Consider the following 72,089-nt stretch of genomic DNA (forward strand, 5'->3'; position numbering starts at 1 on the left):
TTTAAGTTAATTTTTCAATAGTTTATGTTTTAAAATGCCACAGATATAACATTTTACATTCAATAGGATATGTAGCCCAAAGTTCCGTGACGGAAGGTGCGAATGGCAAATGGTGGCCGAAACTTTCATGGACGGAATTGTAATCAATACACACACACGAAAACACAATAGAAAGTGATACACACAAGATTACACAGGTAAATCGAATCAACCATCCATTTATGGGGACACAAATTTATAATCAAGACACACAAAACTTATATGTGATGAGAACTGAAATCCCATTTTAGCAGATGTTTCCAAACACCTTGTTAAAACCCACTGAAAATTTTGTCAATATGTAATACTTTGAGACATCAACAAGTATCTTGTAAGACACTATGTATCATTTTTTTCATCATATGTCACCGAACAAAGTTTTGAGATATTGAAATATGTGCTTGCTATAGGAAACAATGGTAAAACAGTATCTCACTGCAACACATTGAACTGAGTACGGTGACCCCATATTTACAATACATTTTTCACCATTGGTAACATGATATATCCACATGTAAAAAAAAATACAATACTTCTATTGTTGGGTAACAATCCATTACACGCGTTACATCATGGGATATACAAATTGGACTTGTTCGATGTATACCAGGCAATTGTAAATTAGTTTACCTTCAAGCATATTGAAATATCTGTAAAACACTTAAGGCCAACATCAACAACATTGGGATACCAATCCTTCTACAACATTTAGTAAGGTATACAGGTACACAAGACATATGCGCAGTTAAATACAAAACTCTTGAATTTATTGAAAAATAGAAAGAAAGATGAGGAGATACAAATGATCAATCTCAATCTTTGACTCGGCTCACCCAGTTGTTAAACGAATCAATATATGAATTGTATATATGGTTCAGTGACGTAAACGTAATAAACACCGCCGAACATCGCGACGCAAACTGCACATGCGCAGTACTTTTTTCGCCACAGGTTGAATGATTTATTGATCGACATTATATAAAATATCAATGATATGAAAATTTATAATTGTGATGAATGAAGTGAGTAAAATTAACATCATAAAAACGGTTATGAAAACGTCCAATAAAAAAGTAAATTATTATGACATTATGACAGGTTTAGATATAAATTACAATTGACCTGCCTTTTTTAACTGAACTCTCAATCACAAAGCCTTGACTGTCGTTGGTGACTGGCTTGAGGAATCTCGAATCAATCCTTGCTATAAGCGACAATGTATTACGTCGCGGCGTTATTAAATAACACGCTATATAGTTGAATATTTGAAGCGTTCAGAACATAAGAATGTACGAAACGAACATTCAAATACTACTACCGGTGGCAATCAGTGAATACCGAGTTCTGTAAGAACCACTTCTTCTTAATCTGACCAAAGAAAACAAAGTTGTACGTCATTGTTTTCAGGTATACAGTCTGGCGGTCATAATAAGAGGCACTTTGTAGAGGGAACATGGTAAACCAAACTTATGCAACTGAAAATACCTAACAGGTTATTATAACGTGGAACATATTGTAGATCATTTTATTTTCATTTGAAATTTGTTTTATATCAATTAGAAAGTAGAATCCAAAACAATTCTTTCTGTCTGTATATTTGCATAAATCGTGTTACGAACAATGCTGTGGTAATGCAGAGTTCGTGAACGCCTTTGCCATAACCAATGCACGAATCCTGTAAATTACGCCCTCTATCGACGAGGCACTTCTGTGACGTACTGCAGGAGTATTATTTGTTTCAAGGCAGTATACATGTACATACATCATGATTATGATTGTTTTTTCTCACAAATTCGTTTAATTTTACAAAAATGACAAAACATGAGTAAGAAATTTGAACATACACATTTCCATACCGATAGCTAAAAATGACAAACTTTGTGAAGCCCCATGGATAGCTACTTTCATGTCAGTCATCTTTTATCACAGCGATTTTTATGATCGCCAATTGCGGCGTAATCAAACGCGCAATCACGAATGTGATTGGTTAATAGCAATGGTGATGACGATTAAACAAAACAAACGCCGCCATGATAGACGCCGTTGGCAATTTTTTTTAGACTTATTATACTCATGACTAACTACAAAACCAAACAGTATGACGTAAAAAAAGCGATTCGTCGCAAGAGGGCGGAAATGTATATTAGAGTGCACTAATGTAATCTTCACTGTGCTGTGTGAGCACATCTATATGTGATAGTTGTGAAAGAAAGAGCACATTCTAAACTCGAATGACAGATAAATTGAATTAGAATTGAAAACGGTGCGTAGTGAAACAGCCGTATGTGAGACTACTATACAAGAATTCAATGGAGGAAGGAGTATGAAGTTCGTCTATATTTTAAAATAAAATAAAAACAACCCGAAAATGAATTATAAAGAAGGAGATGTGAAAACACTATAATCTAGTGCGCATACTAGACATTGCATAGCCGGACAACTTAACTGAGTATCGCGTCTTCCACGGTGACTCTACACCCGTCAACTGAAAATATTGCAGAGTCGTCATGATGCCAGTATTATCGGAGAAGTCAATGAACGACAGATATTCCATAGAAAGAATACGAATAACAGCGACGTAACACTTCTATGACGCCAAAATGAAGTGAACAAAGTTGTATAAATAGACACCCTGTCATTTGTCATTTAGAATATAGAAAATAAAAAAAAAAAACGTATTTTTATTGACGGAGGAGCGCAGATCATAAAGTGTTCAACGCTGTTAACCTCCAGCTCATTGAGTAAGCCACACTTGATGGCTCGATATAGAAACGGTGTATTGCCAATCGTACATAGAATCAATATAATAATACTTGATGGCTCGATATAGAAACGGTGTATTGCGAATCAGACATAGAATCAATATAATAATACACAGTTGAATAAGTTGCATATCAAAACACATATTGGTATAAAAGTAGAAAAGAATAAATATTATTGTAAAAACAGAAGTTTTCTTGAATAGTGTACATATTTCATATGGCGGGGTCCGATCATATCTGATAACATAGTTCAAATTACGTTAAGTAAAACTTATGGAATTCGTTAAAAAATGCAAGTGTCCATACATTGTTATGATGATAAATACGATAAATACAAAGTGTAGGTTCATTTAGTAGTTTAAAGAGAAAACATTGAATTCGAATGTCATGTTAGAAACAAATACATATATTATAAATATATTAATAGTGTACACAGTGTAGAGACTGGGTTTTAAAATATAACCGGATTGGGGTGTTAATCGCTGTAGACAACAAAGAAAAAAAATAACTAATTAAATAAATGCCTTGCATTTCACTGTGTGTCTGTCCTTTGTCGGGTTATGTTACTATACTTACCACCATCGTATAAAACTGCATGCCCACACAAAGATGTAATGTCGATGAGAAAAAAAATGTCTTTTGTATTATTAGAAATATTTAAATATGTGTTAGGTCGAATAGAAGGGACAATGAAGAGCGATTTGCTGTGTTACATATAATAGCGAAACTGGGAAACATTTGCCAACATACATGCAATATCATACTGCATATCTGATTTCAAATACGAGACAGATATAGCCGTCTTTAGATGCCCATAAATGGGCTAGATTTCAATTAAATTGACAACCGTGTTTCCATCGCATATCCTGTGTAAATTCAGTAAATATTTTCGGGAAAAAGTACACACTTAGACATACGATACTTATAATAATTATACATATTCCTACAAATGTGTGGTGGTCCAAGTTCCCTACTATATATTTCACAGCATCCAAGTCTAAATTTGTAACTCTCTCTTTACATTTCTCAGTGAATATTGCGTTAAATGTGAAATTCCCGCTGCTGAATAGAAGCTAATCTCAAGATGTGAACTCCACCTTTGGAATAGTCATGGCAACCAAGTGACAGCCTAAAATGTTAATAGCGATTTGAAATCAATTGGCATTTTTTAATCGCCAAAAGCATTCCAAATATAGGTTTTCGCTTCAAAATAGAGTGAGGTTACCATGTATATATGCTTTAGTTGTTCAGCATGAAATAGACAATAATTAATTTCAATCTCCCTTTTACCTGTTTATGCAATTTGCGCGGAAATAAATCACGATTAAAATTATTCAGTGCACAAATCCCTGAAAAATGCCACGCTCGCTGTGGATAAAACCGTTCTTAAAAATTCTATTTTGTGCGAAAGGTAAAAAAAGTGTCACACACACAAAAACAAACGCACGCGGTATCTCAAATATCACTCAGGGGGGCGCTGTTTTGATCTTCATCATCATCTTCTTCTTCTTCTTCAACATATGGGACTCCGTGCCTTTTTTTCTTCTTTCTTGAAAGAAATAGAAACATAACACCCGACACCAAGACCAAGGTAAAAGAAATCCAACCGAATCCAAAAGACCAACTGTAACCCGATTCGACTTCTCTATTACCGACCTTCTGCTGAACAGACTGTAGCACTGGTCGCTTAGCAGCTTGAAATAGCTGTATGCAGGCAAGAATAGCAACCACTGAAATTGCGAAAAAAAATAATAGTTTATTTAATATAACAACGTATATTTTTTTTTAGTTTATTCTTTCAGTTTTGATCAAGATTTTTTCGTCAACATGACATAGCTGTAAATTATGTTCGTTTTCTTCCGTCAAAAGTGTATTGTTTCCCAGTAGTATTCTTTAGACGTAACGATCTGGTGCGTACACACTAGAATGCACAGGTTAATGTATTCTTTTTATGCATCTTCCCCTATTTTGTTAAATCTTGAAGATAGCAGTTTTCGAACTGAAGGACATACATCGATCTGAAATCACACTTATTATATTCACAATATTATATTCAAATCTTGACGTACTAATGAAGGACATACGAGGAAGCATGGGTCTTTCATAAACCATCAATGAGGACAATAATGGCAAACTGTTATTGACAGCTGTTTCTGATACCTGGAATATCAACTTTACACAGCATATATTCCGACATGCAGTTCTCTGTTGTTCGCCCCCGTAGTGGAATATGTACACAGTACATATTTATAGATTTATAGAAACCACAAAGCACTGAATACATTATCTCAATTATTTGGTTATATTTACTTAAATTAATTTGACATTTCATTTCTACAGGCCTGTCAGTAAACTTGTGAAACGAATCCTTATAATAATGCCACCTTTTATCAAATTTATGATGTTATTAACGTCTTTCAGGTAATTTCAGGCGAGTCGTAATAAATCACTACATGATACATCATCCACTCAATATTATTGCTTTCTGAGCATTTTAGTCAGAAATGTTGTACTAATGTCAGCCTAGATTTCATACGTTATATAAACAACCCGTTGTATTAGTGTCTGCCCGACCCTCGCAGATCTACACAACATCTAACAAACATTCAATGTACAGACGTTTCTCAAGGGTACGACTATTCTAATTTAGCTTATTATTACAGTTAAACACATTTTCCTTTTAATGATGCGTGGAATTATTATAATAGATTTTTTTCTGCAAAACGTCAATTATAACAGTGAACACGTGTTAAAAGGGTTATGAATCACACTGAACAAGAGAGGTCATAAAAACAGCTGACAATTCTATATATTTTATTGGAGTCCCCAAAAACATTATAACAAGTGTTGCCATGGAGGCTAATTTTGCAAAAAGAGACTCGTCTATTTAATTTTAAAAAAACGATGCGAGATTGAACGTTGTTGAACAGGCTGTCGTTTCGCGGTGATTATAAAACTAAGTCGGAAACGAAAATTGGCAAGCAACAATTTAAAATTCACTAGTGACATGCGTTATCATGGTAACACCATTCATGTAATACTTACCAGAAAGCAGAAAGAGTATACCGGTCAGCCTCGTTATCATATATTTATTCTGTTTATAAGCATAGAGCATGAAGACTTCGCCCAGTACCATAATAGACAGTGCAATGATTGACATGGCAGTCTCAGAACGACGATAATCTGTAACATTTGACATTGAGGGGAACTGTGATTAGACATTAAATGTAGATCACATTATCACAGCGTGTCAATGGTACAATTGTTAGTTTAACCTCATTGACCTGTCGTCGATTTTATTTTTTTATTCGGGAAACACCAATCATTGTTAATGAATGATATCCCAAGATACAGCGATACGAGCCGTAGTTAGGTTTCGTACCCAATAGTGTAGTTTGCTGTATTGCAAACAAAATAGTACTAACGAGCTACGCAAATAATACGCATGCGTAATACAACACGCATTTAATAAAACGTAATATTGTCCGCGAACAAATCTTATGCCAACCCCTGCAATTTGACTAACTTGGCTGGTCAAATTGACGGGCTATTTTATAACAATGTTATGGTGGTACAAATATAGTTTCTGTCTTGTATTATTGAGTACAGGTGTCGATCTCCGGGTGAAACCATAACGAGCCTTCATTATTACGAGAGGGCAATCGTCGTCACGCCACGCAGAGCAACATTTGGGATGAGTTTACCACAACCAAATGGCTCTCCCAGTGGCGACCATGAATGCGAGATTTGACTTGGCCACGATGTGCACAAAACATCAGGAATTAGTTTAGTAGTTTTTTTTAAGCGCGTTGATCTGTGCAACAATCAAGATCGCCATCTTTGTTGATAAAGGGACCCATATTTGCCGCATGCGCCATACAACGGTCACACCCTTCAAATGATGAATGTCATGAATGAGACACTTTAGAACTTTAGACAGATATAGAAGTGTTAACCGCAATTATGTGTTCAATGAAAAAAACATCCAAAACATAAAGCATCATCTACATCATCATACTGTTTTTGAAATCACCAAAATTGGATTATGGGAAAATCAATGCTTATCAACACAAATGTCGCACATGCGCGGCACAACGACTATCGCCCTTCAAGCCTCGGGCTTATGGTTATAATTGCCGATATTTTATAAGATGAAAGACAAGACAATTTGAACGACATGGTTCTGAAATCAAATTCTTCATTGAAACACAAATGTTCAATAATTAAACAAACCGTCATAAACCAAAAGTTATTGCGACTACACCGGGATCTATTTGTCAGACTGTACGATAACAATATGGCGGAAGGGGTACACGGAGTAGAGTCAACTGTATTATTTATGTACGGGTTGAAAGTTGCAATGTGTAGTCTCGCGCGAATCACAGTTCGAAACATTAAACATTATCTTGTTGAATTCCTCCATGGCAAATGAGAAATATTTACTGTGGATATTGAACAGAATACCGTGACGATGACGGACTCCCCTACGATATGAATAGATCGACCTCATAACCTAAATAGTCAGTATTAAATATATTTGATATAAAATCGTTCGTTGTGAGAAGAAGTTGGGAGATAGATAAACAGTGATGGATGACATGAATACGTGCTTGATTTATGGTCTCACAGTTTATCGGTAAACGAAATTACAATAATCTATTAGCCGTCGATAAATCGTTACATGGGCCATATTTAAGGTGTTTTCATGCACACCCACTCAAGGTTACACATTAACAGCGTGTAAGTATGTGGGGGTATATTTCACATTGCCACCACGTTATGAGAACACGACACGGTATAATTTATCTGATCAAAATAAATCGTTAAATTTGGCTTTTCCAAAAGTTTCTTTTACACTCGCCACTAGTATTATATTATATAATTTCTAACTGGAGATCTAAAGTCATATGTGGTAATTAGATATGCAAAACAAGGTGACTGCATATTCAAAGTAGTATGAATACATGACAGAGTATCTTCACTGTAAATCACATGTGTCATAACGCCATAGAGAAAATCAGAATGTATCAGACACTATCAAAACTTGTGCATACTACAAATGACAACAGTTGATAATAAAACACTCGTAAATGCTGAAAATAATTCCCTCTCGTCACTCTCAAGGTCCTCGCACATCTCATTCTAGACTGGCAAAGTCGGGACTTCTTTTTTGTTTTACAATAATAAATATAATTAATTGTCTATTTGGCCGCGAAAGAAAGGGATTTCTTTCGCGGTCACACTAGTTTTCGCGATCACGCTAAAAAGGCCAAATAGACAATTAATTATATTTATTATTGTAAAACAAAAAAGAAGTCACGACTTTGCCAGTCTAATCTCATCCTTGTTTGCTTCGTCTATTTTTTCATTTGAACAAGTCATTGAAAATAACACAGTCCCCGTTAAGTTCTCTTTGTGCTTGTGCTTAAAGCGGAGGGGTTGTCGCAAGCGTGTCCTTGAAACTTGAGTTCCAAGTGGCGTATACAACAGATTGTTTATTTACATGAAAACACGTGTTTCGTGTCATAGTAATATGGCCAAAATAAAAACAGCCGTTATTCAGCCATCTTTGATCTGATTATGAAACACAGATATGTATGATGTATGTGCCAAATACGAATGAAAATGTACATAAATTGTGGAAATATAGTAGTAAGGCCAAAAAGTCAGATGGCTGTCAAACGGCCATCCTTGACCAGATTTTGAAACAAATTGTCATGGACATGCATCCTAACATGTATAAAGTACATGTATGTGCCAAATTTGAATGAAAACTGACAGAGTACATCCAAGATACCGCATAACAAAACAAAAACAAGATGCCTGCCAGTCGACCATCTTTGATCCAATTGCGAAATATATCGTCATGGACATGTATCCTAACATGTATAATCTATGTACCAAGTTTGAATGACAACTGACAAAGCATGTCCAAAATACAACATTTTCAAAAAACAAGATGGCTGCCAGTTGGCCATTTTGAATCGAATCGCTAAATCACTGCATGTGCATATGTCCCACATAAGGTACTAGGCACATGCAAAGAATGAACGGAATCGGTCCACAGGATTCTGAAATATGACGTTGGATAGACTGACGCACGGACAGACGGACACACGGACGGTCGGACGGACTTCCTCAGGAACTCACGGACGGTCGGGGACATGTATCCTAACATGTATGATCTATGTACTAAATTTGAATGAAAACTGACAAAGCATGTCCAAAATACGACATTTTCAAAAAACAAGATGGCTGCCAGTCGGCCATCTTTGATCCAATTGTGAAATAAATCATCATGGACATGTATCCTAACATGTATAATCTATGTACCAAGTTTGAATGAAAACTGACAAAGCATGTCCAAAATACAACATTTTCAAAAAACAAGATGGCTGCCAGTCGGCCATTTTGAATCGAATCGCTAAACCACTGCATGTGCATATGTCCCACATAAAGTACTAGGCACATGCAAAGAATGAACGGAATCGGTCCAAGGGATTCTGAGATATGACCCCGGACGGACAACGGACGCACAGACGCACGGACGCACAGACGCACGGACACACGGACAGACGGAGACCGAATTATAAGTCCCCGTTTTCGGACTTCGTCCGAACGGGGACTAATAAAGATTACATAATCTGTTCTTGTACTACTCTGTTCTTGCACAAATTCGATTCTTCAAATATTCTGTTGTTGTGTTCTTCTGCTCTTTACATAATCTATTTTTATCTATTTTTGCATATATTATTTTCTTCACATATTCTAATTTCTGTTATAGCACATACTAGTATATTCTGCTCTACACAGTCTGTTTTCACCTATGCTGTTCTGCGCATTCTGTTTTGCACATATCATTCTGTTCTTTGCATATTCGGATTGGACCCAATTGCAGAGCAGCTGGATTTTTGTTTTGCGTTTGACAAGCATATCATGCTGCCATCCCTTTCTGCATGCCATCATTTTACAACATAACGTGTATTTGACGTATTAATTCAGAGAGTGATGACACCGGCGATGATGACATTAGATCAGACCTAGATCAGACCTAACATTGTCACGGATGAAAACGGTGATTTAATTAACGAGGGTCAACTCTCAGATACAAATGATAGCCTGAGCTCCGAGTAAGTGACTTGTGGAATGTTACAGCTTGCACCAGATGTTGGAGGTAGACAACAACCTATCCGACTAGAAGATTCTTTTATGACTGAGATTTATTATGTCATATGTAGGAAAACTGAGTCTTTTCCATGGAGGAAACGTAAAAAGACAAATAACTCGCGCATGCGTGGCACGACTACAACTTTCCTTTAAGTTTAGTATCTGGGTTTTACAATTTTGAAATTAGAGCATGCCCTGATATGAGAAACATGCTTGCCAACACAAGGGAATAATTATTAGCAAGGATTAAATTACAAACAAAACATTCACGTTAACGATTTTAAGAATGATGTCCAGCTGTGAACGGTCCCACAATGCACTTACTATGTGCCTGAGTCGACCATGTTTATTATGCGGCTAACACGAGTGTAATATATTTGTATACAATGATTACTAGATTGTAGTAATAGTACAACGAAGATAAATATGCATATGCTACATAATTTTTGTCTAACTATGAATACCACAAGTTAATTGGACTGTACAAGTTGTCAGAAATTAAAGCGGCTGAATCTCTGACAGCAACTTATTATAAGCAGAATTTCTTTTGAACACTTGTAGGCATTACAAATCTAAAACATTATTTTCAACTTTATTTTCACCCATTGGCATAACTGGCAAAAATTACAGATGTGAAATGCAGGATTTCCAAAGATGATTTATTTGAACTGATCAGACAGTTTCTCCATTGAGTCAGCCATATTTAAAGGGCGGTAGTCGTTGCGCCGCGCATGTTCCATAATATGAAATCAAGCAAAAGGCACAAGTAGAAATTTCCTCAAATCATGATGCTAAAGAGGACGTATAATCACGTCATAAATTCAATAAACTCAAATTCCCAATTTCCTGCTACCAGATCAAAAATATTCAAGATGCAATAGTGCATAGTTAGTTACGAATGCGCGACGAAGTAATCCAACACAGTATAGGAATACGAGAGAAGCTCGTGTTAATACAATCAACAACATGTCTTTCAAAAGGGCGTGTCGCATTCACTACGCATGCGTGTCGCATTTATTATCCATGCGTGGAGTTCATAAATTGCAAATGATTAAAAAGTCTCGAAAGTAAAACACCGTGTTATTATTACATTACTAGCTTCTAATTATCAATAGGTGACACACCCACACCCCAAGATTTCATTAGTACTACAAATATCATTTCAAGTCAGGGGACTTTATCAACAACAACTATGTGGAAGAGATTATTTGTTTCTTTCAAAACAACGCTTCACGGGCCTCGAAAGCATCCTCATGCAGAGAAAATATTGCAGGGCCACAATCCCAGGGGCTACGACTTTAAGCATCTAATGGCTTAATAATGTGTCTTTATTCATTCACCACATCAGCGTAACCAGCAGCAGTTAATAATCACATCATGGAAACATCATGTAGAATAGAATAGAATAGAATAGAATAGAATAGAATAGAATAGAATAGAATAGAATAGAATAGAATAGAATAGAATAGAATAGAATAGAATAGAATAGAATAGAATATTTGACTCGAAATAATGTAAGAAATTACATAACTTATGGCCAAAAACCAACACAGTAACGCACAAATACAACACAAACAACAATAATAAAATAAAAATTAAAAATATGTTTAACAATTAGCATCCATTTCTAAGATTGTATGTATATAGACTCCTAGACTGCTGGTAATGAAACTTTCTTTTGAATTCATCAGTTTCTTAAACATGATCTGCTTAGGCAAACTTTGAAATTCTTTGTGCACTGAGATTGCTCTTATAAATTTGCACCTAGCAGATTCAATCTCTGGGTTCCTGCAATCTAAGAAAGCATGCATCTCATTGCCAACAGCTAGATCATCACATAGCATGCATAATATACAATATGCATAATATACATGCCACTGTTACAATTACACGATGAACGGCCCTTGGAGACGCAACAAGGGCACTGTTATTTATAAGTGACAGGTGCCGTGATAACCTTTTGACCTCGCGCGGATCAAGTTCACTATTAAGATTTTTCAAAAGAAGCTATCGACGATAGCACATGTCATATATCACTATACACCCAGTCAACATGCGATTAGAATGCTTGGTAGTAAATCGTGTCGGTAAAATATAGTACACATAATATCAAATTAGAGAAGAGGTTCGAGCCCCGTGGTTGACCTAAAGATAATTTTAATCAGTCGCATCTCTATATACTTTTCAGATTACAAAAAATGTACTTATTACGATCGAATATAATAAGAATGGCGATTTTCATATTTTCTGGCAGGTGATATTGGATTACTGGTTGCCTGGGACATTTGAAACGTAGATACATTACCGGTCTAGTCTCTACCGGACTATGTTGTAGACTGGCAAAGTCGGGACTTCTTTTTGTTTTACAAAACAATAATTATTTATTAATTATTTAATTATTAATTATTACTTGTTTTAAGCCCCTTTAGCGTGATCGCGAAAACTAACGTGACCGACTCAGCAATATCCAATGCTCCCCGCTTTGCGCAGATCATTTAAATAAACTTGTCATGACTCTTTCACGTTAAAAAAACCTAAGATTTATTTTCACCTAAAAATAAGCGTTTATTTTAATTATTGCGTTATAACTTGGCTCGGGGATGTTCGTTTAAATTTCTTTCGCGGTCACGCTAGTTTTCGCTAAGTAGGTTGCTATAAAATGTCAATTGTCACTGACAACTGCAGCATGGTGATAACTTGGCAATTAAACAAGCAGTGACCCCATGGCCCCACATCCTATTGTTAATACATAGCCGTATTCTGTGCAATTCTGGTTTAATAGCCTGTATGGAATTCTATAGCCTGTCCGATTACGCCATCAACGCCATCAACTCGTAGGCTTCGTTGTATGATGTATTCTGGTAAATACATCACGTGATACAAAAGTTGCACATATATATCCCGATATAGATACATACATGTATTTTGATTATCTTAATTTTATTATTTTTTTTTTACAAAACATGAATGTCACATTCCCTGGCATTTGATTATAAAATACTCATGTTAAAATAATACATGGAACATCTGCAAACAGTTGAATTAATATGTACTATATGTGGGTACAACTTATCATAAAGTGATTCCTTTAATCTAGTATTGTACTGAAAACTGAAAACTTCCATTGACCCAAGTCCAAAATCACAGAGTACATAAATGCAACCAAACTATGTCTCATACATGTATACATGCTCAAGAAACTGCATTACAATCTAAGCATAGCCTAATTATTTATTCTGAGCATGCTCAGTTGTTCTCTCAGTGGTGTTGGGAGAGGGAATTTTGGATGAAAATCATGAAAAAGACCCACTTAAGATTTTCATATCTGGAAAAACAAATTACGTGCATATTCGGCAGAGACTTGTTCATCAACCTGCCAAGTTTCATCGATATCTGTTGCAGAATTTCTGGGAAAATATTAGAGACGTCACAGACGAAAACCGGAAATAAGAAACTATACTTTCCATTTCAGGCGCCTGAAACGGGGACTAACAATGTATCAGGCTAGTGTTGCTAGTTTGCTTACCCGTCATGCAAAGCGTCTCTACTTAGGGAATAAAGGACGACGCACTGGCCATTACTGTGCGTTATAAATCACCACTATCAAAATTAGAGGTTTTTATGACGTCATAGCTTCACATTTTCACACGATAAGGTAAACCTTTAATCGCAAGTGAACTCATTACAAATTTAAAATCGAAATATTTAATATACCTGCAGTGATAGCTTGAGAAGAGAAAAATCTGAAGTGTGATTAAACGTTTATATTTAGTTACACGTAGAACGTTCTCCAACAAACGACATGCGTAAAAACGCTGAATAATTTTCAAAATAAAATTGACCGGTATTTGCGGGTTTGCTGCATATAGTTTCCGTAAAAATGAGAGAAAACAATGAATATTGCTGATTGAAACACAATCGTATTCGTCTGTTCGTGCATTGGCCTTATAACATAATACTAATACACAAATTGACAGTCAACAAGGCTTTTCGAGAGTTTGCAAAATAGCCCATGTCTGAGCATCTTCAGTTTTGTAAGAAAATAGATAGACATGTACTGGATTCCAAGTAAATAACGATCTAGGTCAGACTGTCTGCTTAGATACATCGGACCCTAAGGACAGATCATTTATCGGTAAATGCATTATCGTTTATACCATCTACGTCTTAAGCAAATAATGCAAACTGCCGCCAACGGTACGCACCAAGTAGTCGACATATCTATCAAGCAATACGTGCCAAGAGATCACAGTCAGCTGTCGTTCAGAGTCGAGATACTGAACAAAGAGACTTTTGTATGAATAAATTTGGTTTGACATTAAAGACTACTTTCTTGTTGATAATTCGTTGTCTTAACATCATAATACTGTATGCTGCCCAATATCCAATTTAAATAAACCTGTCGTGACTCTCTCACGTTTAAAAATTCTAAGATATATTTTCACCTAAAAATAAGCGTTTATTGAATTATTGCGTTATAACAGGGCTCCGGGATGTTCGTTTAATAAATACCTTTAGCAGTTGAAAGTTGTAGTTTAAATACTGAGCTCGACTGCTTCTTGACCATTATTACACTGATACATCACTGGTTTTCACGGTAATGCAGTTTTGCAAATCTCAATTTATACATACACTTATCTCAAATTATTCATCGCTATAAATAAGACGTATTCGTGTAATTGTTGAACGTATTTGATTCAATGTACGTCACGTGATACTTGTCAGCGACACGTGTCGTGCATTATACGGCTTGTACATTTATGTTGTATGTGAGTTTTTCTCTTTGGAAATAACAATCTGAACGTCCCGATTTTCGATAACGCTCTTATTTTGAACAAACCTTCTTTCTTTCAAATATGAAATTTGACTGTTAAGCAGCTGCAATATGAATGCATTTATTGAATCTGAATAATGTAGTGACTCGCATATTTCCAATGAATTCATTAATTATCATCAAATGTATTGCCTTTTATACATTGTCATCGGATTAAATTAGAACTATTTAGCATGAAATAATTTATTCTTTTGTTAAGTTGAAGTGAACAAGACAGGTGGAGATTTTGATTTTTAAGTTCACCTGTATGATTACATAATTACCACCATAATAATAAAAATAAAAATTATTATTATTATTATTATTATTATTATTATTATTATTATTATTATTATTATTATTCGACGTTAGCATGGATTCATGTATGCTTCTCACAAACCGAAATAGACATACACCTTTAATTATTAGTAATTCTCAACATGTATATTTAATTGCATTTTGAAGGCATGCTTTTTCCATCTATGAAGACATTTAATATTCTTGTCACATGACCGAGGCTTAACCGACTTGTGTCACTTCCAGTGGACAAAATATTTAATGTATGGCATGATCATGTTATCTGTCGACTTTCAAAATGGACAATTTATATATTTCTATCAGTACGGGCCTACTCTGGTCGAAGGCTGACAAAATTATCATGCACTTCATTTTCCTGCTAACAACTCCGATTGTCTGGTGGAGCTATTACTTTCCCATCAGCAACAAAACGCCATGACCTCTGACATGCAGTACGAACTGAAATTCTACTATGGATTCCCAATATGGCCATCGATATCGTTATTCACTAATATTCTTTGGAGGTATGTTGTCATATTCATATTTGGTAGCTCCCGTGTGACACAGCCACAACAATCAAACACAAAGTTGATGACGTCTTTTATTCTTTGTAAGCAACCGGATCGTCAGTCTATTAACAGAACAGTGGTGAATGACGGACGTTTTGTGTTTGCGTGACTATATTCTTCGTTTGAATAGACACAATTGAGAAATCTGGGGGAAACAGAATATGGCGGCGATTTCATCACACGCTCCAAATCCGTAAATGGCCATAGCACTCAATCGAATCGTGTAGTTTATCCTAATTTGAATGTATTGAAACAAGGACATTTGTTTTTAAAGTTGAGGTGCTAATTATACAAAACACTTGATAACCCAGTGGCTCATTTACGCAATGTATTAAATTAAAGAGTGCAACTTGTACTTAAATATTGTCAAATTGTCTTTACTACCAATATAACGAGACCCTGTTTAATATAAAGATGATATGCGAAGATCGTGATTCTGGGATACTAGTACTGTTTCAATTTCCTCGTTTCATGATACTCTTTTGCAATACGTACGTCATCAGAGAGGAACACACATGAGGATAAGATGCATCAGAAGTCTGTGAAACGTTGTGGATCAACACAGTAAATTATCATGGCGTATATGTTACCTAGTAGTACAACTGTAATATTGTATAACAAGATTTGGTAATGTACAGCAAATAATCTGTATTTAATGCTAACGACCATCGCTTGCATCGATCCAGTGTTGTGGGTGTATTTGTGGACTGGTGTGATGCGACCAGTCGTTGCTGGCAACGTACTCTAATGTGCAGAGCATATTTGATTGAATCACTAAAAATGTAATGTGCAACCAACATCTGGTACACAGAAGGCTTGAACTGAGTTGGAACGAAATCATGCAAGTAATCTCAGAGAGAAAGTTTATAAAAAAGACGTTCACCTGTAACTCAGTATGTATGATCCTGATACAATGTCTGAGAAATGATTATGATTTTATGATTTTAAACAAAATTCAACAAATGTGATCAAATCACTAAATACTTAAGAGTATAATACTTGTATAAAACTTTCAACTGAATCGGGTGACTTATATTAGTGAGGAATCGCCATATAAATAAATAGAAACAATCGGTCATTTTTGTTTGAATTTCGAAACAAATATGACCGAATGAAGTCACCCTGTTTATCTCCGAGAAACAGTTTTGAAACGGGGACTAATGAGGATTTGTGTGAATTCCATGCCCGCTTGGTGAAGAGGGTGCGTTGCTAAGAACTTGCATCGTGAGCCGTCATGCCATGGTGACCTGGGATGGATTTATTATATTAAAGATTAACCTCACCACAGACTATAAATACAAACTGACATAATAATTAGTCAATATATATTTGACTGCCACAGTACCCCAATCGACGGTCTCGAGAAGTTGACGTTGAGCGCATTATGAAAGGTGTATAGGAAGTGTGTTTTCATAAGTATTTTACATTGCGATGGCCTACATAGTACACAAAGCAAACATTACGTAATATATCGTCGATTGGTGGAGTCGTTTGACAACATGATCAACTGCTACAACCCACCGTAAAATCACACCTATGAACCAATCAACTTCTACGACCCACCGTGAAATCACACCCATGAACCAGTCAACTTCAACGACCCATCGTGAAATCACATACATGGACCAATCAACTTTTACAACCCACCGTGAAATCACACCCATGAACCAATCAACTACTACAACCCACCGTGAAATCACATACATGAACCAATCAACTTTTACAACCAACCTTGAAATCACATCCATGAACCAATCAACTGCTCTGACTCATCGTGAAATCACACCTATGAACCAATCAACTTTTACAACCCACCGTGAAATCACACCCATGAACCAATCAACTTCTACGACCCACCGTGAAATCACATCCATGAACCAATCAACTGCTCTGACTCATCGTGAAATCACACCCATGAACCAATCAACTTTTACAACCCACCGTGAAATCACACCCATGAACCAATCAACTTCTACGACCCACCGTGAAATCACATCCATGAACCAATCTACTTCTACGACCCACCGTGAAATCACACCCATGAACCAATCAACTTCTACGACCCACCGTGAAATCACACCCATGAACCAATGAACTTCTACGACCCACCGTGAAATCACATCCATGAACCAATCAACTGCTCTGACCCACCGTGAAATCACACCCATGAACCAATCAACTTCTACAACCCACCGTGAAATCACGCCCATGAACCAATCAACTTCTACGACCCACCGTGAAATCACACCCATGAACCAATCAACTTCTACAACCCACCGTGAAATCACGCCCATGAACCAATCAACTTCTACGACCCACCATGAAATTACACCCATGAACCAATCAACTTCTACGACCCACCCACCGTGAAATCACGCCCATGAACCAATCAACTTCTACGACCCACCGTGAAATCACACCCATGAACCAATCAACCATAATCTTGGGTTCATATCGTGATACACTAACTAGTGAATATTTTTACCAAATATAATATTATTATCGTCTAAACAGAATGGATATGCTGTGTATTTTTTCACTTATTTACCCATAATGCACTGTGTGTTATGCCAAATTAATGTGTTTTAATCATGAATGCTATGATCCGCGTTGATGAATGGAGACGTGAATGACCTCATTTTTGTCCTCATTGATAGTAGAAATGATGTAGATCATTCGAGAATTTAAACATATTGGTGGAGACAACTCCGCTGTCATGTATGTTATAGCACTGTCGGCAATAGGGCGGGCAGTTCTTAAAAAGCTGAAAATAACATTTTGTCACTAAAAATATTCGCTACAATTTGATGATATCGTCGGAAAATCAGAGAGGGCAGTCAGGAAAAATATAAGCCAAATAGGAGAGCAATTTAAATTGTATTTGACAAGAACAAATGTAATGCCGAATGGACGACGACGGACACTTTGTCACACAATCTAAGCACCATGTCAGCGGACAGCGAAACAAATAAAACATCATGTGGTATTTCACTCGTCATCAGTGAGGAGTAGGTATACGGGATGTAACGCCGTGATAAAATCAAGTGTGTATCTCGTGTATTCCGTATTCCGTAACTATTTTGACACACTGCGTTCGGGGTACAACCGGAAACTAAATAACGTGGCAGTGTTCAACTATGACCCATCTCCGTCTCAGGACCGAGTGCCACATATCGCGATATCTCAAATTAAAAATGAAAATACAGATATGTTATTGTTTTGTTAATTAGTCTAACTGACTCGTGGATTTTAGTGGAATATGAGAAACTATTTATGCGACGACATCATTAATGACTCCTGTATCCATGACAACATCAACCACATTAAAAATGGTGATAAGTAATCACCTCACGACATTTGCATAGGTATTGTGTAGAATTGAGTTATAAATTCTCAAAAATATTTATAAGTTTCTCATTGAGAAATTTAACATTCATGAAAATTAATCAAGCAACATATGTGGCTACACAGCGTACGCAAACGAACCAACCGCTACCGGGTCTCGACAACCTCAGACACAGGTCAGTATGATATCGCTCATATACAAAGTATATACAAGTTCTCGAAGAAACAGTTTTTAAGAGCAACACCAACAATATTGCCCATATTTGCGACCTGTACTGACATTGCAAAGCGAAACACCCGCACTATGCAAACAATTTCTTCGTCGCCATGTATTTTTATAGATCAATATGCGCACAGTTTAATATTAATGATATTTAATATCCATATCTTTATCTTATTTATGCATTAATGATTGGTGTTCTGGAGAACAGTTATGGCTGGACAAGATACTGTATCAATTATCTCCACCTGCCGTATAGACAACCAATGCGACCGATTACAGATTATTTTGCCAACCAACCAGCATTGTATTTGTTAGAGGGGCACCAACCAGCATTGTATTTGTTAGAAGGGCACCGACCAGCATTGTATTTGTTAGAGGGGCACCCTAAAAGCGTCGTTATTCATTTCCATGCATCCCACAATGAAATGCGGCAATGGCGTCATTGTAAAAGTGCCCCTCCCACAAGAACCTAACATCCTGTATCCGTCCCTGCATTACTTAATTGCACCTAAATATATGGCTCACTTACCTAATAATATGTTACTGATGTCATCTTGTTCCTCGTCGCTGGGGAATAAATTGATATTTTGACAGGATATTTCTGCAAAATAACAACGTATTGAAATTATTTACAATATTAATACAAAAAACACTCGGTACTTAGAGCGAGATTTCATGATGGGAAAAAAGAAATCGATATCAAATATTTTCTTGTTTATGCATATTAATGAGATGAGAGTCAAAGGAAGAGGCACATTGTGGAAGTGAGTTTTGGAACAGCTGGTTAGGCAGAGATACTTCACTATAAGGCATATTTTGTTAGATGGTTGACGTAAACACATATGTGAATATGCATTCTGAAAATAATTAAAAATAGCTTGAAGCAATGGACTCTTGTTATATTATCCTGATGTGGGAAGAGAATTGGTAACGAACAAACATACACTGAACGAACAATTAAGTAAACAGAAGGGAATGTTGGTCACGTGACTGAAATGATATGATGTAATGCAATGACATGTATTGACGTACCTGGATATTTAGATAATAGGACTAGTGTACAGAGAGAATATAAACAGATATACAAACATGTATTAGAAGAGCAGACGACTCACAGACTGGCACAAAGTATGGGAGCGTGATTAGACGATGTTGTTGCACGAAAATAAGTTTCATTTCTGTAATGTATGTACCAATATATCCTGCACCTGCGGCTTTATCAGTTTTGAGTGTTGAGTTATTCGTTAGTCGTGTAAAGATCATATAATAATCCTCATTAAGACTTAACGACCTTAACGCAATACGGTCAATGGGTTGTTTTCAATCCACACCAAAGTTGCAGTGAGTGTCGTGCCTCAGTGTCGCGCATGTTCGTATTCATCACGTGATATGCTGGTAGTGATGAGATTTCCCATTTCTGCTCATCCAAGCATGCACCGCGGCCATGCCCTCGAGGTCACGGTATACGTGCCTCTCCGTCTTGTTTGAAGGACAATACAATATTGACTCAACCACCAACTCTCATTATGATACATAACTTTCATTATGTTTATATGCATAATATACTGTATCCGTATAGTCAAACAGGAGAGTGGGCTTTTCATAACCATAGTAACATATGTGTTGTACACCAAACCAGATGTTCTATTAAAGCTATGGTGTAAATAAACGCGCTGTTGCCCGAGTCATAATGTTTACGTGATCTGTCAAAATTACTTGAAGTTGCATTGTCACTTTGTATGATTTGTAGAATTGTATACAGCTAGAGAGAAACCTTATCAACAGAAGAACCCTTTAAAATACATGCAAATTGACTTACAAGAATTACAAAAAGTAAAATTGTGTTTGATTTGGTGACCCACAACCTAGCATCACTGCTCCGATAATTTCATGATTTCTTGACATACCAACTGATTGTATTATTTCGCCATATTTAGTGGGAGGTGTTCTGCATAAACAGTGGAAATGCAACTTTAAGGTAGAGATGTAGTTTACCGGACAGGTATTTTATTAGTTAATAGGAAACCAAGATGACCTCATTTGTCCACAAAACTATATATTTTCAGAAAGCTTATTGTATGAATTTTAAAATGTTGTTAGTATATTTTTTTATGAACACTATAGTTCGAAATATGCACAAAAATGTGCTTTTTTGGTCAAAAGTGATTTAAAAAAAATAGCTTCTAAACTATGCTTCTGTTTCCTGTCAAAATTGGTTTACGGGTACATCTATTTACTATGAAGAAAGTGCCGTCTTGAAAACTGTCTACCGGTTGTCAATTTTGCAGGGCAGCAGCTCAAATTTCACTACTTCAAGTTTATGCATAAATTACTATAATGTCTGTTCCTGTCAATAAATAGTCGACACATTGCTTTTGGTCTCGCTATTCAGCCATGTTGGATTCTATATATTTTTAGTAACAACGCACAATGCAATGCGCGTCTCAATGACGTCATACATAGCAAAGATATAACAAGCGCCAAATGGCAACAATACTAAAACTATCGCTTAACGTCTGGATATTACATTTCTCCCTTTCTTATGAGATTATGATTTTCATCATACAAGTTAATGGTAAGCATGTATATCATAATACGATGAAACGATATTGTTATTTCAAGAGTTCATATGCTCAAAAGTTTGTGATACTTCCATAAACGATATTAAACGATATTCTCGATATTATATAACGATAACAATATGTATATAAAGTAACATAAATTAACCTATCTGAGCGATAATCTCTTTCGTGTTAATTTCCTCTTCTTCTCATTAGCATATGGTTAACAATAACATATCAGTTAAGAGCTCAAACATAAACGATCAAGAGTCACAATATTCAGTTAAGAGTTCACTCGTAATCATTCAAGTAAGCTGGTCTGCGTCTGTTCCTCTGTGGTCTAATAACTGGTGGTTCAGATTTCAGTTTGCTTGGTGTATTGCAAACAGTTTCTGATTCTGCTTGTTGCTCTGGTTGTCTCACTTCTTGCTCTTCCCGATTGGTCATCAGTAGTAGTTGTTCTCTCCAGTCTTCAGAATCTAACTCTTTATTGTGAGTTAGAGGTATGAGTTGTCCTTCATCAATGTTCTGGACTACTGCATTTACAAGCTTGAATTTGCTTGCATCACGGTATGTTTCTCTTCCATCAGTGATACGTCTGGCTGCAATACTTGATCCATCAATTCGGTAGATGATGTAGAATGCTGGTTCATAAGCTGTTGTCCATTTGTTCTTCTTGTGTTGCTTTAGTAGAACATAATCACCTACTACAAAGTTATGTGCTTTGGTGTTTCTGTTCTCAGCATTGCGTTTCAGTGTCTGTTTATACTCCTTGTCTCTATCATTAATGATAATATCTCTTATAGTCTCTTTATTTTTATCTCTCATCTGATGATCTAGCGTTGTTCTCACTTGTCTGTTCATCAGTGCTTCATATGGTGTTGTGTTTGTTGCTGTGTGCGGTGTTGAACGGTACCCTGTTAGCATTTCTTGTACAGCAGTTTCACAGTCTTTGCCTTGAAGATGTGCTATTCTTTCAGTTTTGTTTAGCATCTTCATGAAACTTTCTACTTCCCCATTGGCTCGTGCATGTTCGGATGTTACAAGATGGTGATGAAATCCTTCCTCTTTTGCGAAGTCTGCAAACTCTCTGGAATTGTAAGGTGAACCATTGTCACTTTCTAGCTGCCTTGGTGTACCATGTGTGGCGAACATTTTCTTGAGCTTTTTCTTGGTCGGCTTAGCTGCTGTTGAGTACACGGTTTCCACTTCTGGGTATCTGGTTCTCTTGTCGATGGCCACTAGATTATAATGCCCATCTGGATATGGTCCTCCAAAATCAACCGATAAGACATCCCAGGGTTTCTCTGGTATGGTAGTCATTTTAATTGGTTCTTGTTTATGCTGTTGAGTAGTTACTTGGCATTCATAGCATTGACCTATGATCTGCTCAACAAGATTGTTCATCGCTGGGAACCAATATTTCTCTCGCAGCATCTGTTTGGTTCTAGTCATCCCAAAATGACCTAATTTGTGAGCTGCTTTGATGACTTTCCGCTGTAGATTTCTTGGAATTATAATGCGATTTAGTCTAAAGATCAATCCTTCTGCTGTATATAATTCATGTCTTATCATGTAGAAAGGTGTGATGTCTGGGTCTTTCTCATGCTGCTCCCAGTCACCTCTAAGAATAACATTACTTAGTTTCTGCAGTTGACTATCTGTTTCTGTTTCTTCTTTGATCCGGTCCATCACTACTGCATGTTCATCAACTATCACCTGCTTGATGATCTTCTCTGTAGTATCTGTACCAGTTTCTGGTAGTGGGTGTATAGTTAGAAAGTCTAGTGGATCTGCTGCATCCTTTCCTGGCTCATAGACTAATTCATAATCTATATTTTGCATGTCCATGACCCATTTCTCTATTCTCAGTGGTAGTTTCGATGTCGCTTTGTTAAACATTGGTAGCAGTGGTTTATGTGCTGTAATGATTTTGAATCTTGGTGCTCCTACATGCTGAACCTGTTCTTTGCCCATACCACTGATAAAGCATCTTTCTCTGTTTGGCTGTATCTTTTCTCTGCACTTGTCATTGTTCGGCTGATGAAGTGCACTGGTTGCATACCTTTTCTGCTTATCTGGAACAACCCAGCTGATAGTCCTTCATGGTAGCTAGCTTCAACTCTTATTGTGATTGGTTTTGCTGGATTAAAGTATGCCATGGTATCTTCACTCGCTTTCTTTGAGTCTCTCAAAAGCTGTATTTTCTTCTGGCCCCCCATTTGAACTGGACGTCTTTGTGTGTCAGTTCTCTTAATGGTGCAGTCAGTGATGTATAACGAGGAGTAAATTTGGATAGGTAACCAATCATTCCTAGGAAACTTCTCACTGCTTCTTTTGATTCTGGTGCTTTGCTCTCTTTCACAGCCCGTACCTTATCTGGTGTCAGCTTCAAGCCATCTTTGGAAAATATGTATCCATAGAATTCTATCTCCTCAACTCCAAATTTGTACTTTTCTAAGTTGAAGGTGATGCCAAAATCTTCTGCTCTCTGTAGGACGGCCTCCAGTGTTTTGTTATGCTCTTCTATGTTGCATCCTCCGAGTAAAATGTCGTCGCGTTGATTCAGACACTTTGGTATGTCTCCAAAAATTCTGTAGACTGTTTCATCAAATAAGTCTTGAGAAGACTTAGCTCCAAATATCAATCTTCTTGGTCTCATGTTGCCCCATGGTGTACTAAATGTAGCAACCGCTCGAGACTCTGGGTCAAGTAAAAGTTGATGGTATCCCTGTCTCATATCTAACTTGGAAAATACCACACAATCATTGAATTTGTATGTAAAATCTTCAACCACAGGTCCCTGTGTTATTCGGTTTCTCTCCATGAACTTGTTTGGAACTCTCAAGTCAACACTGGCTCTGATCATGTGGGGTTCTAGTTGATCATTTGGTATCTTGCGGAATCTAGGTTTCGCTTGTACTACTAATGGTGAACACCATGTCACGGGTTCCCCCTGAGGTACTTCCTCAAAGATCCCCTCTTCAGTGCATCGTTCTAACCATTGCTTTAAAGGTTTCTGCAGGTAGTATGCCACTGGTCTAGGTCGCTGTGCTATTGGTACTGCTTCTGGTTTTATGCTAAGCTTGGCATAAATCTCTTTGTCATGCTTTATATATATTTGCCAGTTATGTCTTTTAACTGATTTCTGTCTTTTGTGACAGCCTTGATATTGGGTTTGATTCTTAAGCTATTGGTTTCTGCTAGTGACCCATCTGGTTGAAATTGTATCATGCCTAACTTGATGAGGGTGCTTTTGCTGATAAGTGGAGGTAAGTTAATTCTGCCCTTGACCACTATGAATTTGGTCGTTGCTCCACATGTCTCATTTCTCACAACGGTTTTGAATTCACATTTGACAGGTAGACTGCTTTACAAAGTGTTGAGCTTGACATGACTCTTCTCTAGTGTATGTACATGTATATTATTAGATCTGTGTACTAGAGCTTTAAACTGATGTTCATCCATAATGTTGACATCTGCGCCACTGTCGGGTTCTACACGAGTATCAACATCACCAATTCTTACAGTTACAGTTTTGTTACTGTTGTTGATTTCACTTATCTTTCTTACTTGCTTGAGATGTTTGACTGTTTGTTTGAAATATTCATCATCAGAACTTGTATCACTGCCTTGAATCTGCTCTGTAGCCTTTTTGATACTTTGTTTTTGTTGTCTTCTCCAGTTGTATGTACTGTATTGATTGGTGTCATGTCTAGATTTTTGTCTCATGTCAGTCTCTTTGATGCCCTCATCTCTGTTGCTGGTTTTACATACTGCAGCAAAGTGGTTCCATTTCTGGCATTTTCTGCACTTTTTGCCATATGCAGGACAATTTTGACCTTCCTTATGAGCTATATTTAATCCACAGTATCCACACGGTTTCTGTTGAATTTTTGTTTTTCTCTTTTCAAATGTACCTGATTTCTTGTGTTGCTAATGTTGCCTTACTTTAGCGACTGACCTCTCTTCTGACGGTTTCATGTCACGTAGCTGTAGTGATGTGTCCTCCAACTGAGCTGCTTCGGTTAGTAGTTGTGTCAAAGACCACTCTTTATTAATGGCTTTCTGGATTATGGCCTGTTTGTCAATTGTTTGGATCAAATGTTCCAAAATTCGCTCATCACAATTGGTACCGAACTCACATTCATTAGCCTTTTCTTTGAGCCTGGCTGCATAAGCCATAGTGGTTTCATTCATTTCTGGTTTCATCTTGAGAAATAAATATCTAGCGTGATGCTTATTTTTCTTTGGGGTGTAGTATGCATCAAGCTTATTCTTCAATTTTTGATACACATCGAGGCCAGCTGTAGTAGGATCGGGTAAACTTTTCTCCAATCTCGCTATTTCTTTTCCCCCATAAATTATCAACGCATCTTGTCTGATGGCTCTGTTATTCTGAAATACCGAAATTCTCGTTCAATACTTTCTAGCCACTCTTCCCAAGCTTTGCCAGTTGTTATGTAATCATCAGCATGTGTGAACAGTTGACATTTGAGGTTTCTAGTTTCTGTTACAACGGTTACTGCCATCGGTGCGTCGGCCATGCTTTCTGTGTACACGTCGCAATTCTCACGTTGTCACTGTTTTCTCAGTCAGTTTCTGGACAAATTGTTTTGCTCAAATTTATCACACAGTCACTTTGGCACTCACCAGGTATTTAGGATTGCCTTCCCGCGGTTCTTTCGTCCTCGTCGCCAATGTAATGTCTGTCTCTGTCAATAAATAGTCGACACATTGCTTTTGGTCTCGCTATTCAGCCATGTTGGATTCTATATATTTTTAGTAACAAAGCACAATGCAATGCGCGTCTCAATGACGTCATACATAGCAAAGATATAACAAGCGCCAAATGGCAACAATACTAAAACTATCGCTTAACGTCTGGATATTACATTTACTACCAAGGCTAGTTGTCTGTGCGATTGTTGTAACACTGTTCAACCAAAAAAAATGCCCCGACGGCGTTTTGAAGATAAACATTGTCAATCATTTGTGAAAATTTCAAAACAATAGGTCAAAGCGTCTAGGAGCTATATCTTAACAGTCTATAGCCAAGACTGTTTGAATAATAAAAAGCAAAAAAAAAAAAAATTCACTCCCAAGTGCCCACAAACCTGCATCTCTACTATAAGTCGACTGTCAACGCAGTGTATGGATGTGTGTGTGTATGGATGTGTGTGGATGGATGTGTGTATGGATTTGTTTATGGATGGATGTGTGTATGGATGGATGTGCGCATGGACGTGTGTATGGATGGATGTGCGTATGATTGTGTGTATGTACGTGTGTATGTATGGATGTGTGTATGAATTTGTGTATGGATGGATTTGTGTACGGATGGATGTGTGTATGGATGGATGTGCGTATGGATGGATGTGCGTATGGATGTGTGTATGGATTTGTGTATGGATGTGCGTATGGATGTGTGTATGGATCCGCTATGAAATACCACAATGAGCTCGAGTCTACTATTAATCGAACTAAACACGAACCGTATGGCATAAATCGACACGGCAAATACTGAAAGTGGTTGCCGTAACTCCGTCTGGATAGTTTTCATGTCTGATTCAACTTGTTTCTTGATTATTTGCAACATTTTAAACGAATGATAATAACTAGCAATATTATCATCATCAAGTACTACAATCGGCACAACGAACGTGTTCCCTTCATCTTTATCAATATTTATAAATATAAATGACATTTAAATCCAACCTGACAGATAACTTGAACGAGCGCAGTGCGCAACGACGTTTGCTGAAAACGTTCCAAAGTTATTCAATCGACCCTTAGAAACCTCTCGTTTCCGTTTAAATTGTGAAATTCATAAATATTTATAAAGATGGAAATAACGAGTTTGTTGTGCCGATAGTATGACTTTTTATTTGGGTTCAAATATTGTTCACACTAGCGAATACGCATACACTACTTGCAAACATAACTTGAACCTTCAACCTGTCTTAATTGACCGTGGATCGCCGAAGGCAACCAATATTCTGTCTTAGTGAGCAAATAAGAAATAAGAGACTAGTGAATTAGTGGGGATGGGTAAGCTAGTATTTAATATTTATATTTGAAAGTATATTTTTAAAAATTGAACTGAAATACATATGCCGCTATATTGAAAAATGGAAAGTGTAAACATAAAGCACGTGAATATATTCCCTCTTCATTTAAAATGGTCAACTCTTAATTAATCTAATTCACTGATGTGTTGAACAAACATATCGCCGACTTTCAGCATTTTGATTGCTCATCAAATTTTGCTCACCACTCACCACTTATCTAACCTAACAAAGACCCTTTTTTTCAGACTACTTGCAATCCGGACGGAGTTTCTCCAACAAGTGACATTTCTACTAGATCAAACGACATTGCCCACTATAACAATACCCCTCCCTCCATTTAGTAAAGGTCTCTCTCATTGGTTCAGCGCCAGTGAAAAGAACGTAAGACAATCATGAAGATACGAAACTTGATTTCTCTGAAAGCTATTTAATCAGTTTCCCGCAAAAATACTAATTAAGGACATATTGACGTTCGCTTGTTGAATTTGTATTTTACACTTTGCGGTTTAATGAGATTCTGCAATACGTGCATGTTGTGTCGTGAATTGAATTCATTCATAGGAGGATGGATCCTTGAAGTCAGGCACAACTCAACGAAGCATGTTATTTATACGTAACTAGGGTTTGCTGACGTATATATCGATTTCGCAGTAAGGTCTTAGTGAAGCAGAAAGGTCGTTTTGTACTATTTGACAGTTACCCGTCGTTTCAGTGGAGCGGTGTAATGTCGTGTCTTGTAATCGGGGTGGGGGTTATTAATATTAAACGGATTATTCCATTGGTGTACTCAACTCAAATACGATCTCGATTATAACGGGGAAACAACATACTCCAGATGCTGGGATGATCTATTATTAGGCCATTGTGTAGTGACGCTATTAAAAACATAGTATCAAGAGGCCCTGCAAAAGGGGAGTTTGGGTTCAAGCGCGTTCTCATTATCACGCCTCGCTCTATACTTCGAGGGGCGCCTTGTTACCTCTACACGTTCTTAATACTTTCAATCGAATCATCAAGGTTTACTTTGATAAACATATATTTCATTAAATCTTTACTAGTAAAGTCGACCGTGAAATTGAGTTTATTGACGGGTCCTTCCCCAACAAGTTAACTTGAATATGAACATTGTACTTATTGTGTTACGTATGTCACCGTGTGCATTAAAGAACTGAATAAATATATGTACAACAAAGCTAGATTTGGCTTAAGTGTAATAATAACAATGCGGAAATTGAACTCAGTCGGCTGTCTCTTTGCCGATGGTCAAATAACTCACTCGCATACTACACTCAGAGAGCTATCAATTGTCCAAGTACGGCACAAAAACAAGCCATGTAAACACTTTAAAACTATCGCCATTCGTTGCTGATATTGAGTTTTTAACGAGTATAGCTTGTCAACACAACGATAAGCATACAGATTGCAGCCAGTCACTGATGACAGCTTACCTGTCTTTTTGGTGGCCGTGTATACGTTTGTCGAGCATATTTCCCAGAGTCCGACTTTCTGCGATAACGTGATGAATTCTGATGTCGAATTAACAGTTTGCTCGTCAAGAGGCATGTGAATAACAAGCCAATAGTCAGTGCTGACGGCAATAATGAATATTAGCAAACCCAGACTGCCTAGGACGGCGGCCACAACGAAGGCACGCCATTCTATCTTCGTCTTCATCTCCAAATAAAAAAAACTTCAACGATCGGGATGGTGTTTTCTAAATGTGTTGTCTGCATTTGCCAACATCACTGCTTGCAAAGTGAAAACATGCCTGCTATACGCAGTAACACGCGGGGAATGTCGATATTACTTATGCATGTATGCATGAGATACGTCACAAGCAGCAACCAATCAATTTAGGCCTACGTCGAAAATTCTCTTGAAAATATAACACACCCGCACAATGAGAATTTGTTAATTAATTTGTTAATTAGGTAATTTGAAAACGAAATTATTCCAAATCTTTGGGAGTACGTTTTTAGGTGGAATTAATTTGCTAAAAATCTATATTTGGGTCAATAAATCTAATTTTATTTTTTCCTGCGGACCACTGCAATCAAATAACAATTGAAGAGATAAATGTTGCAAATAATTAGGAAAATAACATGAATGAGAAAAGGGTTTTTAAAAAACACGTAAATTAGTTCAATTAGATCGGTCAACCACATCAGATCGGTCGGATTTAAAATTAATTTTGACGTTAATTTGAAATTTTGCAATACAATTAAATGAAAAGAGTTGTATGCCACTCTGTCCATATTGAAGTGACAGCCAGTTTTTCGGGGAGGTGCACGTGCACTTCGAATCAAAATATATCGCTGATGTTTTTATTATTATTATTCCGCTCAACTAGTGAGTACATGGTATTGCTAAGACGTAATCAAATGTTTCTGGTCAGTCATTACGTCACTAAACGGGAGCTCTGTTAACAAATTGCTTAAACCTGCAATATGCGTGCTGCGTCAAAAAACTTGTTTGATCGGAAACGCGTTTTTTTTTTTTTTTTTTTTTCAAGGCCTACTAATTGCTTTCTCGCTCAATCATTGGCGTTTATTTGAATATTACTTGCCATTCAACCAATAAACTCAACGTAACAATTACTAATAAGACAACCTTCATTTTCACAGGGATTTTATATTTTTAATTCAATATTTACGTTCGGAGCACAACTACACAATATTTAACGTCAGGTCACATCAGATGTAGAGGGCGCAATGTCCGTCATCGTCTCTTTTGAAACCAATGGTTTGGAAGATGTTCGTCATTTCATCGATCCGGGAACAACAGAATTATAAATTCCATAAATATAAATAAAAGTCAGTATTGTGTGGACAACGCATACAGCGACGGAGGCATATTTAAAGTCACTAAATGGTGCTATACAGTCCATCGGGAACTATACTGTAATTGAAGTATTGAAAACACCACAGTGGGTGCAGTTCTCTCCGAGGGTATTATAACACCACAGTGGGTGGATTGCTATTCCAAGACATTAAATCATCACAGTGGGTGCAGTACTATCCGAGGACATTAACATACCGAAGTGGGTCCAGTGCTATCCGAGTGTATTGAAAACACCACAGTGGGTGCAGTTCTCTCCGAGGGTATTATAATACCACAGTGGGTGCAGTTCTCTCCGAGGGCATTAAAACATTACAGTGGGTGCAGTTCTCCCCGAGGGTATTAAAATACCACAGTATGTGCAGTTCTATCCCAGGGCATTAAAAAAACCCACAGTGTGTGCAGTTCTATCCGAGGGCATTAAAACATCACAGTGGGTGCAGTTCTCTCCGAGGGTATTATAACACCACAGTGTGTGCAGTTCTATCCGAGAGTATTAAAATACCACAGTATGTGCAGTTCTATCCCAGGGCATTAAAAAACCCACAGTGTGTGCAGTTCTATCCGATGGCACTAAAAGCCACAGTGGGTGCAGTGCCATCCGAGGGCATTAAAACATCACAGTGGGTGCAGTTCTCTCCGAGGGTATTATAACACCACAGTATGTGCAGTTCTTTCCCAGGGCATTAAAAAAACCGCAGTGTGTGGAGTTCTATCCGAGGGCATTAAAACACCACAGTGGATGCAGTGCTATTCTAGGGCATTAAAACACCACACTGCAGTGGGTGCAGTGCTATCCGAGTATATTAAAATACCTCAGTGTGTGCAGTTCTATCCGAGGGTATTAAACACCACAGTGGGTGGAGTGCTATTCCATGGCATTAAACATAACAGTGGGTACAGTGCTGTTTGAGGGCATTAATATACCACTGTGGTTACAGTTCTATACGAGGGTATTAAAACACCACAGTGGATGCACTTCTATCCGAGGGTATTTAAACACGACAGTGGGTGGATTGCTATTCGAGGACATTAAAACACCACAGTGGGTTCAGTTCTATTCGAGGGTATTAAAACACCACAGTGGGTGCAGAGCTATCCGAGTGTATTAAAATACCACAGTGTGTGCAGTTCTATCTGAGGGTATTAAAACAGGCCTGTGGGTGCAGTTCTATCCGAGGGCATCAAAACACCACAGTGAGCGTAGTACTATCCAAGTGTATTAAAACACCACAGTGGGTGCAGTTCTATCCGAGGGTAACACAGTGGGAGGATTGCTATTCCAAGACATTAAAACACCACAGTGGGTGCAGAGCTATCCGAGTGTATTAAAATATCACAGTGTGTGCAGTGCTATCCGAGTGTATTAAAATACCACAGAGGGTGCAGTTCTATCCGAGGGTATTAAAATACCACAGTGTATGCAGTGCTATCCGAGTGTATTAAAATACCACAGAGGGTGCAGTTCTATCGAAGGGTATTATAATACCACAGTGTATGCAGTGCTATCCGAGTGTATTAAAATACCACAGAGGGTGCAGTTCTATCCGAGGGTATTAAAACACCACAGTGGGCGCAGTACTATCTGAGTGTATTAAAACACCACATTGGGTGCAGTTCTATCCAAGTGTATTAAAACACCACATTGGGTGCAGTTCTATCCAAGTGTATTAAAACACCACAGTGTGTGCAGTTCTATCCGACGGTAACGCAGTGGGAGGATTGCTATTCCAGGACATTAAAACACCACAGTGGTGCAGATCTATCCGAGTGTATTAAAATACCTCAGTGTGTGCAGTTCTATCCGAGGGTATTAAACACCACAGTGGGTGGAGTGCTATTCCATGGCATAAAACATAACAGTGGACACAGTGCTGTTTGAGGGCATTAAATACCACAGTGGGCGCAGTTCTATCCGAGGGTATTAAAACACCACAGTGGGTGAAGTACTATCCGAGGGTAACGCAGTGGGAGGATTGCTATTCCAGGACATTAAAACACCACAGTGGTGCAGAGCAATCCGAGTGTATTAAAGCACCACGGTGGGTGCAGTTCTATCCAAGGGTATTAAAACATCACTGTGGGTGCAAAGCTATCAGAGTGTATTAAAATACCACAGTGTGTGCAGTTCTATCCGAGGGTATTAAAACACCGATGTGGGTGCAGTTCTATCCGAGGGCATCAAAACACCACAGTGAGCGTAGTACTATCCAAGTGTATTAAAACACCACAGTGGGTGCAGTTCTATCCGAGGGTAACACAGTGGGAGGATTGCTATTCCAGGACATTAAAACACCACAGTGGGTGCAGAGCTATCCGAGTGTATTAAAATACCACAGTGTGTGCAGTGCTATCCGAGTGTATTAAAATACCACAGAGGGTGCAGTTCTATCCGAGGGTATTAAAATACCACAGTGTATGCAGTGCTATTCGAGTGTATTAAAATACCACAGAGGGTGCAGTTCTATCCGAGGGTATTAAAACACCACAGTGGGCGCAGTACTATCCGAGTGTATTAAAACACAACATTGGGTGCAGTTCTATCAAAGTGTATTAAAACACCACATTGGGTGCAGTTCTATCCGAGGGTAACGCAGTGGGAGGATTGCTATTCCAGGACATTAAAACACCGCAGTGGGTGCAGAGCTATCCGAGTGTATTAAAATACCTCAGTGTGTGCAGTTCTATCCGAGGGTATTAAACACCACAGTGGGTGGAGTGCTATTCCATGGCATTAAACATAACAGTGGGTAGAGTGTTGTTTGAGGGCATTAAATACCACAGTGGGCGCAGTACTATCCGAGTGTATTAAAACACCACATCGAGTGCAGTTCTATCCGAGGGTATTAAAACTCCACAGTGGGTGCAGTTCTATCCGAGGGTAACGCAGTGGGAGGATTGCTATTCCAGGACATTAAAACACCACAGTGGTGCAGAGCTATCCGAGTGTATTAAAATACCTCAGTGTGTGCAGTTCTATCCGAGGGTATTAAACACCACAGTGGGTGGAGTGCTATTCCATGGCATTAAACATAACAGTGGGTACAGTGCTGTTTGAGGGCATTAATATACCACTGTGGTTACAGTTCTATACGAGGGTATTAAAACACCACAGTGGATGCACTTCTATCCGAGGGTATTTAAACACGACAGTGGGTGGATTGCTATTGGAGGACATTAAAACACCACAGTGGGTTCAGTTCTATTCGAGGGTATTAAAACACCACAGTGGGTGCAGAGCTATCCGAGTGTATTAAAATACCACAGTGTGTGCAGTTCTATCTGAGAGTATTAAAACAGGCATGTGGGTGCAGTTCTATCCGAGGGCATCAAAACACCACAGTGAGCGTAGTACTATCCAAGTGTATTAAAACACCACAGTGGGTGCAGTTCTATCCGAGGGTAACACAGTGGGAGGATTGCTATTCCAGGACATTAAAACACCACAGTGGGTGCAGAGCTATCCGAGTGTATTAAAATACCACAGTGTGTGCAGTGCTATCCGAGTGTATTAAAATACCACAGAGGGTGCAGTTCTATCCGAGGGTATTAAAATACCACAGTGTATGCAGTGCTATCCGAGTGTATTAAAATACCACAGAGGGTGCAGTTCTATACGAGGGTATTAAAACACCTCAGTGGGCGCAGTACTATCCGAGTGTATTAAAACACCACATTGGGTGCAGTTCTATCCAAGTGTATTAAAACACCACATTGGGTGCAGTTCTATCCAAGTGTATTAAAACACCACAGTGGGTGCAGTTCTATCCGAGGGTAACGCAGTGGGAGGATTGCTATTCCAGGACATTAAAACACCACAGTGGTGCAGATCTATCCGAGTGTATTAAAATACCTCAGTGTGTGCAGTTCTATCCGAGGGTATTAAACACCACAGTGGGTGGAGTGCTATTCCATGGCATAAAACATAACAGTGGGCACAGTGCTGTTTGAGGGCATTAAATACCACAGTGGGCGCAGTTCTATCCGAGGGTATTAAAACACCACAGTGGGTGAAGTACTATCCGAGGGTAACGCAGTGGGAGGATTGCTATTCCAGGACATTAAAACACCACAGTGGTGCAGAGCAATCCGAGTGTATTAAAGCACCACGGTGGGTGCAGTTCTATCCAAGGGTATTAAAACATCACAGTGGGTGCAAAGCTATCAGAGTGTATTAAAATACCACAGTGTGTGCAGTTCTATCCGAGGGTATTAAAACACCGATGTGGGTGCAGTTCTATCCGAGGGCATCAAAACACCACAGTGAGCGTAGTACTATCCAAGTGTATTAAAACACCACAGTGGGTGCAGTTCTATCCGAGGGTAACACAGTGGGAGGATTGCTATTCCAGGACATTAAAACACCACAGTGGGTGCAGAGCTATCCGAGTGTATTAAAATACCACAGTGTGTGCAGTGCTATCCGAGTGTATTAAAATACCACAGAGGGTGCAGTTCTATCCGAGGGTATTAAAATACCACAGTGTATGCAGTGCTATCCGAGTGTATTAAAATACCACAGAGGGTGCAGTTCTATCCGAGGGTATTAAAACACCACAGTGGGCGCAGTACTATCCGAGTGTATTAAAACACAACATTGGGTGCAGTTCTATCAAAGTGTATTAAAACACCACAGTGGGTGCAGTTCTATCCGAGGGTAACGCAGTGGGAGGATTGCTATTCCAGGACATTAAAACACCACAGTGGTGCAGATCTATCCAAGTGTATTAAAATACCTCAGTGTGTGCAGTTCTATCCGAGGGTATTAAACACCACAGTGGGTGGAGTGCTATTTCATGGCATTAAACATAACAGTGGGTAGAGTGTTGTTTGAGGGCATTAAATACCACAGTGGGCGCAGTACTATCCGAGTGTATTAAAACACCACATCGAGTGCAGTTCTATCCGAGGGTATTAAAACTCCACAGTGGGTGCAGTTCTATCCGAGGGTAACACAGTGGGAGGATTGCTATTCCAGGACATTAAAACACCACAGTGGGTGCAGAGCTATCCGAGTGTATTAAAATACCACAGTGTGTGCAGTGCTATCCGAGTGTATTAAAATACCACAGAGGGTGCAGTTCTATCCGAGGGTATTAAAATACCACAGTGTATGCAGTGCTATCCGAGTGTATTAAAATACCACAGAGGGTGCAGTTCTATACGAGGGTATTAAAACACCTCAGTGGGCGCAGTACTATCCGAGTGTATTAAAACACCACATTGGGTGCAGTTCTATCCAAGTGTATTAAAACACCACATTGGGTGCAGTTCTATCCAAGTGTATTAAAACACCACAGTGGGTGCAGTTCTATCCGAGGGTAACGCAGTGGGAGGATTGCTATTCCAGGACATTAAAACACCACAGTGGTGCAGATCTATCCGAGTGTATTAAAATACCTCAGTGTGTGCAGTTCTATCCGAGGGTATTAAACACCACAGTGGGTGGAGTGCTATTCCATGGCATAAAACATAACAGTGGGCACAGTGCTGTTTGAGGGCATTAAATACCACAGTGGGCGCAGTTCTATCCGAGGGTATTAAAACACCACAGTGGGTGAAGTACTATCCGAGGGTAACGCAGTGGGAGGATTGCTATTCCAGGACATTAAAACACCACAGTGGTGCAGAGCAATCCGAGTGTATTAAAGCACCACGGTGGGTGCAGTTCTATCCAAGGGTATTAAAACATCACAGTGGGTGCAAAGCTATCAGAGTGTATTAAAATACCACAGTGTGTGCAGTTCTATCCGAGGGTATTAAAACACCGATGTGGGTGCAGTTCTATCCGAGGGCATCAAAACACCACAGTGAGCGTAGTACTATCCAAGTGTATTAAAACACCACAGTGGGTGCAGTTCTATCCGAGGGTAACACAGTGGGAGGATTGCTATTCCAGGACATTAAAACACCACAGTGGGTGCAGAGCTATCCGAGTGTATTAAAATACCACAGTGTGTGCAGTGCTATCCGAGTGTATTAAAATACCACAGAGGGTGCAGTTCTATCCGAGGGTATTAAAATACCACAGTGTATGCAGTGCTATCCGAGTGTATTAAAATACCACAGAGGGTGCAGTTCTATCCGAGGGTATTAAAACACCACAGTGGGCGCAGTACTATCCGAGTGTATTAAAACACAACATTGGGTGCAGTTCTATCAAAGTGTATTAAAACACCACAGTGGGTGCAGTTCTATCCGAGGGTAACGCAGTGGGAGGATTGCTATTCCAGGACATTAAAACACCACAGTGGTGCAGATCTATCCAAGTGTATTAAAATACCTCAGTGTGTGCAGTTCTATCCGAGGGTATTAAACACCACAGTGGGTGGAGTGCTATTTCATGGCATTAAACATAACAGTGGGTAGAGTGTTGTTTGAGGGCATTAAATACCACAGTGGGCGCAGTACTATCCGAGTGTATTAAAACACCACATCGAGTGCAGTTCTATCCGAGGGTATTAAAACTCCACAGTGGGTGCAGTTCTATCCGAGGGTAACGCAGTGGGAGGATTGCTATTCCAGGACATTAAAACACCACAGTGGTGCAGAGCTATCCGAGTGTATTAAAATACCTCAGTGTGTGCAGTTCTATCCGAGGGTATTAAACACCACAGTAGGTGGAGTGCTATTCCATGGCATTAAACATAACAGTGGGTACAGTGCTGTTTGAGGGCATTAATATACCACTGTGGTTACAGTTCTATACGAGGGAATTAAAACACCACAGTGGATGCACTTCTATCCGAGGGTATTTAAACACGACAGTGGGTGGATTGCTATTCGAGGACATTAAAACACCACAGTGGGTTCAGTTCTATTCGAGGGTATTAAAACACCACAGTGGGTGCAGAGCTATCCGAGTGTATTAAAATACCACAGTGTGTGCAGTTCTATCTGAGGGTATTAAAACAGGCCTGTGGGTGCAGTTCTATCCGAGGGCATCAGAACACCACAGTGAGCGTAGTACTATCCAAGTGTATTAAAACACCACAGTGGGTGCAGTTCTATCCGAGGGTAACACAGTGGGAGGATTGCTATTCCAGGACATTAAAACACCACAGTGGGTGCAGAGCTATCCGAGTGTATTAAAATACCACAGTGTGTGCAGTGCTATCCGAGTGTATTAAAATACCACAGAGGGTGCAGTTCTATCCGAGGGTATTAAAATACCACAGTGTATGCAGTGCTATCCGAGTGTATTAAAATACCACAGAGGGTGCAGTTCTATCGGAGGGTATTATAATACCACAGTGTATGCAGTGCTATCCGAGTGTATTAAAATACCACAGAGGGTGCAGTTCTATCCGAGGGTATTAAAACACCACAGTGGGCGCAGTACTATCCGAGTGTATTAAAACACCACATTGGGTGCAGTTCTATCCAAGTGTATTAAAACACCACATTGGGTGCAGTTCTATCCAAGTGTATTAAAACACCACAGTGGGTGCAGTTCTATCCGAGGGTAACGCAGTGGGAGGATTGCTATTCCAGGACATTAAAACACCACAGTGGTGCAGATCTATCCGAGTGTATTAAAATACCTCAGTGTGTGCAGTTCTATCCGAGGGTATTAAACACCACAGTGGGTGGAGTGCTATTCCATGGCATAAAACATAACAGTGGGCACAGTGCTGTTTGAGGGCATTAAATACCACAGTGGGCGCAGTTCTATCCGAGGGTATTAAAACACCACAGTGGGTGAAGTACTATCCGAGGGTAACGCAGTGGGAGGATTGCTATTCCAGGACATTAAAACACCACAGTGGTGCAGAGCAATCCGAGTGTATTAAAGCACCACGGTGGGTGCAGTTCTATCCAAGGGTATTAAAACATCACAGTGGGTGCAAAGCTATCAGAGTGTATTAAAATACCACAGTGTGTGCAGTTCTATCCGAGGGTATTAAAACACCGATGTGGGTGCAGTTCTATCCGAGGGCATCAAAACACCACAGTGAGCGTAGTACTATCCAAGTGTATTAAAACACCACAGTGGGTGCAGTTCTATCCGAGGGTAACACAGTGGGAGGATTGCTATTCCAGGACATTAAAACACCACAGTGGGTGCAGAGCTATCCGAGTGTATTAAAATACCACAGTGTGTGCAGTGCTATCCGAGTGAATTAAAATACCACAGAGGGTGCAGTTCTATCCGAGGGTATTAAAATACCACAGTGTATGCAGTACTATCCGAGTGTATTAAAATACCACAGAGGGTGCAGTTCTATCCGAGGGCATTAAATACCACAGTGGGCGCAGTACTATCCGAGTGTATTAAAACACCACATCGAGTGCAGTTCTATCCGAGGGTATTAAAACTCCACAGTGGGTGCAGTTCTATCCGAGGGTAACGCAGTGGGAGGATTGCTATTCCAGGACATTAAAACACCACAGTGGTGCAGAGCTATCCGAGTGTATTAAAATACCTCAGTGTGTGCAGTTCTATCCGAGGGTATTAAACACCACAGTGGGTGGAGTGCTATTCCATGGCATAAAACATAACAGTGGGTACAGTGCTGTTTGAGGGCATTACATACCACAGTGGGCGCAGTACTATCCGAGTGTATTAAAACACCACATTGGGTGCAGTTCTATCCGAGGGTATTAAAACACCACAGTGGGTTCAGTTATATCCGAGGGTAACGCAGTGGGAGGATTGCTATTCCAGGACATTAAAACACCACAGTGGTGCAGAGCTATCCGAGTGTATTAAAATACCACGGTGGGTGCAGTTCTATCCGAGGGTATTAAAACACCACAGTGGGTGCAGAGCTATCAGAGTGAATTAAAATACCACAGTGTGTGCAGTTCTATCCGAGGGTATTAAAACACCGCTGTGGGTGCAGTTCTATCCGAGGGCATCAAAACACCACAGTGAGCGTAGTACTATCCAAGTGTATTAAAACACCACAGTGGGTGCAGTTCTATCCGAGGGTAACACAGTGGGAGGATTGCTATTCCAGGACATTAAAACACCACAGTGAGTGCAGAGCTATCCGAGTGTATTAAAATACCTCAGTGTGTGCAGTTCTATCCGAGGGTATTAAACACCACAGTGGGTGGAGTGCTATTCCATGGCATTAAACATAACAGTGGGTACAGTGCTGTTTGAGGGCATTAAATACCACAGTGGGCGCAGTACTATCCGAGTGTATTAATACACCACATTGGGTGCAGTTCTATCCGAGGGTATTAAAACTCCACAGTGGGTGCAGTTCTATCCGAGGGTAACGCAGTGGGAGGATTGCTATTCCAGGACATTAAAACACCACAGTGGTGCAGAGCTATCCGAGTGTATTAAAACACCATAGTGGGTGCAGTGCCATCCGATGGCATTAAAACATCACAGTGGGGGCAGTTCTCTCCGAGGGTATTATAATACCACAGTGTGTGCAGTTCTATCCCAGGGCTTTAAAAAAACCGCAGTGTGTGGTGTTCTATCCGAGGGCATTATAACACCACAGTGGATGCAGTGCTATTCTAGGGCATTAAAACACCACAGTGGGTGGATTGTTATCCGAGTATATTAAAATAACTCAGTGTGTGCAGTTCTATCCGAGGGTATTAAACACCACAGTGGAGGAGTGCTATTCCATGACATTAAACATAACAGTGGGTACAGTGCTGTTTGAAGGCATTAAATTACCACTGTGGTTACAGTTCTATACGAGGGTATTAAAACACCACAGTGGGTGCAGTTCTATCCGAGGGTAGCGCAGTGGGAGGATTGCTATTCCAGGACATTAAAACACCACAGTGGTGCTGAGCTATCCGAGTGTATTAAAATACCACGGTGGGTGCAGTTCTATCCGAGGGTATTAAAACACCACAGTGGGTGCAGAGCTATCAGAGTGAATTAAAATACCACAGTGTGTGCAGTTCTATCCGAGGGTATTAAAACACCGCTGTGGGTGCAGTTCTATCCGAGGGCATCAAAACACCACAGTGAGTGTAGTACTATCCAAGTGTATTAAAACACCACAGTGGGTGCAGTTCTATCCGAGGGTAACACAGTGGGAGGATTGCTATTCCAGGACATTAAAACACCACAGTGAGTGCAGAGCTATCCGAGTGTATTAAAATACCTCAGTGTGTGCAGTTCTATCCGAGGGTATTAAACACCACAGTGGGTGGAGTGCTATTCCATGGCATTAAACATAACAGTGGGTACAGTGCTGTTTGAGGGCATTAAATACCACAGTGGGCGCAGTACTATCCGAGTGTATTAATACACCACCTTGGGTGCAGTTCTATCCGAGGGTATTAAAACTCCACAGTGGGTGCAGTTCTATCCGAGGGTAACGCAGTGGGAAGATTGCTATTCCAGGACATTAAAACACCACAGTGGTGCAGAGCTATCCGAGTGTATTAAAACACCATAGTGGGTGCAGTGCCATCCGATGGCATTAAAACATCACAGTGGGGGCAGTTCTCTCCGAGGGTATTATAATACCACAGTGTGTGCAGTTCTATCCCAGGGCATTAAAAAAACCGCAGTGTGTGGTGTTCTATCCGAGGGCATTATAACACCACAGTGGATGCAGTGCTATTCTAGGGCATTAAAACACCACAGTGGGTGGATTGTTATCCGAGTATATTAAAATAACTCAGTGTGTGCAGTTCTATCCGAGGGTATTAAACACCACAGTGGGTGAGTGCTATTCCTTGGCATTAAACATAACAGTGGGTACAGTGCTGTTTGAGGGCATTAAATTACCACTGTGGTTACAGTTCTATACGAGGGTATTAAAACACCACAGTGGGTACACTTCTATCCAAGAATATTTAAACACGACAGTGGGTGGATTGCTATTCGAAGACATTAAAACACCACAGTGGGTTCAGTGCTATTCGAGGGTATTAAAATACCACAGTGTGTGCAGTTCTATCCGAGGGTATTATACACCACAGTGGGTGGAGTGCTATCCATGGCATTAAACATAACAGTGGATACAGTGCTGTTTGAGGGCATTAAATACTACAGTGGGCTCAGTACTATCCGAGTGTATTAAAACACCACAGTGGGTTCACTTCTATCCGAGGGTAACGCAGTGGGAGGATTGCTATTCCAGGACATTAAAACACCACAGTGGTGCAGAGCTATCCGAGTGTATTAAAATACCACGGTGGGTGCAGTTCTATCCGAGGGTATTAAAACACCACAGTGGGTGCAGAGCTATCAGAGTGTATTAAAATACCACAGTGTGTGCAGTTCTATCCGAGGGTATTAAAACACCGCTGTGGGTGCAGTTCTATCCGAGGGCATCAAAACACCACAGTGAGCGTCGTACTATCCAAGTGTATTAAAACTCCACAGTGGGTGCAGTTCTATCCGAGGGTAACACAGTGGGGGGATTGCTATTCCAGGACATTAAAACACCACAGTGGGTGCAGAGCTATCCGAGTGTATTAAAATACCACAGTGTGTGCAGTGCTATCCGAGTGTATTAAAATACCACAGAGGGTGCAGTTCTATCCGAGGGTATTAAAATACCACAGTGTGTGCAGTTCTATCCGAGTGTATTAAAATACCACAGAGGGTGCAGTTCTATCCGAGGGTATTAAAATACCACAGTGTATGCAGTGCTATCCGAGTGTATTAAAATACCACAGAGGGTGCAGTTCTATCCGAGGGTATTAAAACACCACAGTGGGCGCAGTACTATCCGAGTGTATTAAAACACAACATTGGGTGCAGTTCTATCAAAGTGTATTAAAACACCACAGTGGGTGCAGTTCTATCCGAGGGTAACGCAGTGGGAGGATTGCTATTCCAGGACATTAAAACACCACAGTGGTGCAGATCTATCCAAGTGTATTAAAATACCTCAGTGTGTGCAGTTCTATCCGAGGGTATTAAAACACCACAGTGGGTGAAGTACTATCCGAGGGTAACGCAGTGGGAGGATTGCTATTCCAGGACATTAAAACACCACAGTGGTGCAGAGCAATCCGAGTGTATTAAAGCACCATGGTGGGTGCAGTTCTATCCAAGGGTATTAAAACATCACAGTGGGTGCAAAGCTATCAGAGTGTATTAAAATACCACAGTGTGTGCAGTTCTATCCGAGGGTATTAAAACACCGATGTGGGTGCAGTTCTATCCGAGGGCATCAAAACACCACAGTGAGCGTAGTTCTATCCAAGTGTATTAAAACACCACAGTGGGTGCAGTTCTATCCGAGGGTAACACAGTTGGAGGATTGCTATTCCAGGACATTAAAACACCACAGTGGGTGCAGAGCTATCCGAGTGTATTAAAATACCACAGTGTGTGCAGTGCTATCCGAGTGTATTAAAATACCACAGAGGGTGCAGTTCTATCCGAGGGTATTAAAATACCACAGTGTATGCAGTGCTATCCGAGTGTATTAAAATACCACAGAGGGTGCAGTTCTATCCGAGGGTATTAAAATACCACAGTGTATGCAGTGCTATCCGAGTGTATTAAAACACAACATTGGGTGCAGTTCTATCAAAGTGTATTAAAACACCACAGTGGGTGCAGTTCTATCCGAGGGTAACGCAGTGGGAGGATTGCTATTCCAGGACATTAAAACACCGCAGTGGGTGCAGAGCTATCCGAGTGCATTAAAATACCTCAGTGTGTGCAGTTCTATCCGAGGGTATTAAACACCACAGTGGGTGGAGTGCTATTCCATGGCATTAAACATAACAGTGGGTAGAGTGTTGTTTGAGGGCATTAAATACCACAGTGGGCGCAGTACTATCCGAGTGTATTAAAACACCACATCGAGTGCAGTTCTATCCGAGGGTATTAAAACTCCACAGTGGGTGCAGTTCTATCCGAGGGTAACGCAGTGGGAGGATTGCTATTCCAGGACATTAAAACACCACAGTGGTGCAGAGCTATCCGAGTGTATTAAAATACCTCAGTGTGTGCAGTTCTATCCGAGGGTATTAAACACCACAGTAGGTGGAGTGCTATTCCATGGCATTGAACATAACAGTGGGTACAGTGCTGTTTGAGGGCATTAATATACCACTGTGGTTACAGTTCTATACGAGGGAATTAAAACACCACAGTGGATGCACTTCTATCCGAGGGTATTTAAACACGACAGTGGGTGGATTGCTATTCGAGGACATTAAAACACCGCAGTGGGTTCAGTTCTATTCGAGGGTATTAAAACACCACAGTGGGTGCAGAGCTATCCGAGTGTATTAAAATACCACAGTGTGTGCAGTTCTATCTGAGGGTATTAAAACAGGCCTGTGGGTGCAGTTCTATCCGAGGGCATCAAAACACCACAGTGAGCGTAGTACTATGCAAGTGTATTAAAACACCACAGTGGGTGCAGTTCTATCCGAGGGTAACACAGTGGGAGGATTGCTATTCCAGGACATTAAAACACCACAGTGGGTGCAGAGCTATCCGAGTGTATTAAAATACCACAGTGTGTGCAGTGCTATCCGAGTGTATTAAAATACCACAGAGGGTGCAGTTCTATCCGAGGGTATTAAAATACCACAGTGTATGCAGTGCTATCCGAGTGTATTAAAATACCACAGAGGGTGCAGTTCTATCGGAGGGTATTATAATACCACAGTGTATGCAGTGCTATCCGAGTGTATTAAAATACCACAGAGGGTGCAGTTCTATCCGAGGGTATTAAAACATCACAGTGGGCGCAGTACTATCCGAGTGTATTAAAACACCACATTGGGTGCAGTTCTATCCAAGTGTATTAAAACACCACATTGGGTGCAGTTCTATCCAAGTGTATTAAAACACCACAGTGGGTGCAGTTCTATCCGAGGGTAACGCAGTGGGAGGATTGCTATTCCAGGACATTAAAACACCACAGTGGTGCAGATCTATCCGAGTGTATTAAAATACCTCAGTGTGTGCAGTTCTATCCGAGGGTATTAAACACCACAGTGGGTGGAGTGCTATTCCATGGCATAAAACATAACAGTGGGCACAGTGCTGTTTGAGGGCATTAAATACCACAGTGGGCGCAGTTCTATCCGAGGGTATTAAAACACCACAGTGGGTGAAGTACTATCCGAGGGTAACGCAGTGGGAGGATTGCTATTCCAGGACATTAAAACACCACAGTGGTGCAGAGCAATCCGAGTGTATTAAAGCACCACGGTGGGTGCAGTTCTATCCAAGGGTATTAAAACATCACAGTGGGCGCAGTACTATCGGAGTGTATTAAAACACAACATTGGGTGAAGTTCTATCAGAGTGTATTAAAATACCACAGTGTGTGCAGTTCTATCCGAGGGTATTAAAACACCGATGTGGGTGCAGTTCTATCCGAGGGCATCAAAACACCACAGTGAGCGTAGTACTATCCAAGTGTATTAAAACACCACAGTGGGTGCAGTTCTATCCGAGGGTAACACAGTGGGAGGATTGCTATTCCAGGACATTAAAACACCACAGTGGGTGCAGAGCTATCCGAGTGTATTAAAATACCACAGTGTGTGCAGTGCTATCCGAGTGAATTAAAATACCACAGAGGGTGCAGTTCTATCCGAGGGTATTAAAATACCACAGTGTATGCAGTGCTATCCGAGTGTATTAAAATACCACAGAGGGTGCAGTTCTATCCGAGGGTATTAAAACACCACAGTGGGCGCAGTACTATCCGAGTGTATTAAAACACAACATTGGGTGCAGTTCTATCAAAGTGTATTAAAACACCACAGTGGGTGCAGTTCTATCAGAGGGTAACGCAGTGGGAGGATTGCTATTCCAGGACATTAAAACACCGCAGTGGGTGCAGAGCTATCCGAGTGTATTAAAATACCTCAGTGTGTGCAGTTCTATCCGAGGGTATTAAACACCACAGTGGGTGGAGTGCTATTCCATGGCATTAAACATAACAGTGGGTAGAGTGTTGTTTGAGGGCATTAAATACCACAGTGGGCGCAGTACTATCCGAGTGTATTAAAACACCACATCGAGTGCAGTTCTATCCGAGGGTATTAAAACTCCACAGTGGGTGCAGTTCTATCCGAGGGTAACGCAGTGGGAGGATTGCTATTCCAGGACATTAAAACACCACAGTGGTGCAGAGCTATCCGAGTGTATTAAAATACCTCAGTGTGTGCAGTTCTATCCGAGGGTATTAAACACCACAGTGGGTGGAGTGCTATTCCATGGCATAAAACATAACAGTGGGTACAGTGCTGTTTGAGGGCATTACATACCACAGTGGGCGCAGTACTATCCGAGTGTATTAAAACACCACATTGGGTGCAGTTCTATCCGAGGGTATTAAAACACCACAGTGGGTGCAGTTATATCCGAGGGTAACGCAGTGGGAGGATTGCTATTCCAGGACATTAAAACACCACAGTGGTGCAGAGCTATCCGAGTGTATTAAAATACCACGGTGGGTGCAGTTCTATCCGAGGGTATTAAAACACCACAGTGGGTGCAGAGCTATCCGAGTGTATTAAAATACCACAGTGTGTGCAGTTCTATCTGAGAGTATTAAAACAGGCATGTGGGTGCAGTTCTATCCGAGGGCATCAAAACACCACAGTGAGCGTAGTACTATCCAAGTGTATTAAAACACCACAGTGGGTGCAGTTCTATCCGAGGGTAACACAGTGGGAGGATTGCTATTCCAGGACATTAAAACACCACAGTGGGTGCAGAGCTATCCGAGTGTATTAAAATACCACAGTGTGTGCAGTGCTATCCGAGTGTATTAAAATACCACAGAGGGTGCAGTTCTATCCGAGGGTATTAAAATACCACAGTGTATACAGTGCTATCCGAGTGTATTAAAATACCACAGAGGGTGCAGTTCTATCCGAGGGTATTAAAACACCTCAGTGGGCGCAGTACTATCCGAGTGTATTAAAACACCACATTGGGTGCAGTTCTATCCAAGTGTATTAAAACACCACATTGGGTGCTGTTCTATCCAAGTGTATTAAAACACCACAGTGGGTGCAGTTCTATCCGAGGGTAACGCAGTGGGAGGATTGCTATTCCAGGACATTAAAACACCACAGTGGTGCAGATCTATCCGAGTGTATTAAAATACCTCAGTGTGTGCAGTTCTATCCGAGGGTATTAAACACCACAGTGGGTGGAGTGCTATTCCATGGCATAAAACATAACAGTGGGCACAGTGCTGTTTGAGGGCATTAAATACCACAGTGGGCGCAGTTCTATCCGAGGGTATTAAAACACCACAGTGGGTGAAGTACTATCCGAGGGTAACGCAGTGGGAGGATTGCTATTCCAGGACATTAAAACACCACAGTGGTGCAGAGCAATCCGAGTGTATTAAAGCACCACGGTGGGTGCAGTTCTATCCAAGGGTATTAAAACATCACAGTGGGCGCAGTACTATCCGAGGGTATTAAAACACCACAGTGGGTGAAGTACTATCCGAGGGTAACGCAGTGGGAGGATTGCTATTCCAGGACATTAAAACACCACAGTGGTGCAGAGCAATCCGAGTGTATTAAAGCACCACAGTGTGTGCAGTTCTATCCGAGGGTATTAAAACACCGATGTGGGTGCAGTTCTATCCGAGGGCATCAAAACACCACAGTGAGCGTAGTACTATCCAAGTGTATTAAAACACCACAGTGGGTGCAGTTCTATCCGAGGGTAACACAGTGGGAGGATTGCTATTCCAGGACATTAAAACACCACAGTGGGTGCAGAGCTATCCGGGTGTATTAAAATACCACAGTGTGTGCAGTGCTATCCGAGTGAATTAAAATACCACAGAGGGTGCAGTTCTATCCGAGGGTATTAAAATACCACAGTGTATGCAGTGCTATCCGAGTGTATTAAAATACCACAGAGGGTGCAGTTCTATCCGAGGGTATTAAAACACCACAGTGGGCGCAGTACTATCCGAGTGTATTAAAACACAACATTGGGTGCAGTTCTATCAAAGTGTATTAAAACACCACAGTGGGTGCAGTTCTATCAGAGGGTAACGCAGTGGGAGGATTGCTATTCCAGGACATTAAAACACCGCAGTGGGTGCAGAGCTATCCGAGTGTATTAAAATACCTCAGTGTGTGCAGTTCTATCCGAGGGTATTAAACACCACAGTGGGTGGAGTGCTATTCCATGGCATTAAACATAACAGTGGGTAGAGTGTTGTTTGAGGGCATTAAATACCACAGTGGGCGCAGTACTATCCGAGTGTATTAAAACACCACATCGAGTGCAGTTCTATCCGAGGGTATTAAAACTCCACAGTGGGTGCAGTTCTATCCGAGGGTAACGCAGTGGGAGGATTGCTATTCCAGGACATTAAAACACCACAGTGGTGCAGAGCTATCCGAGTGTATTAAAATACCTCAGTGTGTGCAGTTCTATCCGAGGGTATTAAACACCACAGTGGGTGGAGTGCTATTCCATGGCATAAAACATAACAGTGGGTACAGTGCTGTTTGAGGGCATTACATACCACAGTGGGCGCAGTACTATCCGAGTGTATTAAAACACCACATTGGGTGCAGTTCTATCCGAGGGTATTAAAACACCACAGTGGGTGCAGTTATATCCGAGGGTAACGCAGTGGGAGGATTGCTATTCCAGGACATTAAAACACCACAGTGGTGCAGAGCTATCCGAGTGTATTAAAATACCACGGTGGGTGCAGTTCTATCCGAGGGTATTAAAACACCACAGTGGGTGCAGAGCTATCCGAGTGTATTAAAATACCACAGTGTGTGCAGTTCTATCTGAGAGTATTAAAACAGGCATGTGGGTGCAGTTCTATCCGAGGGCATCAAAACACCACAGTGAGCGTAGTACTATCCAAGTGTATTAAAACACCACAGTGGGTGCAGTTCTATCCGAGGGTAACACAGTGGGAGGATTGCTATTCCAGGACATTAAAACACCACAGTGGGTGCAGAGCTATCCGAGTGTATTAAAATACCACAGTGTGTGCAGTGCTATCCGAGTGTATTAAAATACCACAGAGGGTGCAGTTCTATCCGAGGGTATTAAAATACCACAGTGTATACAGTGCTATCCGAGTGTATTAAAATACCACAGAGGGTGCAGTTCTATCCGAGGGTATTAAAACACCTCAGTGGGCGCAGTACTATCCGAGTGTATTAAAACACCACATTGGGTGCAGTTCTATCCAAGTGTATTAAAACACCACATTGGGTGCTGTTCTATCCAAGTGTATTAAAACACCACAGTGGGTGCAGTTCTATCCGAGGGTAACGCAGTGGGAGGATTGCTATTCCAGGACATTAAAACACCACAGTGGTGCAGATCTATCCGAGTGTATTAAAATACCTCAGTGTGTGCAGTTCTATCCGAGGGTATTAAACACCACAGTGGGTGGAGTGCTATTCCATGGCATAAAACATAACAGTGGGCACAGTGCTGTTTGAGGGCATTAAATACCACAGTGGGCGCAGTTCTATCCGAGGGTATTAAAACACCACAGTGGGTGAAGTACTATCCGAGGGTAACGCAGTGGGAGGATTGCTATTCCAGGACATTAAAACACCACAGTGGTGCAGAGCAATCCGAGTGTATTAAAGCACCACGGTGGGTGCAGTTCTATCCAAGGGTATTAAAACATCACAGTGGGCGCAGTACTATCCGAGGGTATTAAAACACCACAGTGGGTGAAGTACTATCCGAGGGTAACGCAGTGGGAGGATTGCTATTCCAGGACATTAAAACACCACAGTGGTGCAGAGCAATCCGAGTGTATTAAAGCACCACAGTGTGTGCAGTTCTATCCGAGGGTATTAAAACACCGATGTGGGTGCAGTTCTATCCGAGGGCATCAAAACACCACAGTGAGCGTAGTACTATCCAAGTGTATTAAAACACCACAGTGGGTGCAGTTCTATCCGAGGGTAACACAGTGGGAGGATTGCTATTCCAGGACATTAAAACACCACAGTGGGTGCAGAGCTATCCGAGTGTATTAAAATACCACAGTGTGTGCAGTGCTATCCGAGTGAATTAAAATACCACAGAGGGTGCAGTTCTATCCGTGGGTATTAAAATACCACAGTGTATGCAGTGCTATCCGAGTGTATTAAAATACCACAGAGGGTGCAGTTCTATCCGAGGGTATTAAAACACCACAGTGGGCGCAGTACTATCCGAGTGTATTAAAACACAACATTGGGTGCAGTTCTATCAAAGTGTATTAAAACACCACAGTGGGTGCAGTTCTATCAGAGGGTAACGCAGTGGGAGGATTGCTATTCCAGGACATTAAAACACCGCAGTGGGTGCAGAGCTATCCGAGTGTATTAAAATACCTCAGTGTGTGCAGTTCTATCCGAGGGTATTAAACACCACAGTGGGTGGAGTGCTATTCCATGGCATTAAACATAACAGTGGGTAGAGTGTTGTTTGAGGGCATTAAATACCACAGTGGGCGCAGTACTATCCGAGTGTATTAAAACACCACATCGAGTGCAGTTCTATCCGAGGGTATTAAAACTCCACAGTGGGTGCAGTTCTATCCGAGGGTAACGCAGTGGGAGGATTGCTATTCCAGGACATTAAAACACCACAGTGGTGCAGAGCTATCCGAGTGTATTAAAATACCTCAGTGTGTGCAGTTCTATCCGAGGGTATTAAACACCACAGTGGGTGGAGTGCTATTCCATGGCATAAAACATAACAGTGGGTACAGTGCTGTTTGAGGGCATTACATACCACAGTGGGCGCAGTACTATCCGAGTGTATTAAAACACCACATTGGGTGCAGTTCTATCCGAGGATATTAAAACACCACAGTGGGTGCAGTTATATCCGAGGGTAACGCAGTGGGAGGATTGCTATTCCAGGACATTAAAACACCACAGTGGTGCAGAGCTATCCGAGTGTATTAAAATACCACGGTGGGTGCAGTTCTATCCGAGGGTATTAAAACACCACAGTGGGTGCAGAGCTATCCGAGTGTATTAAAATACCACAGTGTGTGCAGTTCTATCTGAGAGTATTAAAACAGGCATGTGGGTGCAGTTCTATCCGAGGGCATCAAAACACCACAGTGAGCGTAGTACTATCCAAGTGTATTAAAACACCACAGTGGGTGCAGTTCTATCCGAGGGTAACACAGTGGGAGGATTGCTATTCCAGGACATTAAAACACCACAGTGGGTGCAGAGCTATCCGAGTGTATTAAAATACCACAGTGTGTGCAGTGCTATCCGAGTGTATTAAAATACCACAGAGGGTGCAGTTCTATCCGAGGGTATTAAAATACCACAGTGTATGCAGTGCTATCCGAGTGTATTAAAATACCACAGAGGGTGCAGTTCTATCCGAGGGTATTAAAACACCTCAGTGGGCGCAGTACTATCCGAGTGTATTAAAACACCACATTGGGTGCAGTTCTATCCAAGTGTATTAAAACACCACATTGGGTGCAGTTCTATCCAAGTGTATTAAAACACAACAGTGGGTGCAGTTCTATTTGAGGGTAACGCAGTGGGAGGATTGCTATTCCAGGACATTAAAACACCACAGTGGTGCAGATCTATCCGAGTGTATTAAAATACCTCAGTGTGTGCAGTTCTATCCGAGGGTATTAAACACCACAGTGGGTGGAGTGCTATTTCATGGCATAAAACATAACAGTGGGCACAGTGCTGTTTGAGGGCATTAAATACCACAGTGGGCGCAGTTCTATCCGAGGGTATTAAAACACCACAGTGGGTGAAGTACTATCCGAGGGTAACGCAGTGGGAGGATTGCTATTCCAGGACATTAAAACACCACAGTGGTGCAGAGCAATCCGAGTGTATTAAAGCACCACGGTGGGTGCAGTTCTATCCAAGGGTATTAAAACATCACAGTGGGTGCAAAGCTATCAGAGTGTATTAAAATACCACAGTGTGTGCAGTTCTATCCGAGGGTATTAAAACACCGATGTGGGTGCAGTTCTATCCGAGGGCATCAAAACACCACAGTGAGCGTAGTACTATCCAAGTGTATTAAAACACCACAGTGGGTGCAGTTCTATCCGAGGGTAACACAGTGGGAGGATTGCTATTCCAGGACATTAAAACACCACAGTGGGTGCAGAGCTATCCGAGTGTATTAAAATACCACAGTGTGTGCAGTGCTATCCGAGTGTATTAAAATACCACAGAGGGTGCAGTTCTATCCGAGGGTATTAAAATACCACAGTGTATGCAGTGCTATCCGAGTGTATTAAAATACCACAGAGGGTGCAGTTCTATCCGAGGGTATTAAAATACCACAGTGTATGCAGTGCTATCCGAGGGTATTAAAACACCACAGTGGGCGCAGTACTATCCGAGTGTATTAAAACACAACATTGGGTGCAGTTCTATCAAAGTGTATTAAAACACCACAGTGGGTGCAGTTCTATCCGAGGGTAACGCAGTGGGAGGATTGCTATTCCAGGACATTAAAACACCACAGTGGTGCAGATCTATCCGAGTGTATTAAAATACCTCAGTGTGTGCAGTTCTATCCGAGGGTATTAAACACCACAGTGGGTGGAGTGCTATTCCATGGCATAAAACATAACAGTGGGCACAGTGCTGTTTGAGGGCATTAAATACCACAGTGGGCGCAGTTCTATCCGAGGGTATTAAAACACCACAGTGGGTGAAGTACTATCCGAGGGTAACGCAGTGGGAGGATTGCTATTCCAGGACATTAAAACACCACAGTGGTGCAGAGCAATCCGAGTGTATTAAAGCACCACGGTGGGTGCAGTTCTATCCAAGGGTATTAAAACATCACAGTGGGTGCAAAGCTATCAGAGTGTATTAAAATACCACAGTGTGTGCAGTTCTATCCGAGGGTATTAAAACACCGATGTGGGTGCAGTTCTATCCGAGGGCATCAAAACACCACAGTGAGCGTAGTACTATCCAAGTGTATTAAAACACCACAGTGGGTGCAGTTCTATCCGAGGGTAACACAGTGGGAGGATTGCTATTCCAGGACATTAAAACACCACAGTGGGTGCAGAGCTATCCGAGTGTATTAAAATACCACAGTGTGTGCAGTGCTATCCGAGTGTATTAAAATACCACAGAGGGTGCAGTTCTATCCGAGGGTATTAAAATACCACAGTGTATGCAGTGCTATCCGAGTGTATTAAAATACCACAGAGGGTGCAGTTCTATCCGAGGGTATTAAAATACCACAGTGTATGCAGTGCTATCCGAGTGTATTAAAATACCACAGAGGGTGCAGTTCTATCCGAGGGTATTAGAACACCACAGTGGGCGCAGTACTATCCGAGTGTATTAAAACACAACATTGGGTGCAGTTCTATCAAAGTGTATTAAAACACCACAGTGGGTGCAGTTCTATCCGAGGGTAACGCAGTGGGAGGATTGCTATTCCAGGACATTAAAACACCGCAGCGGGTGCAGAGCTATCCGAGTGCATTAAAATACCTCAGTGTGTGCAGTTCTATCCGAGGGTATTAAACACCACAGTGGGTGGAGTGCTATTCCATGGCATTAAACATAACAGTGGGTAGAGTGTTGTTTGAGGGCATTAAATACCACAGTGGGCGCAGTACTATCCGAGCGTATTAAAACACCACATCGAGTGCAGTTCTATCCGAGGGTATTAAAACTCCACAGTGGGTGCAGTTCTATCCGAGGGTAACGCAGTGGGAGGATTGCTATTCCAGGACATTAAAACACCACAGTGGTGCAGAGCTATCCGAGTGTATTAAAATACCTCAGTGTGTGCAGTTCTATCCGAGGGTATTAAACACCACAGTAGGTGGAGTGCTATTCCATGGCATTAAACATAACAGTGGGTACAGTGCTGTTTGAGGGCATTAATATACCACTGTGGTTACAGTTCTATACGAGGGAATTAAAACACCACAGTGGATGCACTTCTATCCGAGGGTATTTAAACACGACAGTGGGTGGATTGCTATTCGAGGACATTAAAACACCACAGTGGGTTCAGTTCTATTCGAGGGTATTAAAACACCACAGTGGGTGCAGAGCTATCCGAGTGTATTAAAATACCACAGTGTGTGCAGTTCTATCTGAGGGTATTAAAACACCACAGTGAGCGTAGTACTATCCAAGTGTATTAAAACACCACAGTGGGTGCAGTTATATCTGAGAGTATTAAAACAGGCCTGTGGGTGCAGTTCTATCCGAGGGCATCAAAACACCACAGTGAGCGTAGTACTATCCAAGTGTATTAAAACACCACAGTGGGTGCAGTTCTATCCGAGGGTAACACAGTGGGAGGATTGCTATTCCAGGACATTAAAACACCACAGTGGGTGCAGAGCTATCCGAGTGTATTAAAATACCACAGTGTGTGCAGTGCTATCCGAGTGTATTAAAATACCACAGAGGGTGCAGTTCTATCCGAGGGTATTAAAATACCACAGTGTATGCAGTGCTATCCGAGTGTATTAAAATACCACAGAGGGTGCAGTTCTATCGGAGGGTATTATAATACCACAGTGTATGCAGTGCTATCCGAGTGTATTAAAATACCACAGAGGGTGCAGTTCTATCCGAGGGTATTAAAACACCACATTGGGTGCAGTTCTATCCAAGTGTATTAAAACACCACATTGGGTGCAGTTCTATCCAAGTGTATTAAAACACCACAGTGGGTGCAGTTCTATCCGAGGGTAACGCAGTGGGAGGATTGCTATTCCAGGACATTAAAACACCACAGTGGTGCAGATCTATCCGAGTGTATTAAAATACCTCAGTGTGTGCAGTTCTATCCGAGGGTATTAAACACCACAGTGGGTGGAGTGCTATTCCATGGCATAAAACATAACAGTGGGCACAGTGCTGTTTGAGGGCATTAAATACCACAGTGGGCGCAGTTCTATCCGAGGGTATTAAAACACCACAGTGGGTGAAGTACTATCCGAGGGTAACGCAGTGGGAGGATTGCTATTCCAGGACATTAAAACACCACAGTGGTGCAGAGCAATCCGAGTGTATTAAAGCACCACGGTGGGTGCAGTTCTATCCAAGGGTATTAAAACATCACAGTGGGTGCAAAGCTATCAGAGTGTATTAAAATACCACAGTGTGTGCAGTTCTATCCGACTGTATTAAAACACCGATGTGGGTGCAGTTCTATCCGAGGGCATCAAAACACCACAGTGAGCGTAGTACTATCCAAGTGTATTAAAACACCACAGTGGGTGCAGTTCTATCCGAGGGTAACACAGTGGGAGGATTGCTATTCCAGGACATTAACACCACAGTGGGTGCAGAGCTATCCGAGTGTATTAAAATACCACAGTGTGTGCAGTGCTATCCGAGTGTATTAAAATACCACAGAGGGTGCAGTTCTATCCGAGGGTATTAAAATACCACAGTGTATGCAGTGCTATCCGAGTGTATTAAAATACCACAGAGTGTGCAGTTCTATCCGAGGGTATTAAAACACCACAGTGGGCGCAGTACTATCCGAGTGTATTTAAGGTAGAGATGCAGTTTATTTGGCTTGCTTTTTAATTGAGTAATTAGACAATGAAGATGGTATTATATATCCAACATGTTATATATTTTCTGAAAGCTTATTATACAAACTTTGTAAAACTTGTCTTTATTTTAAATATCCAGAATGCGTTTTTGATTTTGGGTCAAAAATATGCTTTTTTGGACAAAAGTGGTTTAAAAAAAATTAGCTTAAAAACTTCAAGTCCATTTGTGGGTAAAATTACATCACTGGATACCTTGGTATACTACTAATTCAAATGCGTCCACTCATCTCTCTAACGACTTTCAAAGTCGCACAGCATGACCTCAAAGTTCACTCTTTTCTATTTTTGCATAATTTATATATCCATGTTAATTGCGGACTTGTTATTTTTGTTCCACTCGCCGTAATAAACTGTCCGGACGCATTTTGAAGGGGGAACACCTTGTCAATAATGTGTGAAAATTTCGAGGCAAATGGCCAAAGCGTCTATCAGCTATTTTAATTTAAAACCCAAGAATTCACCAAAAATAGAAGACGAGAAAAAGGCTAATTTGCATATTTGTGCGTTAAACCGGGATTTACTGCTTTGTCATACTTTGTCATACTTTCTAGACTATTGAAATTGAAAGTTGACGTATAGACATAGACATTTTATGTAAAATCGTTGGACCAGAACAACTGCTCTTGAATATATAAATCAGAAACACGTCATTCATACCAGTGTTTTGATGGGGTCGGTAAAAACACGTGGCAATGCCCAGTAAATATAACGTCATCTCATGAATTATTAAACAGGGGGCGGTCCTAGGAAGGTGACCTTTTATCACGATCAAAACATGGCTTCTCTTCGATGTATTTTCAATAAAAAATCTACGAGTATTTCAGAGCCTATGGTTTACCGTGAAGAGTACAAAGTGGGATATTAAATTATTTATCCTTGATGATTTTTATGTAGTATTGAGAACCAACTCCAGGAAGCGAACGCACAATAATGAATAATCGCGTAATCCTAGAATCGAAACGCGAGGCACAGAAGTTTTGTTCATCGTTTCCAATCCCATTTTTCCCACTGCAACATATTTGTTAAAAGAAATATTTGAATTATGTTCGTTTTTTAAGGAGGCATTTTTTTATTTTTCCGATTTTGGCAACGCCTTATTCAGGGATTTTCTAAGACAGTCGCAGACAATCAGCGCACGGATGTACGTACAAAACATGCTGTTGTACTACCGGCGACGGTCGCCTGCAAGAAGAGAGCTCCAGCTCCTAACGTAAAAGTTTTAAAATTTCGACCGGTTTTAAATAATTAGTGTTGGAAATCTGACATGTTTTAAGAGTGCAAAATTAAGGTGCATTTTCGAGCGGTCGAATCTTTCTGAATAGAAATCGGCAAAAATGAAAAAAACAGGAGTGCTAAACAGTGTGCTTCGGTAGTTTAAAAAAATGGAATGTCCGTCAAATTTACGTAAACTTCCCCATTTTTCACGGAAAAAGCAAAGGTCGTGGCCGTGTTGCAGGCTAAAAAACTCAAAAATCAAAACAAAATCATCAATCAGTAAGTATTATGACAAGGAAAGCAAAACATCAGACGCGGAGAAGCGGTCAGCGCGTCGAAAGAGTTGTTACCGTAATGTATCAAGTTACCTCTCCCTGTGATTTATTTTTCATTGAAATTATTTGGTTGTTTTCAATTAATTTTAGCGTACCTTTGCAATTTATTTTAGCATTGTCAGTTGTTTGCTTCATTAAATTAAACGGAGTTCGTCCGGTTGCAAACAAAGCTGTCTCGCACCACCTTGCAAAACTTGCGAATGATCGAAGTACAGGTACCCATTGGACAACTTGAAAGATACACAAAAGTTTGTATCTCCCCGACCCAGTGCAATATATCCGGTTAGAATCAAAGCTCACGTGTCCCTTATTTGAGGGACCAGATTCTGCCGTAAATTCGGGATGGGATTTAGAAAAAAAATAAAATGGGACTTTTAAGGTGTATTTTGGCGTCATTTCAATCATTCCTAATGCCTAAAATAGAGTCTAAGTTTTACCGTAGTCATTGACGCCTATTCAAGAGTGTGATGTTTATTGTGACTAGCGTGAATGGGTAAGCTTGGTTTCGACAATGAGCAGTTATCACTGTAAACAATGTTAAATTATTCTTCACATGCTCAGTTTATTTTTTGAGAACAATTGTTTAAAAATAAAATCTCTCAGTCAATCAGAAACTCGGATTCATGCCTTCAGGGAAAGTCATGTTTGGACGCTCACATCGATTTGTTTTTCGTTCGGTGGGCTGATGCCTTCGGTGTAGCTTTTGCATCTTCCGACATAGAAATCATCTGAATCTTCTTTCTACCTTTCTTTCTTTTCACACCACGCATAATGTAATGATAAAAATTAAGAAAAAACGCTGAGGAAATATAATGTTTGGTTTGCTAGCGAGCAAGAACTGATTTGAGAATAATTGCACATGCGCGTGAATTGAATGAACTATGACCCGTACAATCTCGATTTGCATATTGTCAATCAAAGGTCTTGTTATTTGGTTACTCATGCAAATTAGGCAATTGGACATAAACATTGCCACGTGTGAGTGTTTTTTATTTTTAACCAGAAAATAAACAGCAATGTTAACGGTGTTCCAATAAGAATTCATTGGTCAAATTTTCACAGAATGTTCTTTAGATAAAAATCTATATAAAAAACGAAAAAAACTATTTTTGATTGAAATTCACAAATAAAGTGCATCTCTACCTTAAACACAACATTGGGTGCAGTTCTATCAAAGTGTATTAAAACACCACAGTGGGTGCAGTTCTATCCGAGGGTAACGCAGTGGGAGGATTGCTATTCCAGGACATTAAAACACCGCAGTGGGTGAAGAGCTATCCGAGTGTATTAAAATACCTCAGTGTGTGCAGTTCTATCCGAGGGTATTAAACACCACAGTGGGTGGAGTGCTATTCCATGGCATTAAACATAACAGTGGGTACAGTGCTGTTTGAGGGCATTAATATACCACTGTGGTTACAGTTCTATACGAGGGTATTAAAACACCACAGTGGATTCACTTCTATCCGAGGGTATTTAAACACGACAGTGGGTGGATTGCTATTCGAGGACATTAAAACACCACAGTGGGTTCAGTTCTATTCGAGGGTATTAAAACACCACAGTGGGTGCAGAGCTATCCGAGTGTATTAAAATACCACAGTGTGTGCAGTTCTATCTGAGGGTATTAAAACAGGCATGTGGGTGCAGTTCTATCCGAGGGCATCAAAACACCACAGTGAGCGTAGTACTATGCAAGTGTATTAAAACACCACAGTGGGTGCAGTTCTATCCGAGGGTAACACAGTGGGAGGATTGCTATTCCAGGACATTAAAACACCACAGTGGGTGCAGAGCTATCCGAGTGTATTAAAATACCACAGTGTGTGCAGTGCTATCCGAGTGTATTAAAATACCACAGAGGGTGCAGTTCTATCCGAGGGTATTAAAATACCACAGTGTATGCAGTGCTATCCGAGTGTATTAAAATACCACAGAGGGTGCAGTTCTATCGGAGGGTATTATAATACCACAGTGTATGCAGTGCTATCCGAGTGTATTAAAATACCACAGAGGGTGCAGTTCTATCCGAGGGTATTAAAACACCACAGTGGGCGCAGTACTATCCGAGTGTATTAAAACACCACATTGGGTGCAGTTCTATCCAAGTGTATTAAAACACCACATTGGGTGCAGTTCTATCCAAGTGTATTAAAACACCACAGTGGGTGCAGTTCTATCCGAGGGTAACGCAGTGGGAGGATTGCTATTCCAGGACATTAAAACACCACAGTGGTGCAGATCTATCCGAGTGTATTAAAATACCTCAGTGTGTGCAGTTCTATCCGAGGGTATTAAACACCACAGTGGGTGGAGTGCTATTCCATGGCATAAAACATAACAGTGGGCACAGTGCTGTTTGAGGGCATTAAATACCACAGTGGGCGCAGTTCTATCCGAGGGTATTAAAACACCACAGTGGGGGAAGTACTATCCGAGGGTAACGCAGTGGGAGGATTGCTATTCCAGGACATTAAAACACCACAAGGTGCAGAGCAATCCGAGTGTATTAAAGCACCACGGTGGGTGCAATTCTATCCAAGGGTATTAAAACATCACAGTGGGTGCAAAGCTATCAGAGTGTATTAAAATACCACAGTGTGTGCAGTTCTATCCGAGGGTATTAAAACACCGATGTGGGTGCAGTTCTATCCGAGGGCATCAAAACACCACAGTGAGAGTAGTACTATCCAAGTGTATTAAAACACCACAGTGGGTGCAGTTCTATCCGAGGGTAACACAGTGGGAGGATTGCTATTCCAGGACATTAAAACACCACAGTGGGTGCAGAGCTATCCGAGTGTATTAAAATACCACAGTGTGTGCAGTGCTATCCGAGTGTATTAAAATACCACAGAGGGTGCAGTTCTATCCGAGGGTATTAAAATACCACAGTGTATGCAGTGCTATCCGAGTGTATTAAAATACCACAGAGGGTGCAGTTCTATCCGAGGGTATTAAAATACCACAGTGTATGCAGTGCTATCCGAGTGTATTAAAATACCACAGAGGGTGCAGTTCTATCCGAGGGTATTAAAACACCACAGTGGGCGCAGTACTATCCGAGTGTATTAAAACACAACATTGGGTGCAGTTCTATCAAAGTGTATTAAAACACCACAGTGGGTGCAGTTCTATCCGAGGGTAACGCAGTGGGAGGATTGCTATTCCAGGACATTAAAACACCACAGTGGTGCAGATCTATCCGAGTGTATTAAAATACCTCAGTGTGTGCAGTTCTATCCGAGGGTATTAAACACCACAGTGGGTGGAGTGCTATTCCATGGCATAAAACATAACAGTGGGCACAGTGCTGTTTGAGGGCATTAAATACCACAGTGGGCGCAGTTCTATCCGAGGGTATTAAAACACCACAGTGGGTGAAGTACTATCCGAGGGTAACGCAGTGGGAGGATTGCTATTCCAGGACATTAAAACACCACAGTGGTGCAGAGCAATCCGAGTGTATTAAAGCACCACGGTGGGTGCAGTTCTATCCAAGGGTATTAAAACATCACAGTGGGTGCAAAGCTATCAGAGTGTATTAAAATACCACAGTGTGTGCAGTTCTATCCGAGGGTATTAAAACACCGATGTGGGTGCAGTTCTATCCGAGGGCATCAAAACACCACAGTGAGCGTAGTACTATCCAAGTGTATTAAAACACCACAGTGGGTGCAGTTCTATCCGAGGGTAACACAGTGGGAGGATTGCTATTCCAGGACATTAAAACACCACAGTGGGTGCAGAGCTATCCGAGTGTATTAAAATACCACAGTGTGTGCAGTGCTATCCGAGTGTATTAAAATACCACAGAGGGTGCAGTTCTATCCGAGGGTATTAAAATACCACAGTGTATGCAGTGCTATCCGAGTGTATTAAAATACCACAGAGGGTGCAGTTCTATCCGAGGGTATTAAAATACCACAGTGTATGCAGTGCTATCCGAGTGTATTAAAATACCACAGAGGGTGCAGTTCTATCCGAGGGTATTAAAACACCACAGTGGGCGCAGTACTATCCGAGTGTATTAAAACACAACATTGGGTGCAGTTCTATCAAAGTGTATTAAAACACCACAGTGGGTGCAGTTCTATCCGAGGGTAACGCAGTGGGAGGATTGCTATTCCAGGACATTAAAACACCGCAGTGGGTGCAGAGCTATCCGAGTGCATTAAAATACCTCAGTGTGTGCAGTTCTATCCGAGGGTATTAAACACCACAGTGGGTGGAGTGCTATTCCATGGCATTAAACATAACAGTGGGTAGAGTGTTGTTTGAGGGCATTAAATACCACAGTGGGCGCAGTACTATCCGAGTGTATTAAAACACCACATCGAGTGCAGTTCTATCCGAGGGTATTAAAACTCCACAGTGGGTGCAGTTCTATCCGAGGGTAACGCAGTGGGAGGATTGCTATTCCAGGACATTAAAACACCACAGTGGTGCAGAGCTATCCGAGTGTATTAAAATACCTCAGTGTGTGCAGTTCTATCCGAGGGTATTAAACACCACAGTAGGTGGAGTGCTATTCCATGGCATTAAACATAACAGTGGGTACAGTGCTGTTTGAGGGCATTAATATACCACTGTGGTTACAGTTCTATACGAGGGAATTAAAACACCACAGTGGATGCAGTTCTATCCGAGGGTATTTAAACACGACAGTGGGTGGATTGCTATTCGAGGACATTAAAACACCACAGTGGGTTCAGTTCTATTCGAGGGTATTAAAACACCACAGTGAGCGTAGTACTATCCAAGTGTATTAAAACACCACAGTGGGTGCAGTTCTATCCGAGGGTAACACAGTGGGAGGATTGCTATTCCAGGACATTAAAACACCACAGTGGGTGCAGAGCTATCCGAGTGTATTAAAATACCACAGTGTGTGCAGTGCTATCCGAGTGTATTAAAATACCACAGAGGGTGCAGTTCTATCCGAGGGTATTAAAATACCACAGTGTGTGCAGTGCTATCCGAGTGTATTAAAATACCACAGAGGGTGCAGTTCTATTCGAGGGTATTAAAATACCACAGTGTATGCAGTGCTATCCGAGTGTATTAAAATACCACAGAGGGTGCAGTTCTATCCGAGGGTATTAAAATACCACAGTGTATGCAGTGCTATCCGAGTGTATTAAAATACCACAGAGGGTGCAGTTCTATCCGAGGGTATTAAAACACCACAGTGGGCGCAGTACTATCCGAGTGTATTAAAACACAACATTGGGTGCAGTTCTATCAAAGTGTATTAAAACACCACAGTGGGTGCAGTTCTATCCGAGGGTAACGCAGTGGGAGGATTGCTATTCCAGGACATTAAAACACCACAGTGGTGCAGAGCAATCCGAGTGTATTAAAGCACCACGGTGGGTGCAGTTCTATCCAAGGGTATTAAAACATCACAGTGGGTGCAAAGCTATCAGAGTGTATTAAAATACCACAGTGTGTGCAGTTCTATCCGAGGGTATTAAAACACCGATGTGGGTGCAGTTCTATCCGAGGGCATCAAAACACCACAGTGAGCGTAGTACTATCCAAGTGTATTAAAACACCACAGTGGGTGCAGTTCTATCCGAGGGTAACACAGTGGGAGGATTGCTAATCCAGGACATTAAAACACCACAGTGGGTGCAGAGCTATCCGAGTGTATTAAAATACCACAGTGTGTGCAGTGCTATCCGAGTGTATTAAAATACCACAGAGGGTGCAGTTCTATCCGAGGGTATTAAAATACCACAGTGTATGCAGTGCTATCCGAGTGTATTAAAATACCACAGAGGGTGCAGTTCTATCCGAGGGTATTAAAATACCACAGTGTATGCAGTGCTATCCGAGGGTATTAAAACACCACAGTGGGCGCAGTACTATCCGAGTGTATTAAAACACAACATTGGGTGCAGTTCTATCAAAGTGTATTAAAACACCACAGTGGGTGCAGTTCTATCCGAGGGTAACGCAGTGGGAGTATTGCTATTCCAGGACATTAAAACACCGCAGTGGGTGCAGAGCTATCCGAGTGCATTAAAATACCTCAGTGTGTGCAGTTCTATCCGAGGGTATTAAACACCACAGTGGGTGGAGTGCTATTCCATGGCATTAAACATAACAGTGGGTAGAGTGTTGTTTGAGGGCATTAAATACCACAGTGGGCGCAGTACTATCCGAGTGTATTAAAACACCACATCGAGTGCAGTTCTATCCGAGGGTATTAAAACTCCACAGTGGGTGCAGTTCTATCCGAGGGTAACGCAGTGGGAGGATTGCTATTCCAGGACATTAAAACACCACAGTGGTGCAGAGCTATCCGAGTGTATTAAAATACCTCAGTGTGTGCAGTTCTATCCGAGGGTATTAAACACCACAGTAGGTGGAGTGCTATTCCATGGCATTAAACATAACAGTGGGTACAGTGCTGTTTGAGGGCATTAATATACCACTGTGGTTACAGTTCTATACGAGGGAATTAAAACACCACAGTGGATGCACTTCTATCCGAGGGTATTTAAACACGACAGTGGGTGGATTGCTATTCGAGGACATTAAAACACCACAGTGGGTTCAGTTCTATTCGAGGGTATTAAAACACCACAGTGGGTGCAGAGCTATCCGAGTGTATTAAAATACCACAGTGTGTGCAGTTCTATCTGAGGGTATTAAAACAGGCCTGTGGGTGCAGTTCTATCCGAGGGCATCAAAACACCACAGTGAGCGTAGTACTATCCAAGTGTATTAAAACACCAAAGTGGGTGCAGTTCTATCCGAGGGTAACACAGTGGGAGGATTGCTATTCCAGGACATTAAAACACCACAGTGGGTGCAGAGCTATCCGAGTGTATTAAAATACCACAGTGTGTGCAGTGCTATCCGAGTGTATTAAAATACCACAGAGGGTGCAGTTCTATCCGAGGGTATTAAAATACCACAGTGTATGCAGTGCTATCCGAGTGTATTAAAATACCACAGAGGGTGCAGTTCTATCGGAGGGTATTATAATACCACAGTGTATGCAGTGCTATCCGAGTGTATTAAAATACCACAGAGGGTGCAGTTCTATCCAAGGGTATTAAAACACCACAGTGGGCGCAGTACTATCCGAGTGTATTAAAACACCACATTGGGTGCAGTTCTATCCAAGTGTATTAAAACACCACATTGGGTGCAGTTCTATCCAAGTGTATTAAAACACCACAATGGGTGCAGTTCTATCCGAGGGTAACGCAGTGGGAGGATTGCTATTCCAGGACATTAAAACACCACAGTGGTGCAGATCTATCCGAGTGTATTAAAATACCTCAGTGTGTGCAGTTCTATCCGAGGGTATTAAACACCACAGTGGGTGGAGTGCTATTCCATGGCATAAAACATAACAGTGGGCACAGTGCTGTTTGAGGGCATTAAATACCACAGTGGGCGCAGTTCTATCCGAGGGTATTAAAACACCACAGTGGGTGAAGTACTATCCGAGGGTAACGCAGTGGGAGGATTGCTATTCCAGGACATTAAAACACCACAGTGGTGCAGAGCAATCCGAGTGTATTAAAGCACCACGGTGGGTGCAGTTCTATCCAAGGGTATTAAAACATCACAGTGGGTGCAAAGCTATCAGAGTGTATTAAAATACCACAGTGTGTGCAGTTCTATCCGAGGGAATTAAAACACCGATGTGGGTGCAGTTCTATCCGAGGGCATCAAAACACCACAGTGAGCGTAGTACTATCCAAGTGTATTAAAACACCACAGTGGGTGCAGTTCTATCCGAGGGTAACACAGTGGGAGGATTGCTATTCCAGGACATTAAAACACCACAGTGGGTGCAGAGCTATCCGAGTGTATTAAAATACCACAGTGTGTGCAGTGCTATCCGAGTGAATTAAAATACCACAGAGGGTGCAGTTCTATCCGAGGGTATTAAAATACCACAGTGTATGCAGTGCTATCCGAGTGTATTAAAATACCACAGAGGGTGCAGTTCTATCCGAGGGTATTAAAACACCACAGTGGGCGCAGTACTATCCGAGTGTATTAAAACGCAACATTGGGTGCAGTTCTATCAAAGTGTATTAAAACACCACAGTGGGTGCAGTTCTATCCGAGGGTAACGCAGTGGGAGGATTGCTATTCCAGGACATTAAAACACCGCAGTGGGTGCAGAGCTATCCGAGTGTATTAAAATACCTCAGTGTGTGCAGTTCTATCCGAGGGTATTAAACACCACAGTGGGTGGAGTGCTATTCCATGGCATTAAACATAACAGTGGGTAGAGTGTTGTTTGAGGGCATTAAATACCACAGTAGGCGCAGTACTATCCGAGTGTATTAAAACACCACATTGGGTGCAGTTCTATCCGAGGGTATTAAAACACCACAGTGGGTGCAGTTATATCCGAGGGTAACGCAGTGGGAGTATTGCTATTCCAGGACATTAAAACACCACAGTGGTGCAGAGCTATCCGAGTGTATTAAAATACCACGGTGGGTGCAGTTCTATCCGAGGGTATTAAAACACCACAGTGGGTGCAGAGCTATCAGAGTGAATTAAAATACCACAGTGTGTGCAGTTCTATCCGAGGGTATTAAAACACCGCTGTGGGTGCAGTTCTATCCGAGGGTAACGCAGTGGGAGGATTGCTATTCCAGGACATTAAAACACCACAGTGGTGCAGAGCTATCCGAGTGTATTAAAATACCTCAGTGTGTGCAGTTCTATCCGAGGGTATTAAACACCACAGTGGGTGGAGTGCTATTCCATGGCATAAAACATAACAGTGGGTACAGTGCTGTTTGAGGGCATTACATACCACAGTGGGCGCAGTACTATCCGAGTGTATTAAAACACCACATTGGGTGCAGTTCTATCCGAGGGTATTAAAACACCACAGTGGGTGCAGTTATATCCGAGGGTAACGCAGTGGGAGGATTGCTATTCCAGGACATTAAAACACCACAGTGGTGCAGAGCTATCCGAGTGTATTAAAATACCACGGTGGGTGCAGTTCTATCCGAGGGTATTAAAACACCACAGTGGGTGCAGAGCTATCAGAGTGAATTAAAATACCACAGTGTGTGCAGTTCTATCCGAGGGTATTAAAACACCGCTGTGGGTGCAGTTCTATCCGAGGGCATCAAAACACCACAGTGAGCGTAGTACTATCCAAGTGTATTAAAACACCACAGTGGGTGCAGTTCTATCCGAGGGTAACACAGTGGGAGGATTGCTATTCCAGGACATTAAAACACCACAGTGAGTGCAGAGCTATCCGAGTGTATTAAAATACCTCAGTGTGTGCAGTTCTATCCGAGGGTATTAAACACCACAGTGGGTGGAGTGCTATTCCATGGCATTAAACATAACAGTGGGTACAGTGCTGTTTGAGGGCATTAAATACCACAGTGGGCGCAGTACTATCCGAGTGTATTAATACACCACATTGGGTGCAGTTCTATCCGAGGGTATTAAAACTCCACAGTGGGTGCAGTTCTATCCGAGGGTAACGCAGTGGGAGGATTGCTATTCCAGGACATTAAAACACCACAGTGGTGCAGAACTATCCGAGTGTATTAAAACACCATAGTGGGTGCAGTGCCATCCGATGGCATTAAAACATCACAGTGGGGGCAGTTCTCTCCGAGGGTATTATAATACCACAGTGTGTGCAGTTCTATCCCAGGGCATTAAAAAAACCGCAGTGTGTGGTGTTCTATCCGAGGGCATTATAACACCACAGTGGATGCAGTGCTATTCTAGGGCATTAAAACACCACAGTGGGTGGATTGTTATCCGAGTATATTAAAATAACTCAGTGTGTGCAGTTCTATCCGAGGGTATTAAACACCACAGTGGGTGAGTGCTATTCCATGGCATTAAACATAACAGTGGGTACAGTGCTGTTTGAGGGCATTAAATTACCACTGTGGTTACAGTTCTATACGAGGGTATTAAAACAACACAGTGGGTGCAGTTCTATCCGAGGGTAACGCAGTGGGAGGATTGCTATTCCAGGACATTAAAACACCACAGTGGTGCAGAGCTATCCGAGTGTATTAAAATACCACGGTGGGTGCAGTTCTATCCGAGGGTATTAAAACACCACAGTGGGTGCAGAGCTATCAGAGTGAATTAAAATACCACAGTGTGTGCAGTTCTATCCGAGGGTATTAAAACACCGCTGTGGGTGCAGTTCTATCCGAGGGCATCAAAACACCACAGTGAGCGTAGTACTATCCAAGTGTATTAAAACACCACAGTGGGTGCAGTTCTATCCGAGGGTAACACAGTGGGAGGATTGCTATTCCAGGACATTAAAACACCACAGTGAGTGCAGAGCTATCCGAGTGTATTAAAATACCTCAGTGTGTGCAGTTCTATCCGAGGGTATTAAACACCACAGTGGGTGGAGTGCTATTCCATGGCATTAAACATAACAGTGGGTACAGTGCTGTTTGAGGGCATTAAATACCACAGTGGGCGCAGTACTATCCGAGTGTATTAATACACCACCGCAGTTCTATCCGAGGGTATTAAAACTCCACAGTGGGTGCAGTTCTATCCGAGGGTAACGCAGTGGGAGGATTGCTATTCCAGGACATTAAAACACCACAGTGGTGCAGAGCTATCCGAGTGTATTAAAACACCATAGTGGGTGCAGTGCCATCCGATGGCATTAAAACATCACAGTGGGGGCAGTTCTCTCCGAGGGTATTATAATACCACAGTGTGTGCAGTTCTATCCCAGGGCATTAAAAAAACCGCAGTGTGTGGTGTTCTATCCGAGGGCATTATAACACCACAGTGGATGCAGTGCTATTCTAGGGCATTAAAACACCACAGTGGGTGGATTGTTATCCGAGTATATTAAAATAACTCAGTGTGTGCAGTTCTATCCTAGGGTATTAAACACCACAGTGGGTGAGTGCTATTCCATGGCATTAAACATAACAGTGGGTACAGTGCTGTTTGAGGGCATTAAATTACCACTGTGGTTACAGTTCTATACGAGGGTATTAAAACACCACAGTGGGTGCACTTCTATCCAAGAATATTTAAACACGACAGTGGGTGGATTGCTATTCGAAGACATTAAAACACCACAGTGGGTTCAGTGCTATTCGAGGGTATTAAAATAAAACAGTGTGTGCAGTTCTATCCGAGGGTATTATACACCACAGTGGGTGGAGTGCTATCCATGGCATTAAACATAACAGTGGATACAGTGCTGTTTGAGGGCATTAAATACTACAGTGGGCTCAGTACTATCCGAGTGTATTAAAACACCACAGTGGGTGCACTTCTATCCGAGGGTAACGCAGTGGGAGGATAGCTATTCCAGGACATTAAAACACCACAGTGGTGCAGTGCTATCCGAGTGTATTAAAATACCACGGTGGGTGCAGTTCTATCCGAGGGTATTAAAACACCACAGTGGGTGCAGAGCTATCAGAGTGTATTAAAATACCACAGTGTGTGCAGTTCTATCCGAGGGTATTAAAACACCGCTGTGGGTGCAGTTCTATCCGAGGGCATCAAAACACCACAGTGAGCGTCGTACTATCCAAGTGTATTAAAACTCCACAGTGGGTGCAGTTCTATCCGAGGGTAACACAGTGGGGGGATTGCTATTCCAGGACATTAAAACACCACAGTGGGTGCAGAGCTATCCGAGTGTATTAAAATACCACAGTGTGTGCAGTGCTATCCGAGTGTATTAAAATACCACAGAGGGTGCAGTTCTATCCGAGGGTATTAAAATACCACAATGTGTGCAGTTCTATCCGAGTGTATTAAAATACCACAGAGGGTGCAGTTCTATCCGAGGGTATTAAAATACCACAGTGTATGCAGTGCTATCCGAGTGTATTAAAATACCACAGAGGGTGCAGTTCTATCCGAGGGTATTAAAACACCACAGTGGGCGCAGTACTATCCGAGTGTATTAAAACACAACATTGGGTGCAGTTCTATCAAAGTGTATTAAAACACCACAGTGGGTGCAGTTCTATCCGAGGGTAACGCAGTGGGAGGATTGCTATTCCAGGACATTAAAACACCACAGTGGTGCAGATCTATCCGAGTGTATTAAAATACCTCAGTGTGTGCACTTCTATCCGAGGGTATTAAACACCACAGTGGGTGGAGTGCTATTCCATGGCATAAAACTTAACAGTGGGCACAGTGCTGTTTGAGGGCATTAAATACCACAGTGGGCGCAGTTCTATCCGAGGGTATTAAAACACCACAGTGGGTGAAGTACTATCCGAGGGTAACGCAGTGGGAGGATTGCTATTCCAGGACATTAAAACACCACAGTGGTGCAGAGCAATCCGAGTGTATTAAAGCACCACGATGGGTGCAGTTCTATCCAAGGGTATTAAAACATCACAGTGGGTGCAAAGCTATCAGAGTGTATTAAAATACCACAGTGTGTGCAGTTCTATCCGAGGGTATTAAAACACCGCTGTGGGTGCAGTTCTATCCGAGGGCATCAAAACACCACAGTGAGCGTCGTACTATCCAAGTGTATTAAAACTCCACAGTGGGTGCAGTTCTATCCGAGGGTAACACAGTGGGGGGATTGCTATTCCAGGACATTAAAACACCACAGTGGGTGCAGAGCTATCCGAGTGTATTAAAATACCACAGTGTGTGCAGTGCTATCCGAGTGTATTAAAATACCACAGAGGGTGCAGTTCTATCCGAGGGTATTAAAATACCACAGTGTGTGCAGTTCTATCCGAGTGTATTAAAATACCACAGAGGGTGCAGTTCTATCCGAGGGTATTAAAATACCACAGTGTATGCAGTGCTATCCGAGTGTATTAAAATACCACAGAGGGTGCAGTTCTATCCGAGGGTATTAAAACACCACAGTGGGCGCAGTACTATCCGAGTGTATTAAAACACAACATTGGGTGCAGTTCTATCAAAGTGTATTAAAACACCACAGTGGGTGCAGTTCTATCCGAGGGTAACGCAGTGGGAGGATTGCTATTCCAGGACATTAAAACACCACAGTGGTGCAGATCTATCCGAGTGTATTAAAATACCTCAGTGTGTGCAGTTCTATCCGAGGGTATTAAACACCACAGTGGGTGGAGTGCTATTCCATGGCATAAAACATAACAGTGGGCACAGTGCTGTTTGAGGGCATTAAATACCACAGTGGGCGCAGTTCTATCCGAGGGTATTAAAACACCACAGTGGGTGAAGTACTATCCGAGGGTAACGCAGTGGGAGGATTGCTATTCCAGGACATTAAAACACCACAGTGGTGCAGAGCAATCCGAGTGTATTAAAGCACCACGATGGGTGCAGTTCTATCCAAGGGTATTAAAACATCACAGTGGGTGCAAAGCTATCAGAGTGTATTAAAATACCACAGTGTGTGCAGTTCTATCCGAGGGTATTAAAACACCGATGTGGGTGCAGTTCTATCCGAGGGCATCAAAACACCACAGTGAGCGTAGTACTATCCAAGTGTATTAAAACACCACAGTGGGTGCAGTTCTATCCGAGGGTAACACAGTGGGGGGATTGCTATTCCAGGACATTAAAACACCACAGTGGGTGCAGAGCTATCCGAGTGTATTAAAATACCACAGTGTGTGCAGTGCTATCCGAGTGTATTAAAATAGCACAGAGGGTGCAGTTCTATCCGAGGGTATTAAAATACCACAGTGTATGCAGTGCTATCCGAGTGTATTAAAATACCACAGAGGGTGCAGTTCTATCCGAGGGTATTAAAATACCACAGTGTATGCAGTGCTATCCGAGTGTATTAAAATACCACAGAGGGTGCAGTTCTATCCGAGGGTATTAAAATACCACAGTGTATGCAGTGCTATCCGAGTGTATTAAAATACCACAGAGGGTGCAGTTCTATCCGAGGGTATTAAAACACCACAGTGGGCGCAGTACTATCCGAGTGTATTAAAACACCACATCGAGTGCAGTTCTATCCGAGGGTATTAAAACTCCACAGTGGGTGCAGTTCTATCCGAGGGTAACGCAGTGGGAGGATTGCTATTCCAGGACATTAAAACACCACAGTGGTGCAGAGCTATCCGAGTGTATTAAAATACCTCAGTGTGTGCAGTTCTATCCGAGGGTATTAAACACCACAGTAGGTGGAGTGCTATTCCATGGCATTGAACATAACAGTGGGTACAGTGCTGTTTGAGGGCATTAATATACCACTGTGGTTACAGTTCTATACGAGGGAATTAAAACACCACAGTGGATGCACTTCTATCCGAGGGCATTTAAACACGACAGTGGGTGGATTGCTATTCGAGGACATTAAAACACCACAGTGGGTTCAGTTCTATTCGAGGGTATTAAAACACCACAGTGGGTGCAGAGCTATCCGAGTGTATTAAAATACCACAGTGTGTGCAGTTCTATCTGAGGGTATTAAAACAGGCCTGTGGGTGCAGTTCTATCCGAGGGCATCAAAACACCACAGTGAGCGTAGTACTATGCAAGTGTATTAAAACACCACAGTGGGTGCAGTTCTATCCGAGGGTAACACAGTGGGAGGATTGCTATTCCAGGACATTAAAACACCACAGTGGGTGCAGAGCTATCCGAGTGTATTAAAATACCACAGTGTGTGCAGTTCTATCCGAGTGTATTAAAATAACACAGAGGGTGCAGTTCTATCCGAGGGTATTAAAATACCACAGTGTATGCAGTGCTATCCGAGTGTATTAAAATACCACAGAGGGTGCAGTTCTATCGGAGGGTATTATAATACCACTGTATGCAGTGCTATCCGAGTGTATTAAAATACCACAGAGGGTGCAGTTCTATCCGAGGGTATTAAAACACCACAGTGGGCGCAGTACTATCCGAGTGTATTAAAACACCACATTGGGTGCAGTTCTATCCAAGTGTATTAAAACACCACATTGGGTGCAGTTCTATCCAAGTGTATTAAAACACCACAGTGGGTGCAGTTCTATCCGAGGGTAACGCAGTGGGAGGATTGCTATTCCAGGACATTAAAACACCACAGTGGTGCAGATCTATCCGAGTGTATTAAAATACCTCAGTGTGTGCAGTTCTATCCGAGGGTATTAAACACCACAGTGGGTGGAGTGCTATTCCATGGCATAAAACATAACAGTGGGCACAGTGCTGTTTGAGGGCATTAAATACCACAGTGGGCGCAGTTCTATCCGAGGGTATTAAAACACCACAGTGGGTGAAGTACTATCCGAGGGTAACGCAGTGGGAGGATTGCTATTCCAGGACATTAAAACACCACAGTGATGCAGAGCAATCCGAGTGTATTAAAGCACCACGGTGGGTGCAGTTCTATCCAAGGGTATTAAAACATCACAGTGGGCGCAGTACTATCCG

General features: G+C 41.2%; 1 protein-coding gene across 1 annotated transcript; it reads right to left on the reverse strand.

The window, feature by feature from the left end:
* Positions 1 to 784: 784 nt before the first annotated feature.
* LOC144356553 (transmembrane protein 114-like) lies at positions 785 to 29,637 on the reverse strand. The gene is made up of 4 exons (XM_085502583.1): positions 29,296 to 29,637; positions 19,745 to 19,816; positions 5,847 to 5,984; positions 785 to 4,531 (listed from the first exon to the last, which is right to left on the reverse strand). The coding sequence occupies exons 1-4, from the start codon at positions 29,519 to 29,521 to the stop codon at positions 4,257 to 4,259; spliced, it is 711 nt and encodes a 236-aa protein (XP_085358709.1). The 5' UTR covers positions 29,522 to 29,637; the 3' UTR covers positions 785 to 4,256.
* Positions 29,638 to 72,089: the final 42,452 nt, after the last annotated feature.

Source organism: Saccoglossus kowalevskii, chromosome 8 (genome assembly GCF_978046115.1).
Source record: "Saccoglossus kowalevskii chromosome 8, keSacKowa6.1, whole genome shotgun sequence".
Taxonomy (NCBI): Eukaryota; Metazoa; Hemichordata; class Enteropneusta; family Harrimaniidae; genus Saccoglossus; species Saccoglossus kowalevskii.

What these genes read in the sequence shown, in the direction of transcription:
- LOC144356553 (XM_085502583.1), bottom strand. Translation starts at nt 29,521, where the DNA reads ATGAAGACGAAGATAGAATGGCGTGCCTTCGTTGTGGCCGCCGTCCTA. An exon ending in CACGGCCACCAAAAAGACAG is followed by an intron (nt 19,817 to 29,295) that starts GTAAGCTGTCAT and finishes GTTATTTTGCAG; the next exon opens with AAATATCCTGTCAAAATATC. An exon ending in CATCAGTAACATATTATTAG is followed by an intron (nt 5,985 to 19,744) that starts GTAAGTGAGCCA and finishes CAAATGTTACAG; the next exon opens with ATTATCGTCGTTCTGAGACT.